This window comes from Cibotium barometz, chromosome 23 (genome assembly GCF_041138505.1).
Source record: "Cibotium barometz isolate CiBa-2024 chromosome 23, ASM4113850v1, whole genome shotgun sequence".
NCBI classification, from domain to species: Eukaryota; Viridiplantae; Streptophyta; class Polypodiopsida; order Cyatheales; family Cibotiaceae; genus Cibotium; species Cibotium barometz.
In genome coordinates this window covers 14,660,918-14,733,006 of record NC_141068.1, presented here as the reverse complement: position 1 = coordinate 14,733,006, position 72,089 = coordinate 14,660,918, and the positions used below count along the sequence as shown (strand labels likewise).

The 72,089-nt window shown below is 40.5% G+C and overlaps 2 protein-coding genes across 2 annotated transcripts; both read left to right on the top strand.

The window, feature by feature from the left end:
• The first annotated feature begins 50,632 nt into the window (after nucleotides 1-50,632).
• Nucleotides 50,633-51,213, top strand: LOC147625665 (uncharacterized). The gene is made up of 2 exons (XM_086817711.1): nucleotides 50,633-51,149; nucleotides 51,182-51,213. The coding sequence occupies exons 1-2, from the start codon at nucleotides 50,633-50,635 to the stop codon at nucleotides 51,211-51,213; spliced, it is 549 nt and encodes a 182-aa protein (XP_086673837.1).
• Nucleotides 51,214-51,256: 43 nt separating this feature from the next.
• Nucleotides 51,257-51,877, top strand: LOC147625664 (uncharacterized). Its single transcript, XM_086817710.1, has one exon. It carries the CDS (start codon nucleotides 51,257-51,259, stop codon nucleotides 51,875-51,877), a length of 621 nt encoding a protein of 206 aa, XP_086673836.1.
• The last annotated feature ends 20,212 nt before the right edge of the window (nucleotides 51,878-72,089 follow it).

The window sequence follows — 72,089 nt, the reverse complement described above, 5'->3', positions numbered from 1 at the left end:
CTTACCATATTCTAGGATTAATCATCCTAGATTAATTGAATGATTCTCATTATAATCATGAAAAAATTGATTTTATGTTTATGCATAAATAGTTAATTAAGAAAAAGAGAAAGTTCTAGTAATTTATTTTTATGTTAAAAGAGTAATCCCCATGACAATGAAAATCCATGTATTCCAATGAAGTAAGAGAAAAATTGGGATGTTAAAATAATGAATATTTAATTTAAAAATTAAAGAAAGATTTTAGTTAAAATTATCTTTGTACATAGATAAACTTAAATGATGAAAGAGAAATTCTCACCATATTGGAATTCAAATATTTAAATGAGGAAAGTGTAATTTTTAGCATATTGAAATTAATGAGTATTTTATTTAAATTCAAATATAAAATTTTAAATAAATTTATTTTATTTATGAGAAATATTTAAATGTTAAAAGAGGAATTCTTATGACATTTGAAATTCCATCATTTAGATGAGAAAAGAGAAATTTTTAGCATATTGAAATAATGGATATTTTATTTTAAATGAATTTATTTTATGAGAAATATTTGATGATAAAAGGAATTCCTATGACATTGGAATGTAAATATTTAAATGCAAAAAAATAAGAGTTTCCATGGTATTTAAGATCCAAGAAAATAAATGGAAAGAAGAGAAATTTTTAGTAAATTTTAATTTATGATTATTTATCAAAAGTAAAAATATGGATAGAATTGATTTCTGTAAATCTTATGAATTTTTTTATTCAAAAGAGGAATATTGAATATAATTCAATTGAGGAATTGAGAAGGAATATAGAATTAGTTGTTCGAGAAAAGGAACCTTTAATAAGGTCAAGTAATCTGTAGAAATTTAGAAAAAGTTTCATTATCGGAATCAAACTAGAAAAAGCTACTAAATGGGAATAGCATGTGAAATGGATGTGATAAGATGTGAATGGATGTGATAAGATGTAAATAGGATGCGATAAGATGTGAATGGATGTGATAAGATGTAAATAGGATGCGATAAGATATGAATGGATGTAATAAGATGAAAATAGAATGTGATAAAATGTGATGTAATGGAAATGGATGTGGGTGTGTATGTGAAAGAATGGATGTGGATATGTATGTGAAAGAATGGATGTGGATGTTTATGCGAAAGGATGTGATGTCAATGTGAGTGAATGGATGAGATGTAATGTGATGTGAATAACGATGTGAATGAATGAGATGTGATGTCATGTGAATCGGATGTAAATGAATGACATTAGGAATTTTTTGGACCCAAAGAGAGCCTCTTGGATTAACTTTTGATTAGGAATGGACCAATAAGAAGAGGACTGGGTGCACATTTTTGACTTCTTTGATCCAAGGGGGCCTAGGCTTTGGTTTGCTATTGGGGCCTAATTACTACTCTTGTCCCCCTACCTCTTGGGCCCAAACTTAGAGGTCCCTCCACCTAGAATCCCGCTGATTAAAAACCCTAAAAATTAAAAAATTTAAATTTTTTTCCAAAAGTGTGTTTTCCCTCTCAAACTTCATCCCAACATACTTTAGGTTTGGAAAGCTCATTTTGAACCTCTTTCTTTCTCTTCTAAGCTCTCCATTGTTGCAAAAACTCCATACCTCTCAAGCTCCCTCAGTCTCAAGCTCCCTCTTTCTTTTCTAAGCTCTCCATTGCTGTAGAAACTCCATCCCTCTCAAGCTTTCTCTCTCTCAAGCTCCCTCCCTCTCCATTTTTGTAGAAACTCTATCCCTCTTTAGTTTACTCTAGGTTCAAGAAGCCTATTCTTAAACTCTAACCCTCTTTTAAGCTTTCCATTGCTGCACTGAAAACCCCGAACTTTCTCTCCTCTCCACTCCTCTGTTGTAAAACAAGCTTTTCTTTTCCCTTCTTCTCTTTTCTTACCACCATGGTCTCTTCCAGTAATGTGAGAAGACCTAGGGAGAACGTGGAAGAGCTTGTGCTGCATAACACAAGAGATGAGAATAGAGTTTGGGCTCCAACAAGATTCAGGGTTGGAGCTTGGGTCTACATGCAGCCAAGCTCTCAGAGACCACATCGAGTGCGTCAACTAGGGAATATGCTACATCATTGGAAGGGGCGGCTACAAGACTTCAAGCATACTAAGAAGGAAGGACTGGTTGCCATAGTGCAACATGTGTATACCGTTGGAGACCTGTACATTCAAGGCCAATGACAAGGTTTCCTTCAAATTGTCAGTGTAACATAAACACAGCTTTAACAACATGCTAATATTGGATTTTTTGTTTCGAATTTTCTTATGGTTCTCCATTTTCTTATGTCTCTGCAGATATTTTTCCCTCTAATTATGTTGAGGAACAACCACTCCAAAGCCTCACTAGAGTTTTCTATGCTATGCATGCATCCATTGGAGAGGCAATGTTTGTATCTCAAAGCCCAAGTGATCTTGTATAGAACAATATCTTTTTCTTTTCTCACTCATATTTTCTAGATAAAAAACCAGGTTTATTTGGCAAGCTAGAAGAGATCCCCAACCTCCCTCTTAATAATCCCGAATGGCCCAAACCTGATGCTTCGACCATCTTATGCTTAAAGTTTAAGATGGTAAGTGATATCAAGACATCACTCAAGTTTTCAAAAGCATCTAGTATAGTAGGGCTAAATTGGTTTTGTCGAGGGGCAAAAAATGATGACATTATAACAATTTTAGATTAGATGACATGCTTGTAATTTTGTAGCAGGCTCCTTTTTAACCAATCTTTATTTAATTGAAATATTAATATTTTTGCAAACTCTAATTTTTTTTGTCTACTAGCGATCTAGTGTGAGAAGGCCAAACTTTAAATTTTAACTATAAATAGCGAAAGGTGCACTACAAGACACTGCTGCCATACACACGTTCCATACACGCGATAAGTTACGGGCACGTGTATGGTCTCGCATCTATTTGAATAGTATCGGGCGCGTGTATATTGGCATCTAAATTTCCGTGTATTGAACTTTAAGTAACGTGTCTACCAGTGCATGTATATTAGCATCTAAATTCGCGTGTATACTGGTTTCAAAAACGTGTGTATATACACGCACTTATACACGCATCAATACACACATCAATACACGCTTTATTAAGAAAAACTAAATTCCTTTACAAAATTAAAAACTATTTTCTTTAGACCATCTCATAGTACATTACAAAATATAGCATTACACAATCCCACTACATGCATTTACAACAATGAAATATATTCAAAAATAAATCATGCGATAATTAAAAGACAACATATACAATAGAAATGTCATCAATTTAGAACGATACAGTGATGGATTGGTTAGGGTTCGATCTCATCTCTTCAATAAGATCCATCCTTGCCAAACGATCAACATTAATATCCATTTGATCAATTTGTAAGGCTACGATTAAATTTATTCCACTATCGATATTCTGTCCATTGATAATGGTATCGATGTCCTGATCATCCTCATCAACATCACCATCATCTCCTCAATGGTAGGGTCATTCTCATGATCATGAGAAATGGCACGCTCATCCTTATTATCATGATCATCTCTTATTTCTTGATCATCGATCACAACATCTTCATTAGCATGTTCGACATCATCTTCATTGCGGCTTGTTACATCCTCCATATGCTCCATATCAGTGAATGTATTATACATCACTTTGGAACGTGGTGCAATAGGGATGACGTACCACCATTTAATGTCATGCACCATTGGCAGATAGATAACCTACTCAAATACACATACTGCAGTAATTAATTAGCATATCAAAAGTCAAGGGGTACGCGAGCTTAGATATATATGTACATGAAACACATTAGGAAAAAAATGCATACCTGCTCACATTGTTGTGGCAATACGAGCCTATCTTTCTTTGTTTGCCAAAACTTTGTAGAGTCAATAGTTGCATGGTGTTTTATCATTGTTAGGCCCTTTTTCCACCACGTTCATTTGCCATTTGACATCCAAAACATACACAAAGAAGAACAAAAGTCAAGCCTAAATATGTCTTGGATTGTGCCACAATAATCATCCATTTTTCCATTAGCTCCCTCAAAGCTACTAATGACACCGCAATCTTGTGTATTTCTCTTTTCATCAATTCTTTGTGTTCGAAAATGCTTTCCTTCACACCATATAGCATTGAACATAGTGCACTAGACCAAAATAGAAGCAATATTTGTGTAAGCAATGTGAACAGATATTAAAAGCAATGTGAATAAATATTAGTTCTATGTACCTTCAACATGCATCCTTGTGCATACTCCCATTCTTCCGCCGTGATATGCAGCCCCTCGTCGCTCTTTGCTCTCTCCATTTCCTCATGGAACCAATCAACATGGATATCATTCGGAAGTGTTGCTAGATGCTTAGGGTACGCCTTACGAGAGCCATGTTGCCTCCGAAAGAGAGCTCTTTCTGCTTGCCTTTTTGTCTTTGCATCCTCATATCTTGTAACCCATCTGCTCATCACATCACTATTAAGGATGCAAGTGAAATTGAGATCATCAATCAATGTTCTGTCAATTACTTTTCTGTGTCCTTTTCCTTGAGGCACAATAGAGGTCCTCCTCAAGTCCTCTACATTGCTCCATAGTCATGGCAAAGAGCTGTCCACCTGACCAAGAAATTCTGAAATATATACAAAAGACTCTTGTATCAACCAACCCTCGGCCATGCTTCCTTTGGGCCTTGCACTTTGCCTCACAAAGTCTTTTAAGGTCTTCATGAAGCGCTCTAGGAAGAACATCCAACGTGCATGCACAGTGCCACATAAAGCAATTTCGTCCACTAAATGCACAATGAGATGTAGTTGACTTGTGAGAATGGTTTGCGGAAAAGTCTCCTCTACCACCTCCACTGCCATAACACGCGCATCATCCAACATGGCTGGATCAATTGCTTTGGAACTAACATATCTTAAAAATAAATGAATAGTACGTTATACCTCATGCACGTTCATTTTGCAAGGTATAATGAAGGGTGATCTGACATGGGTTTTACATACCTCACAAGCTTGCCCATCTTATAAATACATTTTTTCAAACTTTTATTTGCACAATGGTCGATGCTAGTAGGTAGTATGAACTGTGCATATAAGAGCACATGTATGTATGGTTTATGGCATTACAAAAATTAAATTCAACATACAAGACTTGGAAAACACTTACTTGGAGCATCTTGTGACAATCCTAGGACTTCAACCCATATAGTTGCTCAACGCCTCTTTTCTTAGTGGTGTAAAGGCTCCCTTCAATGATCTCATGCATCTAGTGGGAGTACGCAAAGTGGTGATGGCCTACTTTACCTGCTTCTCCTCTTTCTTTGATATAATCCATGGTGCAGGCGGAAGACGAACGTGCCCACCCTCCTCTCGTGGCCATGCTTGACGCATACGTCCTGCGACCCGCAAGTCCTCCCATATGCTAACATTGTCTCGTTTACCATTAACATGTTCCCAAATACCAGATCCCACATTCTTGAAGATGTGCATGGGATCAAGAATATGGTTGATCTTAAGATGGGTCCAATATGGTAGCCAAAAAAAAATGGAGTACCTACACAAGGGATTGCTCTATGTGATCTTTAATCCAATTAGAGACTACACAAAACAAGATTGAAAAACATTACTATACCTATTCATGCCATCTGGAGGAAGAATGTTTGTAGACTCCCAAATACGCTTCCAATCTTTTGCACGAAGTGTTTGTGGAGGAATGTTACTCTTACTAGCAACATATTTAGGATGATCTGATGGGAGAAATCGATGATGATTATCGAATATGGTCTTACACAAACCGTCAGCATACTCATGTACTAACGAAGGGCCACAAATAGGACATGCATGTTTACCCGATGTTTTCAAACCTGTTAAAATATAAATATAAGTTAGAATAATAAAGTCAATAGTTATAATTAATATAGCCAATAGTATTAGAGTAGGGAGGTAATTAGAATTCTTACAAGAACAATCGCTGTATCCTGGAAAGTCATGCAATGTCCACATCAACATTGCTTTTAAGTGGAAGTGTCGAGAGGAGGGAGGCCTACTAATGTCCACCACCGCAACACCTCTCCATAGTTCCTCCAACTCATCAATCAACGGTTCGAGATAAACATCCATATGCTTGACTTTATGTTTCCCTGGAATTAGAAGGGATAACATAAGATGTCCCTTCTTGATCGCCATTGATGGTGGAAGGTTGTAATTCACCAACACAACTGGCCACACGCTGTATGCGGTGCTTTTGAAACCAAATGGATTCACTCCATCCATACCTAGGCCAAGTCTCAAGCTTTTGGGCTCTGTTTTAAAGCTGGGCCACTCATCTTCAATATGCTTCCAAGCAGGAGTGTCTGCAGGAATTCTCCACATGCCATCATCCGATCGATGTGAGGAATGCCTTGACATGAGCTCTACTATGGATTTGCACTTGAACATGTGTTTGATGCAAGGAATTATAGGAAAGTGTCGCAAGACTTTACGAGGTACATCAAAACTCTTCACATCTGTTCTATACCTTGCTTGACAATGTCGAGCCTCCTTATGCGTCCCACGAAAGAGAATGCAATCATTGACGCATGCATGTATGCGATCATATAATCCAATCCTCCAAGAGATGTCACATAGCGCCTCGCTATGTCTCTTGAGGTGGGTAGTCTATTTCCCTTTGGAAGCATGTTTGATAATAGCCTGCATCCAATATCATCAATTAGTCCTAAACCCTAAACCCTAAACCACTAATTCAAATTTGCAAGTTACAATGCTTACCTTAATAATGCGTCAAGACTTGCATTGCTCCATCCATAAATTGTTCGTATATTGAGTAGTTCAAGTGAAGCACGTAAAAAAGAGAATGTGCACCCTTCAAAAACCGGTGTCGATAAAGCCTTGTAAAGATGCTCTTATTCCATGTCATCGTCGTCCATACCTTTGGGATCATCCCTAAAAAGATACCGCACCATATCATCAAACACTTCCTCTTCCACAACTTCGTGGGGTGCAGGGCTATTGTCATCCCTTTCCCACTCATCTCTGATAATAGATCCCGAAGCTCCAGCATCATCTCCTCGACGCTTTGTGTGCTCTCGCCACGCATAGGGCACCATGTTAGGGTGTGGCACTGCATCCTGCTTCAATTAGAGTATATATATTACAACTCCATTAATTTAATTTGGATACCATGAGTCATTTGAATACTATCAATTTACATCTACTCACCTCTAAACCTGTTTGATTCCATTCTCCATACATGGAGATGTGATTCAAGGTAATTCGACGCGCTCGTACAATCAAACAGGTTTAGAGATGAGTAGATGTAAATTGATAGTATTCAAATGACTCATGGGATCCAAATTAAATTAATGGAGTTGTAATATATATACTCTAATTGAAGCAGGATGCAGTACCACACCCTAACATGGTGCCCTATGCGTGTTGAGAGCACGCAAAGCATCGACAAGATGATGTTGGAGCTTTGGGATCTATTGTCAGAGATGAGTGGAAAAGGGATGACAATAGCCCTGCACCCCACAAAGTTGTGGGAAGAGGAAGTGTTCGATGATATGGTGCGGTATCTTTTTAGGGATGATCCCAAAGGTATGGACGACGATCATATGAAACAAGAGCATCTTTACAAGGCTTCATCGACACCGGTTTTTGAAGGGTGCACATTCTCTATTTTACGTGCTTCACTTGAACTACTCAATATACAAACAGTTTATGGATGGAGCAATGCAAGTCTTGACGCATTATTGAAGTAAGCATTCTAACTTGCAAATTTGAATTAGTGGTTTAGGGTTTAGGGTTTAGGACTAATTGATGATATTGGATGCAGGCTATTATCAAACATGCTTCCAAAGGGAAATAGACTACCCACCTCAAGAGATATAGTGAGGTGCTATGTGACATCTCTTGGAGGATTGGATTATGATCGCATACATGCATGCGTCAATGATTGCATTCTCTTTCGTGGATGCATAAGGAGGCTCGACATTGTCCCACTTGTGGTGAAGCAAGATATAGAACAGATGTGAAGAGTTTTGATGTACCTCGTAAAGTCTTGCGACACTTTCCTATAATTCCTTGCATCAAACACATGTTCAAGTGCAAATCCATAGTAGAGCTCATGTCATGGCATTCCTCACATCGATCGGATGATGGCATGTGGAGAATTCTCGTAGACACTCCTGCTTGGAAGCATATTGAAAATGAGTGGCCCAGCTTTAAAACAGAGCCCAGAAACTTGAGACTTGGCCTAGGTATGGATGGAGTGCATCCATTTGGTTTCAAAAGCACCGCATACAGCGTGTGGCCAGTTGTGTTGGTGAATTACAACCTTCCACCATCAATGGCGATCAAGAAGGGACATCTTATGTTATCCCTTCTAATTCTAGGGAAACATAAAGTTAAGCATATGGATGTTTATCGCGAATCGTTGATTGATGAGTTGGAGGAACTATGGAGAGGTGTTGCGATGGTGGACATTAGTAGGCCTCCCTCCTCTCGACACTTCCACTTAAAAGCAGTGTTGATGTGGATAATGCATGACTTTCCAGGATACAGCGATTGTTCTGGTAAGAATTCTAATTACCTCCCTACTCTAATACTATTGGCTATATTAATTATAACTATTGACTTTATTATTCTAATATATTTATATTTTAACAGGTTTGAAAACATCGGGTAAACATGCATGTCCTGTTTGTGGCCCTTCGTTAGCACATGAGTATGCTGACGGTTTGTGTAAGACCATATTCGATAATCATCATCGATTTCTCCCGTCAAATCATCCTAAATATGTTGCTAGTAACAGTAACATTCCTCCACAAACACTTCGTGCAAAAGATTGGAAGCGTATTTGGGAGTCTACAAATATTCTTCCTCGAGATGGCATGAACAGGTATAGTAATGTTTTTCAATCTTGTTTTGTGTAGTCTCTAATTGGATTAAAGATCACATAGAGAAATCCCACTTCTTGATCCCATGCACATCTTCAAGAATGTGGAATCTGGTATTTGGGAACATGTTATTGGTAAACGAGACAATGTTAGCGTACGAGAGGACTTGCGGGTCGCAGGACGTGCAGGTAAAGCAGGCCATCACCACTTTGTGTACTCCCACTGGATGCATGAGATCATTGAAGGGAGCCTTTACACCACTAAGAAAAGAGGCATTGAGCAACTATATGGGTTGAAGTCCCACGACTGGCACAAGATGCTCCAAGTAAGTGTTTTCCAAGTCTTGTATGTTGAAATTAAATTTTGTAATGCCATAAACCATACATACATGTGCTCTTATGTGCGCAGTTCATACTACCTACTAGCATCGACCATTGTGCAAATAAGAGTTTGAAAAAATGTATTTATAAGATGGGCGAGCTTGTGAGGTATGTAAAACCCATGTCAGATCACCCTTCATTATACCTTGCAAAATGAACGTGCATGAGGTATAACATACTATTCATTTATTTTTTAGATATGTTAGTTCTAAAGCAATTTATCTAGCCACGTTGGATGATGCGCGTGTTATGGCAGTGGAGGTGGTATGTTTGGTAGAGGAGACTTTTTCGCGAACCATTCTCTCAAGTCAACTACATCTCATTGTGCATTTAGTGGACGAAATTACTTTATGTGGCACTGTGCATGCACGTTGGATGTTCTTCCTAGAGCGCTTCATGAAGACCTTAAAAGACTTTGTGAGGCAAAGTGCAAGGCCCGAAGGAAGCATGGCCGAGGGTTGGTTGATACAAGAGTCTCTTGTATATATTTCAGAATTTCTTGGTCAGGTGGACAACTCTTTGCCACGACTATGGAGCAATGAAGAGGACTTGAGGATGACCTCTATTGTGCCTCAAGGAAAAGGACAGAGTAAAGTAATTGATAGAACATTGATTGATAATCTCAATTTCACTTGCATCCTTAATAGTGATGTGATGAGAAGATGGGTTACAAGATATGAGGATGCAAAGACAAAAAGGCAAGCAGAAAGAGCTCTCTTTAGGAGGCAACATGGCTCTCGTAAGGCGTACCCTAAGCATATAGAAACACTTCTGAATGATATCCATGTTGATTGGTTGCATGAGGAAATGGAGAGAGCAGAGAGCGACGAGGGGCTGCATATCACGACGGAAGAATGGGAGTATGTACGAGGATGCATGTTAAAGGTACATAGAACTAATGTTTTGCATTAGTTGTAAGTGATTTGCTTTTAATATTTATTCACATTGCTTACACAAATATTGCTTCTATTTTGGTCCAGTGCACTATGTTCAATGCTATATGGTATGAAGGCAAGCATTTTCGAACACAAAGAATCGATGAAAAGAGGAAAACACAAGATTGCGGTGTCATTAGTAGCTTTGAGGGAGCTAATGGAAAAATGGATGATTATTATGGTACAATCCAAGACATATTTAGGCTTGACTTTCGTTGTTTCTTTGTGTATGTTTTGGATGTCAAATGGCAAATGAACATGGTGGAAAAAGGGCCTAATGCAACAATAAAACGCCATGCAAGTGACTATGTAACTATTGACTCTACAAAGTTTTGGCAAACAAAGAAAGATAGGCTCGTATTGCCACAACAATGTGAGCAGGTATGCCTTTTTTTACTAATGTGTTTCATGTACATATATATCTAAGCTCGCGTACCCCTTGACTTTTGATATGCTAATTAATTACTGCAGTATGTGTATTTGAGTAGGTTATCTATCTGCCAATGGTGCATGACATTAAATGGTGGTACGTCATCCCTATTGCACCACGTTCCAAAGTGATGTTGTATAATACATTCACTGATATGGAGCATATGGAGGATGTAACAAGCCGCAATGAAGATGATGTCAAACATGCCAATGAAGTTGTTGTGATCGATGTGATCAAGAAATAAGAGATGATCATGATAATGAGGATGAGCATGCCATTTCTCATGATCATGAGAATGACCCTACCATTGAGGATGATGGTGATGTTGATGAGGATGATCAAGACATTGATACGATTATCAATGGATAGAATATCGATAGTGGAATAAATTTAATTGTAGCCTTACAAATTGATCAAATGGATATTGATGTTGATCATTTGGCAAGGATGGATCTTATTGAAGATGAGATCGAACCCTAACCAATCCATCACTGTATTGTTCTAAATTGATGACATTTCTATTGTATATGTTGTCTTTTAATTATCATCTCATGATTTATTTTTGAATATATTTCATTATTGTAAATGCATGTAGTGGGATTGTGTAATGATATATACTGTAATGTACTATGAGATGGTTTAAAGAAAATGGTTTTTAATTTTGTAAAGGAATTTAGTTTTTCTTAATAAAGTACTCGCGTGTATTGATGCGTGTATAATTGGGTGTATATACACGCTCCTATACACGCATTTTTGAAACTAGCATACACACGAATTTAGATGCCGATATACACGTGCTAGTAGACGTGCTTCTTAAAGTTCAATACACGTGAATTTAGATTCCCATATACACGCGCCCGATACTATTCATATACATGCACGGCCATACACGCGCCCATAACTTATCGGGTGTATGGAACGCGTGTATGGCAGCAGTGTCTTGTAGTGTTACCTAGTTGACAATGTGGGTCCAATGAATTTGATTCCCTTCTCAAGAAATGTAATTGTTCCATGCCTTCATGCATGTTTATACTCATCTTGCATACAGGCATGTGCCTTTGCTTTCTTTTACACAAATGCATGAAAGCTAATTGAGAGCTATGCATACACACATGGAGTAAATGCAAGGGATTCACTTACAAAGTATGCACGGAAGCATTTGGCACTACTGCTATAGTAAATAGAAGATCCCAAACCTTTGAGAAGTGTTGTATCTATTGGAAATTGTTGCTTATACTTGTTGGGGGTGTCAAGTATCTTATCCCTCGCCTTCCTCTAATCATCTACATCAAGATAGAGGGGCTTATTTTTGTTATCTTAAATTTATTTATTACTTTTTTTTTAATGGATCATTGTGGCCATTATCCTCTTGAGCATCCAAATGTTTGGCCGTTATCCTCTTGAATATCCACACTTTTGGCTAAACTCTAGGTCTTTGTTGAGCTACAAGAACTCTCAATAGAGTTGGTCAAGGATGTAGCTCTATTACTGCTGGGTTGGTTCCACCACTTTGTAAGAATATCCTAACTAAATTAGGATGATAAGATTGGATGCATGATCATTAGGACAACAACACCTACATCATCCTCTCTATGATGCATCCATCATCATACAAACAATAAGAGTAACTAGCAGGAGTGCAAGGAGTATGAGAATATGGAGGAGAGAAAGGAGTACCAATGCTCAGAGTGGGCTTGAAGTGGGGCTCAAGGTGGCCTCAACTAAAGTTGTGCCAGCTCTCTCATGACATGGTGAAGAATGAGCAACAACATCTCTCCCAACATGACCACAACAACCTACATCACCAGGGGAAACACTTAAGATAGTCCACTAAATCTTAACTTGGAGAAAATCTCCTATTTATCGACACCTTGACCATGTAGAGATTCAAGGATATGATTCATAGGTAAGACCTAGTCCTATCCCGCAAGGGGAGCGTGATCTTCTAAAAATAAAATCACCCATAGGGTAATTGATCATAAATCAGGCAACTACTAGACTTGTTTTCTAGAGGCAACACTTTTTTCCTCATCCATGCAAGGCACAGCCGCTGGCCAAGTCGTCTAGAATAGAGTTGCCCAAGAACCTATTTATCTAGCGTAGGGCTTTCACTTAATCTAAGCATTACATTGAAATTACCTTTCTGTTGCTTACTAATGAATTACATTGAAATTTCCTTTAATAATGTATGTAAAGCTTGTTAGCAAATTGGCTTCATTTTCGGTAAGAAGATCATGGTATAGTTGAGTGGGTGTACATCATTGCTTAAGAGATATAATAGCCAATAATATTTCCCCTTCATATACATCTATGTCAATAAATTGATTTTTTCACCAGATGTATCCAAATCTTGATCCATTCGCACAATTTTCTCACCAATGAACCGACTCCATTTATATTATAAAATTTTGAGACCCGATCATGTACTTCACTAGAACTATTTTTGGCACAACTTCACATTTTCTTATCCCAACCATATCAAGAAAATCAAGACCTTTTTCTGCATCATTAACTCTATATGTGATCATTGTCTTGCTAACCTTTATTGGGTACTTGCTGAAAAAGCCTACAAACATTGATATAGGCATACATATATTCACTTTAGCAATTCCTGTTGCAATACTTGGCCATAATGAACATTGAACTTCCGCAAAGAGTTTGGCTCTATAGGATTCACTAATAGAAGCATTTGAAATTGGCCAGTCTACAATATTCCATGATGGTAAATTGAGTAAGGAGGTTGTAAGAGCTTGACTGGGAGATCGATAAGCTTTGACACGCTTCACCAACTTCTAATTGTGGAAATTGATGTATTTTCATTTAGTAAACTTTTGGCACATTGAAAAGTGGATGCCTTGGAAGGGGTGAAGTGATAATGCTTTTGGATGCATTTTGTGGACACTAATTAGATGGATGTAGATGCCAATTGATGCATTATGAATGCTTTGTGATGGCAATGACAAGAGGTGTTTGATGGGAATCTATGATTTTGCTTGGATATATTGAGATTTGATTCTAAAAGCAAATAAATTGTTCTCACAATTTTTAAGATTTCATTGCATACCTTTCACTTAAACCCTAAATTTAGTCATTGGGATTTTAAAGGTATTTCCTAGAGCTTTATATCCTCTTGTAGTGCTCCATAAGCACTCAATAATATCAAGCTTATAAGTGGGTTTTGTTAAAAATTACAAAATCCTAATTCAATCATAGACTCTGATTTGTGTCACAAGTATTTTCACACATCTTATTAGTAATCCATTAGGCATTCCAAACAATCCTTTAACCTTATGATTTTGATATCATTTGTATGGCCCAATTAGCATAGTTGACTTTTAGCAAAAGTCAAAATAGAGTTGACTTTTAACCTTTTGGTAAGGTGATAGTACTTGTCAAGGCAGTCCCAACAAGCAAAAGGTCATCACATAATTAGGTTAGTTTTGGTGATTTTTAAGTCAAATTTTCATTTTCAAAGTGGGATCCAAGGTGGTATTCAAGTTTTTCGCTCCATTGTAGATGTGGCAAACTAAAGCTTATCAAATTTGAAATCCGTTTGAGAAAAATATGGTCTATTTGATATTTTGTAAGTTTGTGACCGCATAGAGCAGACTGCTAAACCCTTAAGTCAAGAGGGTTCCGGATATTTGGAAAGAAATCATTGGGATTCAATCCTCACCCCATAAGCTTCTCGACAAGCTTTTAACCTTATCAATCGGATTCTGGAGTCACTGTTGGATCAAATTTTATACTGGGGGAATAGTTGAGTAATTTAGGTCTAGTGCACTATCTGGGAATTATGGGTGACTATGATAGTGAGGATGATGAAAGATATTATGGGGATGAAGATGGTTATATAACCAATGATAGAACTTGCAATGAAAGTTGTAGTACCAATGATAGTACTTGCAATGGAAGTTGTAGTACCAATGATAGTACTTGTAATGGAAGTTGTACCATGGATGAGTACGATTACATTTAAGAGGATACTTTCGATTGGGATAGTGACAATCATGAAGGCTCAACATGTATGGATAATGATCAATGTGATAAAGACTATGAGTATGATCTTCAAGGACATTCGTAAGATATGGAAGTTTCTTATGTCTATGAGAATCAAATTAGCTATGATTCTTCCTATGAGGTCACTCATAGGAAGAGCAACGATGATTGGATCCATGAAAGCACAGTTGAATCTCAAGGTGGCTACGATTCTTCATATGAAATCACTCATAGCAGTAGCAATTGGAACCAACAAAGTGGAGTTGAATCTCCACTCAACACACTTGAGAGTGTTCTTATGGAATCAATTTATGACGATAGTGATGAAGAAGATTTCGATGCTATGAAACTAAGAAGAAATGTTTATACTCTTCAACCACGTATGGCATACAAGGACGTGGCTTCTCTGAGGAAAGGTAAACAACAGACTTTTCATCTGCAAGGGATGGGTGGAAATGGTTGTCGAAGGCCTTTATCAATTGAGAGTCAAGGCAAAGGATAATATTCTTTTGAAGACATAAGGAGTATAGAACATTATGGTGGTAATGTTCAAAGTCAAAAGATGTACGAACTATCCCATAAGTGACTTATATAGTCCCTTACTCCTAGGACCTTTTATAGATAGGCTGTGCATAAACCAAAGTCTTATGCCCCATATCATGTTCTTAGGATCTCATCCCCCATGTGCATGTGTAGTACAACCAAGCACATAATTTGCTAAATTAAAAACCATGAAATATTTAGATCTCAAAAGGGATAAAAGAGGTTACCCGCTCACTCAACCTTTCGGTCAATGCATAGAGTATGACTATGTTGGTCTTTATGTACACATTGTGGGTGTTGAAGTGGACACGACACTTGTAATTTCTAGACAAAAAAATGAGAAGCCACATATACACCGATGCAAAATTTTGGATTTCATCTTGAGTCTCGATGACACCTCTACATCGGTGAATTACTTGTGTAATGATTCCATGGAGGATGTTTTTGACTTTGACAATTGTATTTGCAATGAGAATGCTGGCATGGATGTGGTTGGTGGTAGAGCTTTGGATGATTTTTTTGGGTACTTGTATGCTATGGAGCATGCCTTTGTGGCTCTAGGTGATAGACACTATGATTTGGGTAATTGCAGGATGCCTATGATGTTGATGGTTTGTCCTTACTTATACCTTGGCATGATTCAGATTTTGAGGCATTGAGTTTCCATGTCCATAGATGCTCTTACAAATCCAGATATCATATCTATGAGGAATTTGTGTTTGTTCATAGAAGATGTTTTCTTCATACTATAGACCTATTCTATGACACATTCACACCTGGATATATTTGGGAAGCTACGGATGTCATGGTTGTTCATACTCATGAGTGATGATGGTCAAACATATGTTGATATGATCCAATTTCTTCTTTGGTTTGAGTGGGGAGAGGGTTAAAAATCATGGTTATGGAAAGTAAGGATGCTTTTCAACTCAAGGCATCTATAGCCCCATTTTCTTTACCAAACCTATATTTAAATGTAAAGTCAAACTCTTGTAATATCTACATACATCTTCTTTGACCCATGTTGAGATTGCTGTGAGTAAAATTTCATTTTAAAATTTTGTGGTCTGTAATCATTGTAAAACTTTTCCTAAAAAGGTAATGTCACCATAACCTTAATGCATGAACAACTACTAATAATTCTAGATTGTGAACTATAAAACTCTTTTCATGAGGTTTGAGTTTCTGAGATTCATAGGCCACTAATTGTTCTTAGTGCATGAGGATTCCTCCTATTGCAAAGCCACTCGCATCAATAATGACTCCAAAAGGCTTATCAAACTCTAGTAGCTTCAATATGGGATTTAAAACCAGCGCAACATCCAACTTATCAAAAGAACTTTGACACATCGGAGTCTAGTTGAAACAGACATCCTTCTTGATAAGGGCTATCAACACCTAATCTATCTTAGCATATCTCTAAGTGAATATGCAGTACCAACTTTTGAGCCCAAGAAATCCTCTGACTTCCTTGGTTCTCCCCACTCACAATGGTAGCTTGAATCATAGGAAGGTCTCTTGAGAACCCATCCTTGCATATAGTAAATCCCAAGTACTCAAATTTAGATAATAGAACTATTAAGCATTTACTTTATGGGTCACCAAGATTTTTATAATTTCCATAAATATCCTTATAAAGTAGCTCTACACTTTTTTGAGTACCTCTTAAAGAAGTCATTGGTTTAAATATATCCCCTAATGTTTTCCTTGGATGTTATCCTCGAGGAAAGGAAGATAAATCTTCACATCTCTTACTTATAAGAGTCACTCATCATATAAAGACATCGAAAACATGTTAGGAAAAGAATGACCCATTCCTAAAAAAAGAAGTGAATTTTTGTAAAGGAGGATGAGGTTGAAAGAGTTCCAAATTATTTTTTCCAACAAAGGGATGATGCTCACAATAGCCCATGAAAATATTACACTTTTTAAAACTTGGTTCTAGCTAGTGAAAAGAAATGTATTTGTTTTTTAAAATTAAGTACTGATTGTCTATGTTTAGATTGTATTGGAAGAACCTACTCTAAGAATAATAAAGGAGGTAATTAAGGAAATATATTTCTTGTCCTAAAAATTTATAGTACACTTAGAAAGGACTGATTGCCAACATCTTTGGAAGATTGTAACTTCCTGCTAATGATATAAAGACCTTTATCCACTCTGATTACCTCATAAATATAAATTCATATAATTGTTTTAGTTTATGTTAATAAGATGCTTTATGATTTTCTCAATAGATATTTAGCTTATTTTTTTAAAACTAAGAAGTTGTTTGCATTTGTAGAGCTTACCATAATAATATGAAATGGACTTGGTTGTAGAATGGATTATGTAGAGCATTATTTTGCATATTAACATCATTAGTGAGTATAATGATGATTAAGTAATACTAATTACATGTAAAATTAGCCAATGACAAGTGATAAAGGTTTTTCCAATCACAAATACTAAATCTTTTTCAAAATCCTTAAGATATGAACCAAATCATGAATGAATGTGTAGGTGATCAAAGGGGAGGCTAATGAACATGATTAAGACCCTGAATCTCTGAAAAGTAGAGAGAAAACCCTAATTTCTCAAGAAATTGAAGAAATGCAAGAAAGAGAAAAAGTCTATGAAATCAATTACTTTAACATCAATCAATCATATGTATGAGTATAGCCAAGCACGAATAAGAAGATAATTGAAGAAATTTCTCCCTAAATGTGATAGAAACCCTCATTTGATGAGAAACCCTAATGCCAAGAAATGTGAGAAATTGAAACATTGAAGGCCAATAAGAGTTGCTTACATTTTAAATAAACATTATCAAGCATCTTTGCAACCAATGTGTGAATCTTTAGCTCCCAAAATCCATGAAATCGCATGCAACTCAGCGGACAACCTCATGACCGAGTTTACGAATCATGGCACCTTCCATAGTGCTCAAAATGAAGCCCAAAATGACAAAATCACGAATGACTCAAGGAAACAAAGTTGTAGTAAGACTCATTGTGTTATTGACATTCCTAGAGGGCGGTTTCTTCTTGGTAGAGGATCTTCTCAACAAGCAGTCCTTCCTACTTACCCTTCTTCTATTGTGAGCCTTGGGGTTCCTACTGCTGTTGAGAGTGATGGGGATGATGATCAGAGTTCTACTTCTTCATGTACACCAAGTTCCTATTGCATTTACCCTGATTCTGTTGAGATTACTCTTGATGATGAGGAGGAGACTCCACCTTTGGCCAAAGAGGAGGATACTGTGAGAGTTCCTATAAAGGGGGGTGAGAAAGTAGGAGTTGGGTAGTCTTCTAAGGGTTTTCAAGTCATCCCATCCTTCCACTTTTGCTTCTCTCATTCTATCCATGACCTGTCGATTAGTTCACTTGTCAGATGTTACCTTTCTCACTATAGATCCTAGCCATTTTCTCATGATCCTGTAGCCCAATGGATAAGGCAGTAGTCAAATCAGAAATTCTGGGTTCACACTAGCCAGCTAGCTTTCCCAGCAGGACGCCACTATTGCATTTTTTTAAGCACATCGTGTTTCCGTCATTCATGCATCCCACTCGACACTCTCTGGCATGGGGAGGTGAATTTTGCAGGCAATGCAAGCTTTCACGAGCGGCCATGGCGTGGGACACTGGGCTTGGCCCATTTAAAATTAAAAAGGCCTTACATCTTAGCTTGAAGGGCTTGGCCCATTTACAATTTAAAGGTTTGAAACCTTAATGGCTGGGGAAACCACCATTGGAATTGAAATGCCGCAGTGCATGAAGGAAGCAAAGCTTCCCTGGCTCGAACCTGCACACTTGAAGAAGAGAAAGCGCCACCATTTTCGATTGCCGGCCTATGCGCTGCGAGCAAGGAAAAGGAAGCGAAGTCTGCCTTACTAACCGCCGCCGCTGTCGTCAGCCGTTGTGCTATGAGCAAAAGGAAGTGAACTGAAGCCTACGTTGAATCGCCTCTGCAACCGGCCGCGTAGAGAACGTGAAGGAAAAGACGCTCCCTTACACGCGCATAAAGGGAGACAGCAGTCGCGTTATAGAGACTGTGCAAAAGAACTGAACCCTTTGCGCTGCGAACAAAACAAGTGTCACCGACGCCGTTTGTGCTGCTACAAGCAGAAGTAGCAAACCTCCGTTTGCAGCCTATTCGCACTGAGATCGCGAGAGGGAGAAGGAAGCGAATTTGTACGCTCCCTCACTCGCGCAAAAGAAAAAAAACGATGTGCGCATTCTGGCGATGACCGGAAGAATCGGAAGAGTGAACGAGAGAGGAAAAGTGATCCATCCCGACCTTCATCGTAGAGAAATGCCTGCATCGCAAGAAAACAACCTTCATATTACTCGTTTTTTTCCTAAGCTTTCCTTTATAAAAAAAGAAAATATCATTAAGAAAAGAGACTTTTCCCATTTTCACTTGACCAAGAGAATAAAGAAAAAAAAAAGAAAAAAGCATAATCACATTCATTTCTTTTCCTTGCATGTGAAGAAGGAAGCGGAAGAGGAGAAGATCTTCATAAAGAAGCAGGTGCAATTCCCAACGGCAAATAATAGCATAGTTTCGCACTCACCCACTCACATAGTCACACATTAGCAAGCCTCGTAAGTTGTTTGTATTCAAAAATTCAAAGCATTGTGAAATTCAATCCTTGAGGGCCGTGAGGGCATTGTTTCTCGTGGAAGGTATCATCGAAAGTGCGCAAAAGCTTCGTCAACATCAAGCAAGAAGTGGCCAGATAAGATCTTTCTCTTTTTCTCATCATAAAGAGCTACATAATTCGTCTTGTAAATCAAGCACCGTGCACATCAAATTCAATATACAAAGCACGTTGCACATTACATTTTGCCTCGTTCACTTGGTTATCGTGGTGCCATCTCACTCTTTTGTCATTTAGCATAAAGCTTGTTTAACACTTGTGTGTGCATACATCATCACCAATCGATCGTTGTAGCGTCACATTTGTCGGAAAGATCCTTAGCACATATTCCTTTTTACTAGTGCCTTCTCCTTTGAGGTGTTGGGGGAGTGTAGCATTATTCTTGTTGAATATCTGGGGGGTTGTCAGGTTTTGTCCTCTTTGCCTTGCTCATCTAGATATTTCCCAGACACTAAATCCAAAGAATAGAGTACCGGAACTAATCTAGTTTTTCCTTGACCAATCTCACCAAGAATCTAGTTGGATAAATGGATAAAATGACGGGAAGATTATCCTCATGAGAGATCAAGGATCCTCATTATTGAAGCTGAGAATTATTGGTGGAAAAAGGGTCTTTGGAACCAATCTCAAACTGGAATCTCACTTGCATTGGAAACTCTATTTTTCATTCAAAGGATTGTTTTATGCCAAAATGCTGGAGGAAGCATTTGGCTTATGTTTTTCTAAAGGAGGTTTGTTGGAACAGCTGGCGGGGAGTCGTCAAGGGATGTCGCCCACGACAAAGTCTGCCGAGGCCTTGACCAGCCTCGGTACGATTAAAATGGTACGCTTCCGGTACAATGGGCGAGGGCCGACGAAGCGGTCCCTAAGTGAAGTGCTAGGACACTTAAGGAGGATTCTAGAGGGTTCTGACTAGGCAATGCACGGGCTCGCAGTTTCTAGGACACCCAGGCGTACGTGTCGAGGAAGATATCTGATGGACAAAAAGGAAAGGTTTTTGGGAACAAAAATTTGATACTGGATCTCATTGGTTGGCCAGCTGGTCTTCAACAGAGAGTTTAGATGATGCATTTTTGTAATACAATAGACTTGGAATTTTGAAAAATGATGATCGAAAATATTATAATTTTATTCAAGGATTATCTTAAAGCCAGTCGAGTCTGTTATAAATAGCAATTTCATATTGGGTGTGTATGTGATGTGCCTATTTGATTTTTGTATGAATCGCCGGCTAGGGGGCTTGGGAACTCTTTTCCTCGGTACTCGGGCAAAAACCCAATCAAATCTTTATAAAGGAATCCCACCTATTCAGTGGTCGGGTGGTTGGCCAACCCATGGGCCGGATGGCTGGATATCGGAGGATTCGTGAGAAACAACTAGATATGATTAGTTATGTTAATTAGTTTAAATCCTGAGAAGACCTTGTTCTATGCGAAGGGATTGTAACATACCCATTGTAAATAACAATGTACTTGTAAATAACAATGTACTTGCTTCTGAGTTGAAAAATAACAATGTACTTGTAAATAACAATGTACTTGCTTCTGAGTTGAAAAATATAACATACCCATTGTAAATAACAATGTACTTGCTTCAGAGTTGAAAAATATAACTTAGTTTGTCCTTTTTACGATCAAAAAACTTCTTTTTTTGGAAAATGAGCCATTTTTGCTTAGAAATTTGTAATTTTGAATCCAAATTTGGAATCTACGCGTAATTTTATGCTTAAAATAGTTTTTTGTGAACTAAAAACGGGTACCAGGAATGGGTTTAATTAAGCTTTTAAGCCTTTAATTTGCGAACTTCCGACCTAAAATAGTAACTATCCAGGCGTCTAATCAACGAACGGAACACGCCCCCATGGTCACGGGGCAAGGCCGGACATTTTCGTCAAAAAAAATTTTGACCCCCTCGGGACGACGGCGAGCGGCCGACGTGGGCCCCACCACGGGCGCCGCCCGTGAAACGACCGACAATCCACCCGGGACACCCAAGTGTGTACACGACCTAGACGCACCCTCCAGCACACCCCTACACGTACCCCCTCCTCCCAGAACCCTCTATCCACAGGTGTCGCGCTCTCTCTCTCTTGGGGACACCTCCACCCCCATGTGTCACTTTCTCTCTCTTCGAGACACCTCCACCCCCAGGTGTCTCGCGCCCACACTCTCTCCCGGACACCTACACCACCTAGGTGTCGCCTTCCCGCACCCGGACGTCTACCCTCCAGCACCTATAAAAGGACCCTCCCAGCCCCCTTCTCAAGCCCCCAGCAAGGCCCTAGGCGCAAGCCCTCCCTCAAGCTCTAGGACATGTTCTACACTCTTCTCCCTCCCCGTGTGAAAAGACTTAAAGTCTCTTCCCTAGGCCTCCCTCGGCGTACACTCCTCTCAAGAGCTCTCCAAGTTAAGGACACCTCTCAAATTCCCCCCCCATATGCGGCGACTTAAACTTAGGCTAAGAGGTCTTTCCTACCCATAAGCCCAACAAGCTTTTCCTACCCCAAACGGACTCCGTTTTCAAATCCGTTTGAACCAGTAGAATTCTCTCTTTTCTCTCCAAGTTCCCAACCTCTTATATTCACCCCGTTCTCTCTCCATCCTCTTAAAACTCTAGTGCTCCTATGGCGCTGAAACGCCGCCGAAATGAAGAACCACGCGTTGCCCAAGGAGGGAATGAACCGAATCGCGTCCCTGCAATCGACTTCGCCCCTCTTGAAGCGAATAGGCACGAAAACGAAAACCAGGTTGTTCATTTAACAAGTTTAAGTAAAATTCTCTCTTATGAAGCTTAATGCAAAGATTTCGAAATAATAGGAAAGGAACCAAGGTTAAACCCCTAGTATAGATGGCCTAAAGTACCTTATGGTTACTCTTAAGTAAAGTTATAAGAAAATAATCTTGCTTTTGAATCCTTGTCTTTCCGAAACGATGGTTTTTGTTAATGTGTGAATTCATTGAATAAAGCCTATGTCTCTTTTTATTGGATATACTACTGGTTTATTGCTAACATGCAGGTACAGCTTCTCCCCCCCTTAGCTAACTCCGTGCTTGCCTGTGTAGCCGGGCGGAGGATATAGCGAGGCCGGGAGTCGGCCCAGGGCAATCCGATAAGAAACGTGGTGCTCATGTGTGTGGAGAGGAGAGACTCACAAAATACAAGAAAGAACTCTTGCTTATTAAGTTGCTTATGCATACAACTAGGCTTTGCTCTCATGCAAAATGCCTCATGGCCTCACCTTTAAATAGGTGAACAAGTGGACCTCAAGTCCATTCACACTCACACCCTTCTCTCACCCTTCTACTCAACCTTAGTCTCTTAATACCCTCCCTCAATACCAACTATGGAAGGATGGAATAGGAGGTATTGGACCATAGGATGCCTTTATAACATTAGGCGTACAAGGCTTGGAATATAGGTGTGATTACATTGAGAATTAGAACAATTTCTCAAAAGAGGTAGAGGCTGATACAAAGTTGGCCTCTGACTCTTTATTAGGACATTTAGATGTGATATGCCCCGTTTGTTTACATTTGTTACATTTCATTTTGTTGGGGTATTTGACCCAACAATTATTTGCCAAGTGTCCCACCTTTTTACAATGGGCACATCTTACTTTGACTACCTGATGTGATAAAGCTTGTTCCATAGTCGATGAAGTGGTTGCATGTGAAGATTCAGTTGGTCCCTTTGGCCTCTTTTCTTCGTCAAGACATGATTGGATGACTCCTTCGAGGGTGGGATTCGGTATGTTCTTCAGGGTGGTGACTAAAGTGGGGTACACCTTCTTGACCGCTTTGAGTAAAACAGCCACTGCATCATCTTCATCCATTCTTGCATTTACTGATGCAAGTTGAGCCATAAGGCCCTTCAAGTGAGAGATGAAGGCTCCAATGCCCTCTCCCTCTTTGAGTTCCAAGCTAAAGAATTCGATCTTGAGAGAGATCTTGGAATTCTTGCCACGAGCTCCATAGAGCTTATCAAGCTCATCCCACTTCTCCTTTGCAGTCGGAAGCTGGTCCACATGGTGGATGAGTGCCTCATCAAGATGAAGCATGATGATGGCTTGTGCCCTCTCATCATCTTCAACATCTTCAGCCTTTGCTCGATCAATCACTTTGGTGCCGGAGATGAATGGCCAAAAGCCCTTGGACATCATCTTATACTTGACAAGGACTTGCCAAGTATGGAAGCCCTCTCCCGAGAACTTCTTGATTTGAGTATCCTTTGACATTGAGTGATTATGAGAAGGGAAAGGGGCTGATTATGAAGAGAAAAAACCAGAATTTTTGATAATTTAGGTTTAATTGGAAAGAGAGAGGCTTATTATAGTGCAACAACCCTAATTGAGTTGAGAATGTTGCATAAGTAGGAGATTAAAATAGTAATTTTATGATATAGCACTTAGGGTTTGTGCTTAATTACTGATTTTTGATGAGGGATAGCTTCATTAGTGTTAATGAACACTTTGGTTGGTGATTAGGATCACCATTAGTGTGTATAAAACACAATTAGTGCTAAAAAACACATTTTTAGTGTCAAATGACACTTATTTTGGTGATTAACTCACCGTTAGTGTTTAATAACACTATGAGTATTTAAAAACACTTTAAGATAACCTCTCTTTGCTGGATTAACAGAGTGATTAGTGTTAAATAACACAATTAGTGCTTAGAAGCACACTTTAATCACTTTGAAAGCATAAAAATTGGTATTGATGTTGAAGCTTGATGGGCATGAGGTTTATGGCTACCTCATGTAAATGGAAAACACTTCAAAACCAAGATTAGAACCAGCAATACTAATGCACTCTCACACTTGAGTGATTAGTGGAAGGGAGAGAACAAAACCCAAAAAAGGCAAGCTTTAATGGGAAGCTTGAATGATGAGAAAAAATGGCGCCTGGTCTTTTGCTTCCAGCCGGCACTACAATGGGCGGTTGAATCTCAAACTTCAGCTGTAGGTAGGGGATGAGGTGAGCTTCAAAAGCCCTCAAACCCTTTAGCAAATGGTGGACTACACAGGGAGAATAGACGTACGGACTGCTGCGCTGCAGGAACTCGACGCCGGGCTGCTACAGTCCAAATGCCGCCGCGTGGAGACCTCGTTGCTTCAAATTGGCCGTACGACCAGATGCGCCCAGACCTTTTCTACATCTCCCATGAAGAAATCTTGGAGAGATATGCCCTCTACAAGCTGCTGTAGCTCCTCCACCATGAAAGGGTTGAGCTCCACACAAGAAAAAAGAGGGAAAAATGGATATTTTTGACCTATTCTCTACACCACAAAGTTTGAACTCACCTAGGCTCTGATACCATGATAAGAAACGTGGTGCTCATGTGTGTGGAGAGGAGAGACTCACAAAATACAAGAAAGAACTCTTGCTTATTAAGTTGCTTATGCATACAACTAGGCTTTGCTCTCATGCAAAATGCCTCATGGCCTCACCTTTAAATAGGTGAACAAGTGGACCTCAAGTCCATTCACACTCACACCCTTCTCTCACCCTTCTACTCAACCTTAGTCTCTTAATAATCCCCTCCTATGCCACTGGGAATTGGATTTCACCACCAGGGTGATGTATATATGCTGCCTAGTTCTGTGGGTCCAGGCTAGTGCGGTGACTTAACCCCCACCTCATGAGGAGACGTCCCCTCCGAAGGGCGAGAGGGTTTGGTACAAGCGGCAACACCTGAGGGGGTGACAAGACGGCTTGGCCCTCATCGGCTGGCTGACGACGAGGGGAGACGGTCCGTGAGGTTTACCCAGCTGGTTGAGGCTGGAAGATCGAATTCTAGATCATCGGTGTGATTGTGGTTGTGGTTGTGGTTGTGGTTGTGATTGCATTGTGGTTATGGTTATGGTTATGGTTTGGACATGGAAGTTTGGATTGGAATATCGGCCCGGTTCCAGGGTCTTTGTAAATATTTTTCACTGTAAGTATGTTTGTTGATTTCAATGTTGTGCTAATGAAGATTTCTTTTAAGGAATCAAGTGTAATTAATTAACAAAGAAATTTGTTTTTAACAGTGTGGTAGGACTTAATTAAAAAACAATTGAATGGGTGAGTGTGTGGAAAGTGGGAGAATGGATGCCCTGACGGTACCATTCTAAGGATGGGTGGACCCGATCAGTCGGGTAGCTTTCTACTAGTCGTAACTTACGATACTTAGGGAATAGTAGAGTCCCGAACAAGACTTGTTTTAGGGGACTGAGCCAGCGGGCCGTGCCTCATGAAATACGGGGGGAAAAAGGCGTTGGCTTCCTTGAACCAAGTGTGGGTTCCATCTCCATGCACATTCCATGCTGGGGATTAGAGTTTCCTTTAGGATGACTATGCTTCCCCTGCGAGATAGAGTTAGGTCCCTCCGTTTGCTCGTAACCTCGTATTTCTACGAGATCGAGGTGTCGTCAATCGGAAAATAACACGAGACTTAACCGCCTATCAAAAGGATTCCCCCGGGTAGGGGTCCTTACACGTGGTATCAGAGCAGGTTTAGACTTGGGAGATTTCATATTGTATTCTCTTGTTGCTTAGGAATTCTTGTTAAACTAATCTAGTTACGGCTGGACGCAGGAGGACGAGATGGATCCCTATTCTCACTTCCTGGTATTCCAATGCATGTTCATGACTACTTGTCGCTCTTCCAAATTTGAGTTCCGTGACACTATGATGCACATTGTAGACAAGCTAACCCTTCCTCATTACACTTGCATCGAAAGGAGATGGAACAGAGCTGAGCATTGGCATCGTCGATCTACCTATTTCATCATTCGAGCTGAGCACGTCGACAATCTCACCAACGACTTGAGGCGGATCCCCGATATGCCGAGATGTTGCGGATGGTTCGCCTGTTCTGGTTTATTGGCACTCCTCGTAACACCAATGTCACTATCGATGGGAATCGCATGTTGCAGAATCGATGGGTTTATGATAGTGTGACTCAAGTTGTATCCCCTGATAGAGTAGCCGTTACCCGTCTTTCTAAACGTGGTTTACCTCCCCTACCAGAGACTTATTGAGTTCTTGAAACCATGGGAGAACCCCCCTACTTTTTCAATGCTACCACCGCAGATCTTTATCAGGTTCCCTAGAGGACTACCATGTAAATAAATAAGATTGGATTTAGTCCAATCCTTGTAAATGGCTTGGTTCACTTGTAAATATTAAAGCTTGGAATAAAAGGTTTTGATTTTCACACTCATTGTCTTATGTGTATTAAACCGCCTAAGTGACATGATTCTAAATCTAGCTTCATATTGATAACCAGGATCGTCAACTTCTTGCTCCCAATGCATTATATACAGATATACAAGAGAAGAAGCTTCTCCTCAAACAAATGCAACCTCCCTCATTTAATGGGGCAAGTTCAAAAATTGAAAGGGATGCAGAAGTTTGGATAGAAGCCATGGACGATTACTTTTCGGCTGCTGGTACAGGAATTAGGAATCAATCCATGCTTGCCAGATTCCGTCTTACCGGGGACGCCAAACTTTGGTGGAAGCAATGGTGTCGAGATAAGGGCGTCACTGAAGATACCCAAACCTGGAGTGACATTAAGCAAGCTGTGAAGGACCGTTATCTTCCCCCATCTCGTGAATCTATTAAGATGAATGAGTTCTTCAGCCTCAAGCAGCTTAGCTTAACCTTGGAGGAATACTACTCAAAATTTGTCACACTTGGCAAATATGCTCCACCTATGTTGATCACTCAACAAGTGGCCCGATTTTGCCAAGGGCTGAATGAACCTTTGGATTCTCGCCTTGAAGCAATGAGGCCAACTACCTTGCAAGATGCTCTTACCCGAGCCAAACCTCTGGCTAAAGAACTAAAGAGTGGTCAAGCAAAGAGGAGAGTCTATCCCTAACCCAAGGGGGCGCCTTCAGAGGAATTACCAATCGAATTTCCGCCACAACACTATTGGTCAGTACCCCAATAATTTTATCCCCCGCAGTTATGCTAATTCCACTTTAGAATCCTATGGGGACCAAAGGTGCTTTTATTGCAATGAAGTTGGCCACTTTCGGAATGAATGCCCCAAACTTGCACGACCCTCTCTCAATCCTAGTGTCATTACTGCTCCGCAAGGCGGCCGAGTAGTTCAAGGTCGTGGGATTTCTAATAACCGCCAGGCTGGACGAGGTAGTGGTGGACATGGTAGAGGTCGTGGAGTGACTGCCCGTGTCTGCTCTATGATTGGTGAACCGACTTTAGAAATGGAAGAAGAAGAGCAAGCCACCATTCATGCAGCTGTAGAACATCAAGGACCTAATCAGCAGTTTTCTGTTATCCAAGCTCCGGCTACTTATCAAGGTAGATCTTTCCAGCTCTTGATTGATTGTGGTAGTACGCATTCATTTCTTTCTCCAAAATGCTTGCGTAAGTTACAGTTAGATCAAAAACCAGCCCAAGCAATGATTATTGAGTTAGCTAGTGGAAAAGAAGAAGTATCTCGACATTGTGTGGGAGATCTTGAATTTGGGTGGTGAATCAACCCATGGTACTTCAGAAGCTTACCATTAGGGATTTATGATGGAATCCTTGGTATGGACTGGTTAATTACAAACAATGCTGACATTCACTGTGCTGAAGGAAGCATCACCTTTAAGAATAGTCAAGGACAGGTAGTAACAGCCCAAGGAAAAACAGGTAAACCCAAATTTCATTTGGTCAAAGCTAATCGCCTTCTTAAGGGAGTGCACAAGGGCCAACAGATCTTCCTTGTCAAACTCAACAAGGTAGAAGAAAGCAACCTAGATTTAGAACCCTCTTGGCTCCAGGAGTTTTCAGATATCTTTCCAGAGGAACTTACAAAACTACCCCCATCTCAAGAAGTAGATCATGGGATTGAGTTAATCCCTGGGGCTGAATCAGTTTCAAGGAGACCTTACAAAATTTCTCTTCGTGAAGCCATAGAGCTCAAGGAACAACATAGGCAGCTCATTGAGCAAGGATTCATTCGCCCTAGTAATTCCCCATGGGGAGCGCCTGTTCTTTTCCAGAGAAAGAAGGATGGCACGCTTCGTCTTTGTATTGACTACCGAGGCCTAAACAAGGTCACTGTCAAAAACAAATACCCCATTCCTCACATCGACAAACTTCTTGACAGACTTTATGGATCCAAAGTTTTCTCCAAGATGGATTTAAGGTCTGGCTACTATCAAATTAGGATCAAGGAATCAGATATCTCCAAAACCGCTTTCAATACCCGCGATGGCCACTATGAATTTACAGTCATGCGATTAGGATTAACCAATGCTCCCGCCACCTTCAACCGCCTGATGCAGGATATCTTCTGACCCTACTTGGATGAATTTGTCCTTGTCTTCTTTGATGACATCTTGGTCTATTCTCGGTCAAAAGAGGAACATAAGGAGCATGTACACAAAGTATTGCAAATACTGCACGAACATAAGCTCTATGCCAAGAAAAGCAAATGTACCTTCTTCACTTCCCAAATTGAATATCTAGGGTTCATTGTCTGACTGGCCTTCCTACTCTCTAGTCCAACGCACTAAATACTGTGAATGCGTCCTAAATAACAACCACACACAGCCTAAATCCTAGAAACACACACCGAAAAGACATCTTTTTGTATGAAATAATTTATAATGTTTTATTTACACACACCCACAGAGACACACAAATGGAAAAGAACAAACTACTACGACCCAACAGATCATCAAGACACAACTTCACCATTCTAAACTAAATAAAGAAATTTAATGTCAAAATGGTTTTGTGTAAATTGTTTCCAAGAATTTAATGAAAAAGAACCGATATTTCCAACACTTCCACGTTTCAGTCAATCTGCAACAGCATCACTGCATTCAACATTTGGCTAATCTTCACTTCACTCCACTCTTCACTCTCTCTCTTTCACACTTCAAAACTCTTTCTTTCTTTCTTCTCTCTCTCTACTCATTATTCTCGTGAACTCTCTTCTTCTTCTTTCTTTCTCTTCCTCCTCCTGAAACACAAACACAAGAATAATGCACACAATCTAATACATTCTCTCACACTCTCATGCTTTTACTTTTAAGTATGCACCATGTCAAAGTGATCAAATCTCTTTCTCTCTCTTTCCTATTTTGCATGTACACACATAGCGCAGTCATATTGCCCTCTCTCTTCTTTCCTTCTTCTTCTACCCACACACAATGTCTCCTCTATGGTTCCCCACCTTCTCTCTCCTCATTTTAGCTTGAGAGCATGGAGACCTCCCACATGCACACACACGTTTCTTTCTCTCTCTCACAGTCTACCATGGGTGGCCTTCCTAGGTGTGTGCTTGCTCTCTTCATGAGCATCCTCCTTAGTAGTGTGGCTAGGGCTTGGCATTATGATGTCTTGCCCGATAGGCTTCAAGACACGGTCTAGGCTGCCTTTGCCTTCGTTGTTGCAAGCATGTCCCCTACTCTTCATGACCTCATGGCCTGGCTTTGTCCATTATGCCTTGGCGACCTTGTTTCATGCAAAGAGCACGGTCAACCTAGCTACCTACCGAATGGGCTAGCCAAAGGTACCCATTGGCCTGGTGAGTCTCTCACACCGAGTACCACCTCATGGAGCTCATCTCCATGCGTGCCCGGCCAAGGACTTAGGCTCAAGTCTCATATCCGGCAAGCTCACCACCTTGTGCACGCCGGCCCCTAGCCACAAGCGCAAGGCTCCAAGCCACCGACAAGCCATGTGCACGGTGCTTGGCTCTTGGCCGTTTATGAGGTATGGCGCCTAGCGAGCCAACGCTCTCTAGTGTTCATTGATGCGCACGAGTGCCACCCTCAGGCGGCCAGCCAATTAGTTGGCTTGGCCTTAGCCTCATGACCACGGCGCTCTTCATCTCCAGTGGGCGGCCTGCTCCAGATACCCCATGCGCAGGGACTTGGCTACACCTCTTCTCCAAGTGCACACCTGAGCATTGCAGAGTTGGCCAGCCATCGTCCATATGCGCAAGGCTCAACTAGTCAGCCTCCAACCTTGAAACACGGCCTCCTCGTCACCCGCCAGCCAGCCCCTCAAGCACACCGGCTAGGTCCTCCTTGTGATACGCAAGCGGCCAACACCCCAACTCCCAAACGATGGGCTCGGCCCCTTCCATGTTGCACTAAGCGCAAGGCCACCATGGCGCCTTCTGTGCATCGGCCTGACTCATGCGCACAAGGCACGGCGCCTTCATTGGCCCGGCCTTCGGGATGCGCTCGCAGCCCAGGCATAAGGCCAAGTGCTGGCCTACCTTACGTGCTCAAGGCACGGGTGCTCTCATGCGCCTTCCATCTCTGGCCATGGCGGCTGTCGACCACAGAGGCCTCCGCCACCTTCTGCCTGCGCCTCCCTGCAACGTGGCCTTCTTTGTGGCTACCCTCTCTCTCTTTCTCATACAAGACACGCACACACCCATACTCTCTCTCTCTCTCTTTATGTACAGAGTTCACACACATAAATTAACAACAAACAAACAGCGCAGGCTTAACTCCTCCTCCTCCTCCTCGTGTTCTTCACGTTTGCCAGAGAGAGAAGCGCTCTCTCTCTCTCTCTCTTATATTCTCTCAAGAAGTTGGCGGGTACCAACGGTTGCTAAAACTACCCACCCTTCCATTTTTAATTTAAAACTTTTCATTTGTAACCACATTAAGGTCTCCAAACTTGCGTTCCCACCTAACCATCCTCAAAGCTTGAATTCAAAACTTATCATACTAACCCTCGTTCTCTTCCCCTCCATCTCTCTCTTCTCTCTACCCACTTACATACAACCTCCTCTATGTACAAACAATGTTAATCATCACCATTCCCATGCAATGTGCATACACCAATGGACAACATCGACAATTATGATCAGGGATTTCATTCACGTGATCACGTTAACCGCGAAGTGGTAATAACACTAGTTAATAACACTCTCACACACTTGTTAATATCATAGATATTCACACAACCGGGAGAAACTTGCTATCCCGGTTTTCCCGGCGGGCTACTAGCTTGGCCCGGTGGGCCACTGTTTAGCCCAGCGGGCCCCGGGGCCTTTTTTTTTGCGCCAAAAACTTGGCTGTTTTGGAGGGACCTATATAAAGGGTTTCCCCTCACTTCCAAATGTGCTTTACCAAAGCACTTGGGTGGCTCACCTCAGGCTAAAAGACACAAGAGGTGAGTATAAATATTCTGGATTTTTGTTTGAAGCTTGTTAATAATATTTTCTATTTTATAAGATTTTGATTGTAAATGGTTTATCGTATTTGTTACGTGGACTAGCAATGTCTCCTCTTGGGTGGTCTACTCGAGTGCCAATTGGTCTGGGTAGGAGCTTCCCTAGAGGAGGGTATAGGTGGTGAGATGTTCGGGACATCATCTCTATCTAGGGATGGATTGCCTCAAATGCATCTCACCAAACGTTTGGTTTCTTTAGGTCGACTAGCAATACCTCCTCTTGGGTGGTCTACTCGAGTGCCATTTGGTCTGGGTAGAAGCTTCTCTCGAGGAGGATATAGGTGGTGAGATGTTCGGGACATCATCTCTATTTAGGGATGGATTGTCTCAAATGCATCTCACCAAACGTTTGGTTTCTTTAGGTCGACTAGCAATACCTCCTCTTGGGTGGTCTACTCGAGTGCCATTTGGTCTGGGTAGGAGCTTCTCTAGAGGAGGATATAGGTGGTGAGATGTTCGGGACATCATCTCTATTTAGGGATGGATTGCCTCAAATGCATCTCACCAAACGTTCGGTTGCATTGGCAAGAAGTGGGTTTTAGACTTTATAATTGCATATTTTAGTTTTACTCAGGCTGTTTTGGATCTCAAATCTTGCATGATTGTTGTTTAGGTGTTACAATGGTTGCTTCTAATTGCGGCACATCAACCCAACGAAGCAACAGACCATTAGAAACTAGTGGAGTTTCCTTGCAACGAGATATGACAGCACAAACTTTGAATGTTGCGTCTCAAAGTGGCAAGAGGAGGAGCGGAGGAAAATCACCGGGACCTGAATGGCAATTTGCTTCCAATCTTTCTAGATTTGTCGAATGGAAGTGTAATTTTTGTGGCTTGGTAAAATCTGGGGGTGCTCCCAGAATAAGGGAGCATTTGCTTTGCACTAGCACAAAAAATCCCGGAGGTAAATGCAAGGGTGCAGGAGCTGATGATGCTGCAAAGCGCCTTAGAGCTTTGATAAGTAAACAAGCATCACAAAACAAGAGGCCCAATCTCTGTGCAAGAAATCACCAATCGCCGAATTTGGCAGCATCAAGTGGAGGGATCTCCAACCAAGGAGTGACTCCAACACATACTACTTGCCAAAATGACACCCAAGGTCCAGTTGTCTCAATACTGATGGATGCATCTCCTGAGTTTCAGGTGGGTATGTCTCGTACCAGACAAACTAATCTAGTTGACAGCTTTCGTGCCACTGCTTTAGAGGATGCTCAACTTGCTTTAGCGAAAGCGATCTTCTTTACTGGTTCTTCATTGTCTATGGTCACGAAAGATTCATGGAAGATGGCTTGGAAGAAGATTGGAGAATATGGACCGGGGTTTTGTCCACCAACTTATCACCACATGCGAAATCAATTACTTGACAAGTGCTATGACAACACACGGGAAAGCGTTCAAAGACTCATAATTGACACCACAAATCAGTCTGGATGCACAATTGTCAGTGATGGTTGGTCGAATGCCCAAAGACGTCCATTGATAAATGTAATGTTGGTATGTCCTCGTGGGAATACTTTATCAAAGCTGTTGATAGCTCCGGGGAAATTAAATCTGGTCAATTTATCGCCGATATCATTGGTGATGCTATCGACCAAGTTGGGTCTGAAAATGTGCTTCAAGTGATTATGGATAATGCAGCTAATTGTCGAGCAGCAGGTCGTATGTTGGAATCTCGATTTTCCAATATCTATACATTTGGTTGTAACACTCATAGCCTTAACTTGGTGTTACAAGATTGGTACAAAAATGCTGATACAGAGTGGTTCAAGGAGATTATCGATAGTGCAAGTAAGATTGTCAAATTTGTGCTCAAACGGCAACGTGTTTTAGATATGTATCGTCAACGCATGGAAACTATGCTAAAGTTGCCTTGTGAAACCAGATTTTGCACTAATTTTTATATGCTTCAATCTCTCCTAAGAAATAGGAATGCAGTCATGGAAACCTTTGTGTGTGCTGGCTTCTCTGAGTGGGAGGCTGACCAGTCCGAAAAGGTTAAAGAAAAGGTGAGGTACATGCGATCTTTGATATCGGATCGTAGTTTATGGGAGGAAGCAGCAGATTGTTATCATGTTATGATGCCAGTTATGCTTGCTTTGCGCCAGTTGGATTCTAGATTGCCAAATATCGGGAAGGTTTGGATGGCGTGGTGGTCCATTCAAGAAAGCCTCACAAACCCAAAGGAGCCCACTAAAACTGTTGTCAAGCATTGGAGTCCTCCATTCACCAGAGCAAGGAGAAATATCTTGGCCAAGTATGTAAGCGCTCGGTGGGTAGGAGCACATAGTCCATTGCATAGTGTTGCATATTGTCTTGACCCAGAATACTGGCATATGGACGTGAATGCCCTAGATGAGGAGGTAATCGATGATTTCTATGATGTTGTGGAGCGATTTTATGAAGATCCAGATGAGCAAGCAACAGCGGTAATTGAGCTAACCAAGTATAAATTGAAAGAAGGTAGATTTGCCTTGGAGTTTGTGCAAAAGCTTGCTAAGGAACAGCCTGCTTGGAAATGGTGGATGTTGAATGGGGGAAGTGTTCCAACTTTGCGACGCTTAGCTGTGAGAGTGCTTGCGCAATGTGCTTCAAATTCTAGTTCTGAACGTAATTGGAGCAGTTACAAGTATGTGCATTCTATTAGCAGAAATCGTTTATTGAGTGATAGAGCTGAGAAGTTGGTGTATATGTATTGTAATGATAAATTGGTGAAGTCAATTGAGTCAGATGATTACAACGAAGAGATGCCTAAGTGGACATATGACATTACTTAGGATGAGTATGATGCAGAAGAGAATGGAGATGTAGAGCCTAATGTCCCACATACGAGCGATAACTTGTGCTTTATTGAAGAGATAGAAGAAAACTTGCAACCCGATTTTGGTGTTAGTAAAGCCACCCGCAGACGCTCCTCACGTTTGATGTAATCATGTTAGTTTTGACACACTCCAATGTAATCCGTCTTGCAACAACTGGATATCAAACATGTTGGTGAACATTTTAGAGAGAATGGTTTTTAGTCATGTCATGTTAAACTTAGAATACGAAATCATGTTAGTTTTGACACACTCCAATGTAATCCGTCTTGCAACAACTGGATATCAAACATGTTGGTGAACATTTTAGAGAGAATGGTTTTTAGTCATGTCATGTTAAACTTAGAATACGAAATCATGTTAGTTTTGACACACTCCAATGTAATCCGTCTTGCAACAACTGGATATCAAACATGTTGGTGATCAATTTAGAGAGTATGGTTTTTAGTCATGTCATGTTAAACTTAGAATACGAAATCATGTTAGTTTTGAGACACTCCAAAGTAATCCGTCTTGCAACAACTGGATATCAAACATGTTAGTGTCAATTTAGAGAGAATGGTTTTTAGTCATGTCATGTTAAACTTAGAATACGAAATCATGTTAGTTTTGACACACTCCAATGTAATCCGTCTTGCAACAACTGGATATCAAACATGTTGGTGATCAATTTAGAGAGTATGGTTTTTAGTCATGTCATGTTAAACTTAGAATACGAAATCATGTTAGTTTTGAGACACTCCAAAGTAATCCGTCTTGCAACAACTGGATATCAAACATGTTAGTGTCAATTTAGAGAGTATGGTTTTTAGTCATGTCATGTTAAACTTAGAATACGAAATCATGTTAGTTTTGACACACTCCAAAGTAATCTCTGTGCATGTGTTTGTGTGTGTGCGAGAGAGAGAGAGAGAGAGAGAGAGAGATAGAGAGAGAGCATTGGAAATCTTTTGAACAAAGTTGCCGAATCTTGTTAAATTCCAGGGCTGCATTTAAGAGAGAGATAAGTTTAAATGCGGCTCTAACTCGTCCATGTGTCGTGCATTGGTCAACCGATCATAGTCGGCACCCAATTTAAAACATATATACAAATTTTTGTGAAATTCTTTGCCGCACAAAGCACACGTAGTACTGTTGACCATGTGTTGCAAAAGACAGGTCAAGTGGTACATGTGCCCACATGGGACAGTGTAGTGGCCAGACCATGAGTGAAAGAAACTATAACAAATAGGGCATGGTCCGCCACTTTCGTGCCCATGTAGAGGTGGTTGCTCCAAACTATTCGGGTGTTCAAATGCCGTCATAGGAGAGTTTGCATGGCCTTGCTCCTCCATTTGCGTTATGCGTCTCTTCAAGAGCTTGTTCTCTCTTAGTATATCTCTAGCGCTTGAACTTTCAGGTGCTTGCCCGCGCTCTGGTGTTGCTTCCGTCTGTTGAGGGCCTTGGGTGCCTCTAATTTGGTTGATTTGAGTTTGAAGCTCATCAACCGTGTGATGAACTTCCATTGAGGCTCCAAGAATGGCCAGTTGCAACTCATCTCGAGGCATAGTGATTGACTCACTCCGAATGTCTTCCACATGTAGATGAGGAGGTCGAGAGCTAAAGTCTACAACTGAATTCTGCACAAATTGTGCATATAGCATTTTAGCAAACCAGAGGGGACAGTCACCGTGATGCATGGGTTGGGCCATGACATCCACAAAAATGCGCTCCGCATGCTCGATAATTAAAGGAACACTACATTGTGTTAGCTTCAAGCGCCCTTTTTTTATGGCATCATTGGAGACGTCAGGCCAGATGCTCTTGACCATCTCTTTGGACACATTCTTATTTACTTGGGCATACTGTAATCTATGGGCCGGTGCCCATTTGGAGGTGCGTCTGGCAATACGTGCCGCATCATTCACAGTGCCAGTGCCCGAGATTTGCTTTAAGCGTTCAAATGCCTTCTTTGCGGCTTCATTATTATCAGCCATCTGAGAAAAAGTATGTATACACTTTAAGTTTATAGAATCAATGTTAATTTAGGAATAGCTTTAAAGTTATTTTCAGATGTTAGGTATAAGTTTATAAAATCAATGTTTATTTACTGCAAACTTGTTATTTTCAAATACTCAGACATTAGGAACTCAATGGAGTCTTTTTGGGCCCTTTAATTTGCCATGAGATTATGGAAACGTTTAACTTTTTGACAAATAGGAGCCCGCCATGTAAGCAAAAACCAATGGTTTGTAAGAGAGGTGTAAGAGTGGTCAAAGGGTGCACTTTTTTCCCCAAAAAGGGGAGGGGGCAATTTTACAATTTTCGGACCTCCATAACTTCTACATACAAGCTCCGATTTGAGCGGAGATTATAGATCCGTGATCTACGCATCAAGAGTTTTCCATAGATATGTTACATGATATGGTTTTATTCACTAGATTTTAAATTCCATTTTCCCCCCAAAATTCAAATTCGAATAAAGTAGCCGTTTTGAAGCTTCTAATTAGAAAACGTTTCTTCTTAAGAGAAAAGGTTTGACTCCCTTAAACTGCCAAATAAAAGGGCCCAAGAAGACTCCATTGAGTTCCTAATGGAGAGAGAGAGAGAGAGAGAGAGAGAGAGAGAATTGGGATCAAAATAATATTTAACAATTGGGACCAAAATAGTGTCAGTCGATTAAAGGCAGGTCATGGAATAGATAGCCAACCAAAACATATCATTTACAAGAGGCTTTAAAATAAGTGTGGTGTCATCTCAGATAGTGGACGTAAGCATGCAGCAGGTGACACTTCCAAATTCTTCAATTGCTCCTCAAAATCTACCATGGTCTTCCTATCTTCCTTTGATGGCGTCATATAGGCAGCCGTCCATTCCTTAATCAAATTTGTGTGGATGGCAGTTTTACCCACCCACGGCACTTTGGTCATTTCTGCAAACTCAGCACAAAATAATGTAAACTTTTCAATCACCCAAGCCAAGCAGAAGACATCTGATGCATTGCTCCATGGACAAGGGGACCTTACATCTGCGAGCTCAGGGGCTCTCCAGGGGCGTTGATCGTGCTCTGCTTTGTTGGCGATATTTGTGGGTTTGAACTCAATCCCATCCCTCAATGCAAGACCCCAGTCAATGATGCCTACCCGTGGCACCCCTTCTTTGGTGAAATCTATCATTATATTCCAGGGGTGGCAATCATTGTGGATGATCCCTTCAGCATGTGCGAAGGCCATGGTATTCACAAGGGCACAGATAAGCTCGGGAGCATGAAAAATCAAAGACTTGTATCGCTCCATTTCATGAGGAGCCACTTGTTTTTTCTTGTATCTGTTGCCTTTGCCTGCAGCAAGCATGGAACTGAGGGTCCCCTTAGGAGGCGGAACACACTCCATTATATCTCCAAGACTTCCCCCATTAAAGAGGGGGAAGAGCAGTATCCATGGCTCCTTCCTTGTGTGCCCAATGGCGCGCACTATGCCCCTGTGGGTTAGGTCGATTGAAGCCTCCTGAGCAAAAGACTTCAATTGAGCCCTTCGACTACCAAGGAATTGCTTTGCACAATAAGAAATGCCTTCTGGAAACCAGGAGACACCTTGAATATGGCATTTATGTACAACGCCGTACGATCCAGAGCCCATCTTCTTTTCTGTGATGATGGCCTCTGCAGGCAACCCAATTGTCATGCTGCAGTTAGTATTATGCTTTGTGCGCTGCAAGTGGGTGCCTTTAGAGACCTCACGTGCACCAGATGATAAATCTTCTTGTTCATCAGCAGGCCGGTCCAGCTCTTTGCGAGCTCTCTTGCTCAGGATAGCTTGGGTGTCTATGGCCTTTGCACGCTTGGACCTCTCTTTCTCTACCTTCCATTTTGTGTGGAAGTGCTCCAGCTTGGATTCATTTGTTTCCGCTGGTCTGTCGTCACCTAGGTCAAGAGCGCATCTAGGCATGTTGCCCACAATGCTAGTAACAAAATGCTTGATGGCTGCTCCATCAGCACCCACATGGATATTTTTCACTGCGCGGACAACCTCACCTAATATTTGCTCAAATCGATTCCTATCAGACACAATACCCTCGATGTGATTAGGTGACAAGCAACTAATGAAGGTAACGAGTTTGATACGAATTGATTTCTTGATTTCAGGAGTAAGTGCAAGCGTCGCCATCAATCTGCACAATATAATTGACAAATAGTTGCAACATTTATAACCACAAAAAATGCTATTTGTAAGCTAACTAAGAGATTTCTACATCCAACACACTTATGACTCATGTCATGCAAACTAAATAATCACATTCATCGTCAAAAACAAACACAAAACACAAGTTTATGACTTAACTTGACGTCAGCAGACCTAGTCAGTATACCGACCATCTGCAGATATCGCATTAAGATGAAAACTATGGCACAAGTTAAATGCTTTGACACATCGTCAGCAGACCTAGTCAGTATACCGACCATCTGCAGATGACTATCAAACCAAATAACAAAAACAAACTTCACCACATAGCTTGGTGTCAGCAGACCTAGTCAGTAAACCGACCATCTGCAGATACCGTACTAAGTAGCAAAGCATCACACATGTCAAATGCTACGAGCGCACATCAGCAGACCTAGCCAGTAAACCGGCCATCTGCAGCGGGCTCTCAAAGCATTTAACAAAAACAAAGCCGCATTGTAACTTGGTAACTGCAAACCTAGTCAGTAAACCGACCATTTGCAGATACCGTGCCACAACGAAAACTTCTACATAAGTTAAATATTAAGAGTGCACATCAGCAGACCTAGCCAATCGCTCGGCCATCTGCAGCGGGCCTCTTAACATTTAACGACACATGCACATGCATCACAAACAACGTTAAACTTAAGCGTATGCAAAAAATTAAATGACACCAACACTTTCAACTTAAAAATTACCTCAAATTGATCACACTAGCACCACTGACACCAAGCACAAGGAAGATTCTGTGAACAGTGACCCCCTGGACCACCCTTTTATACTACAATATAGCCCGCCGGGTCGGGAGGCGGGCCCGGCGGGCTTCTGCGCGCCCGGCGGGCCCGGCGGTCCAGACTTGTAGCCCGGCGGGCCAATTGTGGGTTACCAGGTCATCCCACCCTCTAGGATTTGAGAGAACTGTGAATTTTGTGAACATTGAGATTTGTGAACAATAGCTGTGATCACAAGAAAAAAGGCTGTGATCACGTGAATATGAAATCCCTGATTATGATGCATGCAAATACCATGACATTCCACACACATATGCTTTCAAATACCATGGAAATGCACCTAAAATAACCACAATTGACCCTATTTAAACCCTAAAAATTTCTAAAAATGGCTTCGATCCAGGGGTCATCATTCCCCCCACACTGAAATGTGAGCGTCCTCGCAAACACAACAGCAACTTCACTTTACAGCTTCCCCCACACTTAACTTCTTCACCATCACTGCCTAGCATCACATCTCCACTTCATCACTCTGAAACAATCACCAACCATACACTAGAATTATACCGTACCAAACAAACAAACAAAAACAAAAACAAACCTTCAACACCTTCACATCAGCACACATAAATGAGTGAATGAAAATCCAAGTTGCAAACACCACTACAAGAACTTATATAACACTAATCGATAGATAAACCAAAAAGGTTTATTAAGCAAACATCAAATCCCAAGAAATAGTAAAAATTAGCAACTACCACAACATCCTCACTATGTCTATAATATTTCCACTTTAACAAATAGGAAACAACCCATCCATAACTACAAAACTCTAGGAAAACTACCTTCCACTCACTTCCATATTTCATAAAGACAATAGTAGCACAACTAACCATGGAAGTCATTGCCTGATTGTAATTCCCTTATATCAGAACCATGCCTTTCTCGTTTCAATTTTTTTTCTCTTTTGATTTTTTTTTAAAAAAAAACCAAATGCACACCACAATGGCAACCACCCCATATGAAACTAGGCTGCGATTCTCAGACCTTGCCACCCGGCTAGGTTGACTCCAAGAACCTACCAAGCTCACATGGCGATGGCTATCCCAAAACAGCCCAAGGCATCGGTTTAGAGTACTAACAACCCTGCCAGCATGACTCTCCTCACCTACCAAGAACCATTAAGGCGATAGACCACATATACCACATACATACATTTGAATTTTTATTTTTCTTCCTTCTTTTATTTTTCTTCTCTTTTTTTTTCTTTTTTTTTCATCATTTTTCAAAGGCAATGATTAACACAATATTCGAGAATTTGGGAATCTCCCAATAGTTTGGGAATTCCAAATCAAAATGAATCCCGTGAATTTGGGAATTTCATTAATTTGGAACCTTGAATATTGGTGAAGTATATTTATTGTATATGTAGAAGATATTGATAAAATCTTAAATAGGTGGTGTTAATAAACACCTTATCTTTGGCAACCTCTCCAGCATGGAAGTCTTTAGCCCAATGACTCTTGTAGATTGGCTTTAGCCTTCAAGACAACCTTTGGAGGGATTTTAATTTTTTTGGGAACTTTGGTAGCTTTTGTTATCCAAGAGAAAACAATTGTATCCACTCTCTCCCAACGTTGAGGGTCTTTCTTGTTGCACATCCAGTATTTATCCCAGCAATTCTGATATACCTCTTTATCTGTAGCATTTTGTCGACCACAAACTGGTGCCCAATATTGTATACAGATCTTTTGATAGTTGCTTGATTTTTTATTTTTATCAACCTCACTTTGTGCAACACCAAGCCATACTGGATATATTGGATGTGAAGGTCGAACAAGTACAAAGTCGTCTTTCTTGACATCTATCATTGGTTGAAATGCATCTTTTGGTCACTTGCTGAGAGGACCACAGTAGTGGTCATTCAACTCCTCCAAGCCAAGAAAGTCATCCACATCATCTATGTCTTGAAATAATGTATCACCTTGTGTCCTTGGCCAAATGTCCATGAATACTCTTGCTTCTTGGACATTTGGAGCTTGAAGTGCATCAAGCATGGTTTTCCAATAATCAATCACTGGTGTTATGAACTTTGTGTACTCCGCTTCAGGACCTTGTACACTTGACCATCTTTCCCAATACTTGAGATAGTCTTTGATTCCACTTACCACCTCTTGATGATCTTTAATATACTCAGACATGGGTAGCAAGTTTGGAAGACCCTTTGGAAGGGTAGGCTTTCCTGTTGTTGAGTCTCTTTTCCATAGTTCAATACCGCCTTCTCTTGGCAACCATTCTACTGACTTAGGATGGATCTTGTATTACATTAGAGGTGTATCCCCTTGCATGTAGAAACGAAAGTGAAGTGGTTTTGAGTGACCAACAAGTGCATCCTTGCAGTATCATAAGTATCCTTTAATGTAACTCTTGAAGTCTGGTACATGTGTCAACAAAAAAGGAGAAGGCCTTGTTGACTGGCACAATTGAAAATGCCGCATAAGGTGAGGAAAAGTGAATGTCATGCTTGTTCTAAGCTTCTCTGAGAACTTGGTGAACATTGCATCAATGTCTTCATGTGTGTGACCCACCATGAGAAACCCAACTTGGATCATCTTGAAGGTCCCTCGTGCCACAAGCAATGATAAATATGCAAAGAGATAACGGTTTTTGTTTTCTGATCCACAATTATCTAGCTGTAGCAACAAGTTCTCTGGTAGTCGTCTAAAACCTTGTTGTCCATCCTGTAGTATTATGTCCTCCATTTGTGTAGTAGTATGAGAACCTTGTTGCTGGTAGTCTAGTGCTTTCCTTGAGTTTAAAGCATTTAGCAACAAAGAGCTTGATCTTGGCATTCCATCTAGTTGTAGATCACCAGCTTCATGCTTGTCAAGTCTCTCCAAGTTCTTGAAACATAGAGACAATGAGGCAACTGTGAAGTTAGGATCATGGGGCCAAAGATCAATCGCAAAGTGCCCATATCTTCCTTCCCCATGCCCATGTGTGATCATGCCTGTCAAGGAAACTGGTAGTTGAGTGGATCTATCTGTCTCTTTTGATCGAACTCTCTACCTCGGGATAGCTGTCTTTTGTTGGTCCATCTTGTCATGTATGATGCACAAGTTCTTTTCAGGATTTAGCACTGATGCTAGACGCCATCCATAGACTTTGTGTTGCAGCATGTGACTTTGACGCTTCCTCAATAGTATGTTGCGTTCTTCAAGGCATTTGGTTGCTGCAAGTTGTTCTTTGATCTCTGAGCAGACACTACATTTGGAGAATTCGCTTGTCTTTGCTAAGGTGACATGCTTGAACTCTGTATTCCAAATTCGATTGAATGTGGACAAAGACATTTGCTTACATCCAATAGCATCTAATGTGGCATTCACTTCTCCCCATATGTCTATTTGCTTATAAACATCTGGGATGACCAATTGTGTCTCTCTGGAACCATCTTGCATGGTTCTACTTTTATGTGGCATTTGCTCTGCATTCTTCTCAATAAAGTCTCTCAAGATTGCCCTGCCCATTTGTGTGTGATCCCAAGCTGCTCTAATTGCTCCTTTATTGCCATGCATTGCCCTCCTTACACCATTCTCAAAATGCAACCTATACCTATAGAAAGATGTTTTGGGGATGCCATGCATCCCATACCATGCCCTACCGCATACAACTTTCCCATTGAATATAAAACTGTATTTTCGTGTACCCATATTGTCAATGCGGCATGATGACTCCAAAACATCATAAACATAGTTGGTACGTTCTTCCAAACGTAACCCCCAGAAGTGCCTCCGCAATTGGTGTACTGCATCTCTATCAGCATATTGACAACACTTTGCAGGACAACAATCAATTGTAGCAACAAGTAAAACTGATTCCATTGAGGTTCTCAAGTTCGAAGCTTTGAGAGCAAGAATTCTAGGCCTTCTATTGATCATACAATATGATCTCTTCTGTAAGAAAATGGATTTTGAACCTGAAATAAAGTCCTCAATTTCCTCACACACATCTTTTATGCTCTCATTTGGAGATGTGAAAGCTTGTGTTTCCTGTTCATGTAGCAGTGGTGTACCATCATCAAAGGTGACCTGTTTGATAGGCCACCTAACCAAATTGATGCACTGAAGCATGTCACATGTGTCTATCCTTGTAGTTGGATCAAGGATCTGATCTACCACCACACCCACATCTTCTTCTCCTAATAGATCAAAGTTAATCACATCATATGGAAATGTTAAGAGAATAATCCCTGTTCCAACGTACTTCTCATTGCCTTCTGTCCAGAGCATCACTTTACGCTCTTTCCAACTTTCACGAATACTTGGAGTGTCCTCATCTCCAACAGCATTAAAATTATTAGAAGGTGGCATCGCATGATCATCATTAACAATCATGACGGCACCTGTAACAACCACCACATCTTTCTTTTCCCACTTTACAAAACTACCCACTGCCTGAATGACCTTTGTTGCATTGTTGTTTGGAAATGGCAAGCAAGCTACATCATTTAGGCAGTTGTCGATAGAAACTGACAAAAATCCATCTCCAAGGACTTGCCCATGGCATGTGTCAGTTGGACATATTGCACATACTGTTCCAAGTGCAACAACATCTCGATCCATCATCAAATTGACACGATCCCCACAATGAAAGTCTTGGTCCATGTTGCCTGAGTAAGTGAAAAAATTTGAGATTTAATCATAAGCGATTGAGTGATCTTATATTCATCATAAGACATTTAATCATAAGAGATTGAGTGATCTTATATTCATCATAAGACATTTAATCATAAGAGATTGAGTGATCTTATATTCATCAAGTAATCACATAGCATTGATAATGAAAACATGCATTAATAGATGACAAGCTGAAGTATACATTGCAAAATTAGTGCAGTATTCCATTTTCCAACATGATAAGAGAGAGAATAAATTTGACCACATGGCCAAAACTTGTTTTCTCAATGAACATGGTAGTATATCCTTGATCTAGATTACTTGGGTTACTAGATAAAAAAGGTCTATGTAGTCATCATTGCTTAGTTGAAATGGATGCTTTGACCATATGGCGAAAACTTCAATAGCCTATAATATATGCACATCATATCTTACTTTAGGATATATGCACATCATATCTTACTTTAGTATAAAAAGTATTCATGGTGTGTGTGATGGTCTACATAATGTTTTAGCCACATGGACAAATTCTCGCACGGCTTATCATTCTTAAGACATGGGTAGATCATCTGTTACTTTTCCATGGGAAGACAATTTATTGTGTGCTAGTGTAGAGAATGTTTTAGCCACATGATCAAATCCTATCAAAGCTTATTGTTCTTATAATATGTACAAATCATATGTTACTTTTCCATGGAAGATAGTATATTGTGTGCTAGTGTAAAGAATGTTATAGCCACATGGTTGAATCCTCTCAAGGATTATCATTCTTAAAACATATGTAGATCATATGTTACTTTTTTGCGGAGGACACTTTATTATGTGCTAGTGTAGAGAATGTTTTAGCTACATGGTCCGATCCTCTCAAGGCTTATCATTCTTATAATATCTATAGATCATATGTTACTTTTTCATGGAAGACAATTTATTGTGAACTAGTGTAGAGAATGTTTTAGCCACATGGTTGAATCCTCTCAAGGATTATCATTCTTAAAACATATGTAGATCATATGTTACTTTTTTGCGGAGGACACTTTATTATGTGCTAGTGTAGAGAATGTTTTAGCTACATGGTCCGATCCTCTCAAGGCTTATCATTCTTATAATATCTATAGATCATATGTTACTTTTTCATGGAAGACAATTTATTGTGAACTAGTGTAGAGAATGTTTTAGCCACATGGTTGAATCCTCTCAAGGATTATCATTCTTAAAATATACTTAGATCATAAGTGACTTTTCCATGGGAAGACAATTTATGGTGTGCAAGTTTAGAGAATGTTTTAGCCACATGGTCGAATCCTCTCAAGGCTTATCGTTCTTAAAATATTTACAGGCCATATGTAACTTTTCGAAGGAAGACAATTTATTGTGTGCTAGTGTAGAGAATGTTTTAGCCGCATGGTCAAATTCTCTCAAGTTTTAATGTATTGCAGGCATAGTATGAATAAGATTTGGTTGGTGCAAAGTTTATGTCCACGTGGTAAGTAGAATAGTTATTAATATATTGGGAAGCACAAATGTTAGTGCATGCACAAGCAATAATTTTGGATGCAAAATTGAATAATCATATACCAATAGTTGGTATCATGGCCTAAATGTAGTGCACATTGTCAGTAATATACATCAAGAAGTAACTAATATGAGTTGTGTCAAATTAAAAAGTAGATTTATCCATATAATGAAAAGTAAAGGTCGTGAAAATAGAATAGCAAGATGTGAATCTTATTTTATATGGCATTAATATTAGAATAGCCTCAACACCTCTTGAAATATCTATGTAGACATAGGAACTCTTTTAGCAAAGCAATAAATGATGCAAAATGAGTAATCCTATGTAACTAACTTATTACTTTCTATGTTGTCTTATAAAAAAATATATCAATAAATTAATATTATATTTAATAACATAATATTTTAATATTTATTATTTAATATAATATTTATTAATATAACTTATTATCATAATATAAAATAATATTATATTATAATAGTATATTTTGGAATATAATAATATTATAATATTGTTCACTTTAGTGGTGGATTTCTTGGAAACTCTAAACGACATTTGAGGCACTAGTTGCTATGGGCAATGATCCCTAATGGGGGTCTAGGAGGCAGCACCCTTGGTGGGGGTCTGGGGGCAACGTCCCCAGCTGGGGGTCCGGGGGGCAGCGTCCCCTGGGGTGGGGGTCTGGGGGCAACGCCCCCAGTGGGGGGTCCGGGGGGCAACGCCCCCCGATGGGGGTTTGGGGTCTGGGGGGCAGCGCCCCCCGCCGATGGGGGTCTGGGGGGACGGGGGGCAACGCCCCCAGTGGCGGGGTCCCCGGCCCCACGGTAAGACCTATGTGTGATATGAAAAAAAATCGATTGCTTAATTCTTATTACGAACTTTGATAAAAGTGATTTTTTAAAGATAATTCCATTTATTGTCAAACGTCCATTTTTTATAAACGTTCTCATTAAATGTGATATATTCTTGAGAATATATGCTTCATTAAAGAAGATATCCTTTAATGATGTGAAACTAAAAGTGATTTTTTAAATAATTCCATTTATTGTCAAACGTCCATTTTTTATAAACGTTCTTCATTAAATGTGATATATTCTTGAGAATATATGCTTCATTAAAGAAGATATCCTTTACTGATGTGAACTTTCTCTAAGAATTTGAATTTGGCCCTCTCTTTCTATCTTCTCTCTCTACGATTTCCCTCTTCTCCTAAAAATGTAATCTTCTTCTTGCTCGCACTTTCGACCCTGGTTTTTGTTCTTGCTCTCTCTGTGATGTTTTCTCTGCATTACGCCTCACCTACGCTCTCTAATCAAAAGATTCAGTTGTGCTTAAGCAAGATTTTGACCCTTCATGTATGTTTCATCTGCATATCTACTTTTTTACATCTTCTTGTTTCTGTCTTCACACGCTAATCAGACGCTAATCAAAAGCGACTTTTCCAGCAAGCTTCGCAACAACAACAGTCATTCACAATATTGACACTAATCAGAACTTTGCCAGCAAGCATCGTAACCATAGCCATTTAAAGGTAGGCTCTTTGCCTCATGCATGTTCTTTGTTTTCTTGATTTTCTGGTTCATAATACTTAATTACATAATTAATCTTTCTTAATCATAATTAGCCTAGTAAGATAAATGAGATCATATAGTACATTCATGACATAAAAATAAAAATATGGTTAACTTCACACCCAGTTTTCTTAAAATCGAGAATGTTTCTTGACTAAGAGCCTACTTGAAAAAATGAACAATGCAGAAATAAGAAAACAAGTATGAAACTAACCTTGATCAGTTTTTCAACACTCTTGTTATGGCAAAGATGCGACCTTGTCCCTTGAGAATGCTTCTGTCTTGCTGATTCTTCTTGTATGCTGCGTTGACCTTGCTTGTATAAGCGTACTTCTATATACTACTTGCACATATGTGTAATCACTCGCTATGCAGAAAATAGTGATCTATCCATGTAGCACAATAGAGACTAATTGGACATTGTAGAATAATTCTCTGTATATGTATGCATTTCACATGAAATGACTTTTTCAAGACACACATATACTTGTGCTTACAAAAGAGGTAACAAAAATATACTTCTGGTTATATGATGCTTCAAACAAAAGTGACTGTGTGGCCAAAAGCCATGGTCAATATGAAAGCTTCTTTCTGAAATAGCCATAGGATATTTCCTTGTGGTCAAATCTTTGTACCTCAACTATTAGACGTAACATGTTGTGTCTCTATTGCATATCAGACTAAAATCGGATGAAAGTAAGAAAATCATGCATACTTTCAATGTCACATAATAATATGGCTAAAATCCATGGGCACCTATGTTTGATTGTTACATAGAATTATGGTTAAAATCCATGGACACCTAGGTTATTAAGATGGTTCTTTTTGTGTTCTAATTTTTTTTAATCATCTTATATCCAAGATCACTTGTACATTGAAAGGATTTAAGGAAGTTGGCCAAGTAGAGCTGTCTTCTAAGAGTAAAACCAAACATAGCAAAGTTTTTACCATATAGTCAAATTCTATAGAAGACATCTCCTTCAAAAACCCATGCTACACATAGAATATAAATTATCAAATGGCCACTTTCATGACAATATGTCCATGATGAATCTATGACGATGTCTACATGAAATTTGGTATTACAAAAAAACCAAACATTGTGGCATGAGAGTATGGATAAAATCCATGCTCACTTCTATATATCCATTAGTGATCTCTAACATTAGTGCTCTCCATTGTCACAAGATTTGTTCATATGGTCAAATTCTACCTTATAATTATTACATTCAACATTTTGGACGCATAGGCTTTTGCCTTGTGGTCAAATCTTTGTATCTCAATTGTTACATGTAACACATTGTCTCTCTATTTCATGTCAAACAAAATTTGAAATTATGGAAAAAAGTAAGAAAATCATGTATTCTTTCAATGTTGCATAATAGTATGGCTAAAATCCACGAGCACCTATGTTTGATTGTTGCATGTGCAATATCTTGCCATATGGTTAAATTCTAACTTAAATCCTTTCTATGATGATATTTGGACATACATTGGTCAAATCCTATGCATGCATATGGTAATCATAACACTATTGAGTAAAGCTTTGGCCATGTGGTCAAAACTTGAGATTTGTTTCTAATATATCTTATTTTTTGTACTTATGTAGGTTTATTCAATGGCAAAGAAATCTACTTCGGCAAGGAAGGAGAATCAAATCATTGATGGAGTTAGTGGGGATTTTGTGTGGCCTTGGTTTATGGATGTTTATGACAAAGAAGGAAAAAGGGCAAACAATGTCCTTTTATATGCTTCAAAGCTTGAGGATTCAACATATGATCAAGTTGGGATCATTGAGGGGTTGATGGATGGATGTGCTGGGAAGGAAGGGATCCCGTGTATTGTAGTAAAGATCAAGGGAAAGAACATTGAATACAACCTGGATCCCTTATCTTTTCAATCCACACATATAAAAGAGGATGAAGTATACTCTTTGAGAGCAATGGGTTGGAGCCTCCCAGAGGAGATATCAGGCACACAGGACATAATAGCTACATTTGAGTCTATCAAGCATAGTGAACTTCTTTCTCCTACAAAACATGGTGTTCGACCAAAGAAGAGGACAAAGATTCAAGATGCACAAGCACAATCAATAGCTTCAAACTCACAGGCTCTTGGTGTGAGTGTACCTCCTAACACTCCTCTAGACAACACAAACCAATCTTCAAAGGCACAAGTAATCCAAGCAACACCTTTGGTGTCACTTGAAGTCAAGGGTGTTGAAAGAACCTTTGACTTTTCAGACATGGTTAAGAAGAAGGGTAAAAAGGATGGTTCAGGATTTCACATGTTTGAAAAATACTTTCCATTTGGCTCAACCACACAGTTTCCTTTTGATGTTGGTAGATGCTATGAGGCACCACCTTTATATGCCTATAGAACACTTTGTTGGGATTATGTGCAAAAGTTGACATCATCTTTTGTAAAGAATCCCATGAATCCAGCAACAGTAGCATACCTCATGCCTTTTTTGGAGGAGAGTGATGTGAAGCGACCCATGCATCGTCACGAGGTGGAGGTGGATAAGCTACATTCTTACTCCTATTGGATCATATCAGGTCTTCACTCAATCCATGCGGCAAAGATCTATATCCTAAGTAGCACTCATCGATGCCTAGCAACCAAACATCTATATGCCACAAGGAATGCAAGAATCTTGGTGGAATGTCCTGCTGAAATGTGCATTGAGCTTTCTAGGATGACAAATATGGAATCCCACAATGTTATGAAGAATGGTCCTTATCTTGAGCAACTTCAACAAGTAAGGGATCAATGGATAGCATTTGGGTCTCCACCAAAACCTCAACAAGGGCTTCCAAAGGGTAGTCCTCAAAGAGTACCATGGGAGGTAATGATGTACAACCTTAGCTTGTCTTATTCAAGATGCATTTGGTGTTTTCTTTCCCATTTCATATTTTTATTTTTGATAGAGATTTCTAGAATACATTGGAGAAAAGTGTGCATCACGTGATTGTCATATGATAGTGAGCACACAAGAGATATTTGATGGTTGGATTACCATCATGAAGAGATACTCAAAGGGGGAGCTTTCATCAAAGAAGGGAAGGCAGCCTTCTCCCGCAACTTTTTGTTGCCTTATGGGTCTAAAGGATGGGGACATCCTCACATTACAAAAGGAAGTTAATGATGGACACATCGTCTTTCTTAGAAACAAATGGGACAAAGAGGATGTTGTTGACATGGAGACAAGGGCAAAGCAAATCAAGCAAGATAGGGTGCTCCATGAGGAGCTAGTTTCTCTCTTCAATGCCTCAACTCATGCTAGCAATAGTATGATGAAGAGTTGGGAAGATCTTGTTGCTGAATACGACATCACCAATGATGTATACACAAAGATTTTAGGTGTTTGCAGTGATTGGGTGTCAAAAAAGCTCACACGTGGGGCTGATGCAGGACCATTGCCAAATGGTGCAAAAGACATTGTGAACTTTCTTATTGTGAAGAAGCAAGATCCTCTTCATTCTTCTACTAGCTTACCTTGGCAAGTATATATTGTGGGGTGCAACCTTGAGGCATTCGATCTTATATACAATGTGTATAAAGATCCTATTACCATTGGTGTGGTTGTCCTAGAAGTGGCACATGGAGTTGGGGGCATGACATGGGATTCTATCATGTTTGGAAAGGTGGTCTTCACATTGTTAAAAATGACATGTGAGCCTAAACAATTCATTTTGTTGTCATTTCTCAACCGCAAACAAATGGCAGCTATGGAGGAGGCCCTTGAGAATCTTTCATGCAAGTACCATATGCAAGTTGGAAGTGTTGACTTCCTACCAATGGCCAAGAGTCTTGCTTTTGGGGCCATGGATTCATTTGTTGTGTTGACACTTTTGACCATGGAGAAAAGCTTCATCAATCTAGATCGATATGTTGGAAATTCCAACAAGCCATGCATTTTGGATAATGAATCCATTGAAGCCATTGACAAAGAAGGAATGGATAGAGAGCTTGAAGAAGAACAAACTATTGCAAAGGCCATATTTAGAAAGAAAAAGAAGGTCATCAAGGCTACAATCAAGGCATTCAATGATGCACATGAGGTTGTATGTGATATATTCTCATGTGGTGTTGCATCAACGCTCGCATTGGAACATCACATGAAGACTATTGCAGTGGTGTGCAATAGTCAAGAGAAAAGAGAGATTGAAGCGGCATGTTGGAGAGTCCATGAGAGCGCCAACCCACCTACAAGTGCTCAAGAGGTTCCTCCCATTGGTGCTCTAGCTCTTGACCTACCGCCGGAGGGTGTGGATGAATCAAGCCAAGACATAGCAAATATTATTATGAAAGAGAGGTTGAAGGCTACTTCAGGTGTTTGAACCTCTCTATCTCTAACTTTTGTCAATGAGAACACTATGGTGTAAGGTTGAACTTGTGTTTTGGAGGATGATTTCATGACATAACATTTCCTACATATTTTCTCATTTTGTGGTGCTATCTAAAGCAAGCCTTACAAGCCTATTTCTCTCAGTTTTGTGTTTACTGTTTAAGAGTCCTTATTTCTAGAAATATTTTCATCATATTGTACCTAAAATTGGTTGCAAAAAGTTTGTGCTTCTGTATTAAAATACAAGTATGAAGTACATGATAATGTTGGAAGAAATATTTTCTTGTATGGTATAGCTAGAATGCTTCAATCAATTGCTATCACATTACTTTGATCCAAATGTTGGTATTGGTTTTCTCTAAAGTTTTGTGTCCTTCAATATTTTGCCATGTGGTCAAATATATTAGAAGAAAATGTTTTGTGTCATACAACTACATTGAGTTTTTCAATTTCAATTGCAGTGCTTTGATTGAAACATTGGTATGACTTGTATTATCAAAGTGTCAATGTGGTGTCTATTGATATTAGGCCACATGATCTAATATTTTTTCTCTTGAAATATGTTTTTCTAAGTATGCTCAACATGCATGTCCTACATGCACATCAATGTGGAATATTGTAGCATGTGTGTATGGAAAAATATTCTAAAATGTTCATTGCAACTATATACATTGTTGTATCTTAATTCAATAGTCATATAATAGTACTTTTTGAGATTTTTTTGCCAGATGGTCAAAAATATATTTTGATGAAATATCTACCATCCATGCATACTATTTGCATATTAAATTTAATGTCTTATACAATGTATATATGGAATAGTACAATAAACTTAGCCCTATTGAACTATATATAATGTTTTTATCTTAGCTTACTAGCTCTAAAATGAAAAAAAAAACTTGTAAGAGACTAGATGTCTATTTTGTTCTTAACCTTTGTGTTGTATGATAGAATGATTCAAATTTGACTAAGAATAGTCTATTTGCATATTTGGCAGATTTGAGCAGAGCAAACAAAGTAAGTGATGTGGCCTTGGCGAAAAGTGCTACCAAACTATGTGTGATACTTGATCTCAATGGTCTTCTTTTACAACGTTGTTTTTCCACATCAAAGAGGTTCCAAAGTTTTCGAGTGGGCAAGCAATGGGTTGTTCTTTGACCAGGATGCATTGAGTTTCTTGAAGCTACATTTGCAAGATTCCAAGTGGGAGTTTGGTCTACAGCTTCACACAAAAATGTCATCGCAATAATCAATTGCTTGGAGAGCTATGCAAAAAGGAGATATCCTTTTTTCATGATTTGGGGACAGGAGAAATGCCATACGCATCCACTCAAGATCATCTATCGGCCAGACAAGATGGGGGTGGAAGCAATGTTCAAGCCCCTTCAGTATGTGTGGAATGAATATGGCAATGTTTGTGAACATAGAAAGACTATTTTGATAGATGATAGTCCCTACAAGGGGTGTCCTAACCCTCTTGAGAACTGCATCTATCCACAGACATTTGATGTTAACCAAGGAGACTCAATCTTTATTGAGGAACTTCTACCCTACTTGACTCGCTTAAGTGGATCCCATGATGCACGTGAAGTCATAAAATTTGATCGATATGGACTTGAGCCAGTTCAATATGGACATGAGTTGTACACACAATTCAAGGTTGTGATTGACACATGGCTTAAAGGAGATGATAATGCTATGTCATCTTCATCATCAGTACAACCCAAGAACATCAATCGTGGAGATGGAATATATATGAAACAATCTTCAATCACTTCTTGCTTGAAGAGATCATCAATTGTACAAGGATCATCATCAAGAGTCTCAATTCATCCAACCCATCCATTGGGTGTCTCACAAGTATCGAGGTTAAAGCGGATTCCTTTGGTTTCTACTCTAAAGGATATGGAAGCAATGCAACTTGCTCATCAGCTAGGATATAAGGATGACTACATAAATGGTCGTGTAGCTAGACACTTCATAAAAAACCTTCAAAAATTGTACTTTCCATGAAAATGATGTGACACAAAAATAATACACTCTTTTCTACAACTTGTACCTTGGTGTTTATAAATGCATTCAACATCAGAGAGAGACTAGCTCAAGATTTCTAGATTGTGATTTCATGGAAGAATTCATTGTATTATATACAAGCTCCTCAATGAAGAATGATATTCTAAATGTAATTTGATGGAGAAAAGTCAGCTAACCGGATTGTTGCTCTTTGTGCTGGAATAGCCATTTGGAAAAATGGTAATACCCCAAAAGTTGGATCGTCCCAGAAATTTAAAGCTCTAGGTCTTACCCTAGGTAATCGCAGATAGCTTCTAAGTCCTGCAGGCACACTACCGCTAGTGCCTACAATAGTCTCTCTTTCTTCTCTTGTTGGGCTATCAACTTGTACTAGGTCGATTTGCTGACTCCTAAATCCCTTATTGTTTGGTCATCACACGAAAGATCTTCCCCGCTTAGACTAGAAGGAACGCTAACCTGAAATTGACCACTATCCAAGGATCTTCCTTGTGTCACGTTCGGTTCTTGCTCTCTCAACAATAGGTTCACTAACTCTAATTGTGCAGTGAGACGGATTTCAGCTCGTTCAGCCCTCCTTTTCCTCCTTTATTCCCTTGCTTGTCTTGGGTCAATTGTTCGACCCTGAGTAGACTCACTCATGCACTTCTTACTTCCTGAGGTTCTTCGTGATTCTCTGGATTATCTAGCTTGATGGACCTTAAAATTGCCTTGATAAACCACTTCCACCATATTGGTGCATGGAACAAACCAAAGGGCTCTATGGATCTAAGATAATCCTTGCAGTATGTGGCCTTGATCTTACGTATCACATCACTGGGAAACCGTGGGTAATATTCTTGAATGAATATGTCCTCCCACTCTTGTCGTTCTTCTTCGTACGGAACCCAGTTAGCAAAACTCTCCAAAAAATCACATGTGTTTACCAATGCCCCTCTCTCATTTGACTCCTTGCGGCCACTCCTAAGTCCTTCTGATCCTAGGAGTCGTGCCGTTTTTTTTTTTGAACTCCTAAACCCTGGTTCTCACACGCAAAATATATGCGCCGAGATATCGCGTAGCTACTAACTAGCTAGTGATCTCCCGACGAACGCACCAAAAAATGACTGGCCTTCCTACTCTCTAGTCCAACGCACTAAATACTCACTAAAACAGTGAATGCGTCCTAAATAACAACCACACACAGCCTAAATCCTAGAAACACACACCGAAAAGACATCTTTTTGTTTGAAATAATTTATAATGTTTTATTTACACACACCCACAGAGACACACAAATGGAAAAGAACAAACTACTACGACCCAACAGATCATCAAGACACAACTTCACCATTCTAAACTGAATAAAGAAATTTAATGTCAAGATGGTTTTGTGTAAATTGTTTCCAAGAATTTAATGAAAAAGAACCGATATTTCCAACACTTCCACGTTTCAGTCAATCTGCAACAAGAGCATCATTGCATTCAACATTTGGCTAATCTTCATTTCACTCCACTCTTCACTCTCTCTTTTTCACACTTCAAAACTCTTTCTTTCTTTCTTCTCTCTCTCTACTCATTATTCTCGTGAACTCTCTTCTTCTTCTTCTTTCTTTCTCTTCCTCCTCCTGAAACACAAACACAAGAATAATGCACACAATCTAATACATTCTCTCACACTCTCATGCTTTTACTTTTAAGTATGCACCATGTCAAAGTGATCAAATCTCTTTCTCTCTCTTTCCTATTTTGCATGTACACACATAGCGCAGTCATATTGCCCTCTCTCTTCTTTCCTTCTTCTTCTACCCACACACAATGTCTCTTCTATGGTTCCCCACCTTCTCTCTCCTCATTTTAGCTTGAGAGCATGGAGACCTCCCACATGCACACACACGTTTCTTTCTCTCTCTCACAGTCTACCATGGGTGGCCTTCTTAGGTGTGTGCTTGCTCTCTTCATGAGCATCCCCCTTAGTAGTGTGGCTAGGGCTTGCCATTATGATCTCTTGCCCGATAGGCTTCAAGACACGGTCTAGGCTGCCTTTGCCTTCGTTGCAAGCATGTCCCCTACTCTTCATGACCTCACGACCTGGCAATTGTTGAAGTTATATTGGAAGAAGCAATTTCTTGTATGGTAGCTAGAATGCTTGAATCAATTCCAATTGCATTACTTTGATCCAAATATTTGTCTAAAGTGTTGGATCTTTTGATGTTTTACCACATGGTCAAATATATAGGAATAATTTTTTTTGTATCATATAGCTACAATGCTTTTGCCAATTGCAATTGCACTGCTTTGATTGAAATATTGGTATGACTTATATTATCAAAGGTATCAAGTTGGTGTCTATTGATATTTGGCCACATGGTCGAATATTTTTCCTCTTAAAATATGTTTTTCTAAGTATGATCTACACATACGTCTTGTATGCATATTAATGTGGGAAGTGTTGTAGCATGTGTGTATGGAAATATATTCTAAAATGTTCATAGGACTTACTAGAAAGAGCTAACTAGAATTATAACCATACTATAATATTGTCTTTTCGAGACTATTAACCACACATACAGATTCTTTCCAACTTACTAGAAAGAGCTAACCAGAATTATAACCATACTATTATATTGTATGGCGAATATGCATATGTAGTCAAAGGTCAAGCGTTGGAGAGAGAGAGAGAGAGAGAGAGAGAGAGAGAGAATGCATTGATGTCCAAGCATCATGTATTAATATAAAGTGAAGTAAAGAAGAAATTCCTTAGGAAAACACACATACTCTATAGTTTTCTAGTTATTTTTTCAACATTTAATTTGCTTTATTCTCATAGATAAGGTAAACTTTTAGGTTTGGCTATAAAAATACAAATATTTCTATACAAAATGCACAAAAAATAGGTCTATTTCTCAAAGTGGGACTTAGGAAATTCCCAAATTTCCCAATATGGTGTTGATTTGAAAACCCTCCCCAGGCTCATCATGAAAATCGAGACTATTATGGTCATTATAACCGAGGAATAAGGGAGAAAAGTTCATTTCACTAGAGTTCTTAAGCACTTACAAGCTGTTAACTACCATTAAAGAGAAAAAATATAGTCAATGCAGCACATGCCTAGTTAAGATGAATGTGGTAATGACCAATTTCTACTACAGAGCTCAGCAAGAAACTCATAGAATTAGTATCCTTGACTAATAAACCCCAAATCTTTCCAAAAGAAAGAATCATATAAGTCAAGTACCAAGCAATTGCAACTGGATTAACACAACTCACAATCCCCATTATTACACACACCATGCAAGTGATCAAAAAATAACCAAATATATTAGAGAAAATATACCTGTGGAACACTGCATATCCTCTGAGTAGCAAAAATTGCATGTCCAGAAACAATCTTCAATACTATGATATCATTGTTCCCAAGTTACTCCCCCATCTTCTTGCACCTAGCAATGCAAAAATACAAAGAAAATACCATATCTGCACATACTAACCATTCAAACAATTAATTTACAACTTCCAAGAAACATAATGTACCTAAAATTGAAAACAAACAAACACAAAAAAACCAATCCACATGCAAACCAAAACAAACAACAAAAACACATAACAAATCACACAAACAAAACAATTGTTTCTTTTTAAAGTTTTTTTTTGAAATAAATAACAAGAAAAACAAAACTAATTGACATCATGGGACTCAGAAAAAACGGTGCGAGAACTCACAGGCGCATTCACTACACCAAAAGGCAGAAGTTGAGGTGTCACCCCATGGCCCTCTGTCTCGTTCAACAGTACAGCTCTCGAAACAAAACTACTCTCGCTAGGTAGAAGTATCCGATAGAAGCCATGAGGGAGGCCAAAGCCCAAACCCTCATCCTTATCCTCCTCATCAAGATAGTCTACCACAACATCTTCAGGATGAAAAGAATCATCCGAAGAATCATCGGACGCATCGGTTAAGGTGTCCACACCTGAACCAAAAATCTCTGGCGCAATAACGGCCAAAGATTGGGCCATGCGACCAAAGTCGCTCTCGGCAATTGGAAGAGATTCCTCGACAGCCAACCACCGAAACAACCACTCCAACTCATCAACCCAATCAGGGTCTACAACTAATGCTAAAATACCATCCCACCCAAACCAAACCACATAAGGATGAAGAAAATAAAACAAAGCATTGAGAGAAAACTCCATACCACCTGTATACCACCTGTATGAAAGAAGATCAAATCGATCGCACCAAAACCTGATAAACCCACCAATTCCATCAAAACAACACAAAATAATAAAGAGCAAAACTCATGTGAAAAATATACAATGAACCAACTTGACCCACGTAATTACCAACTTAAACAAAATAATGTTTCACCCTAAGACCATTAACACGAAAAGGACTTGGACAATCAAAGAACCATTATTAAAGGCCTCTAACACCTTGAAAGGGCCTAACCACCTCATTTGTAATTTGCCAGGAAACTTATAATATCGATTGTCATAGACTAAAACCTGATCATTCTTTTGAAACTCCCTCACCTTAATGTGACGATCGTGCCAAGCCTTTCATCTATGTTGCATCGCCTCAACATTTTGCAGAGCCATTAAACGTATCTCATCCAACCTCACCAAGGCCAGTAATCGAGCCTCTAAAGATTCCTTCTCACCTAGTCGAGATTCCAAGGCAACGCGTAATGTGGGTATTTCCTTCTCTATTGAGAAAATTGCTTCTGTACCATACACTAGAGTGAAAGGTGTATTTTGAGTCGTGACCTTAAATGTGGTACGGTATGCCCACAAAGCCTCACACAATCGCTCATCCCAATCGTGTCGATTTTTTGATACTGTCTTGGTTAAAATCGTTCCCAGTATTCGATTGGTCACCTCCACTTGACCATTAGCTCGAGGATAATACGGAGTGGATTTTCGATGCTTGATTTTGTAAAGTTCCGTTAATTCCGTAATGGTCTCATTTAAAAAATGAGAACCACGATCACTCACCAACTCCAACGGACAACCAAAACGAGTAATGATATTTTCATATAAAAATTTGGCGACATCCAATGCCCTATCCGTTTTCAAAGGTTTAGCTTCAACCCACTTGGTCACATAATCCGTGCACACAAGAATGTATCGATTGGATCGATAACGAGTGGGTGGATCAATCGGACCCACAAAATCAATTCCCCATTTCTCAAAAGGTTTTAAAGCCAAGATTCGATTTAAAGGGGTCACAAATTGGGGTGTGGGTTGACCAACCCATTGACATTTATCACAACATTTACAATGCTCAAAAGAGTCTTTATAAATAGTTGGCCACCAATACCCTGCTAGCAATACTTTGCGAGCGGTTAATTCCCCCGCAAAATGACCTCCACATGGCTCATCATGAAGTGCACGTAAGATAGAAGGTATCTCATCCTCTCGCACACAACGACGATACACCCCCTCCCTAGGAAAATAACGATACAAATAACCACCAAAGAGGGTGTAGTGGCGAGATTGCAATAAAATTTTCTTTTTTTCATACTTGCTGGCGCCTCCTGGATAATGAGCAGTGCTCAAGAAATTTGCAATATCCGCAAACCAAGGAAGTGTACAATCGGTCAAAAATAATGCCGCATCAGGCAATTCATCATCCACTCCCTCCTCAATATCCTCAGTCAAAAGCCAAGAAAGATGATCCGCCAATACATGAGATTTTCCAGGACGAGTAACCACCTCAAAATCAAACTCTTGAAAAAGTAACATCCATGGAATTACTCGCCCCGCAAGATCTGTCTTTTTCAAAAGGTATCTTAGTGCTTGATGATCCACATAAATTGTAAAAAACTTGCCCAATAAATAATGTCGATATTTATTCACGGCAAATCATGGATAAACATTCCTTCTTCGTTGTAGTGTAATTTCTCTCTGTCTCTGTCAAATTGCGACTCGCATAATAAATCGGATGGTCTACCTTCTTATCGTCTGCTTGACAAAGAACTACTCCTACAGCTGTGTGTGAAGCGTCTGCATGAATATGAAAAGGTTTAGACCAATCTGGGTGTATCAAAACTGGTGCTTTTATCAATCGATCTTTGATCGTATCAAAGCCTCCTAACAATCTTGTGACCATTCAAAGGGTACATCCTTCTGAAGAAGAGTAGTTAAAGGGTTTACCACCGAAGCAAAATTCAATATGAATCGGCGATAATAATTAGCATGTCCCAAAAACCCTCGTAATTGCTTCATGGTTGTAGGAGCAGGCAGATCACGTATCTTATTGATTTTACTATCATCCACAGTAATGCCCTCAGATGAAATCACGTGACCTAACAAGATTCCTTTCTTAATGCCAAAAACACATTTCTTTGGATTCAAGGAAATACCGGTTTGCTAACAACGATCAAAGACCTTAGCCAACTTCTCAGGCATATCCTCCTCATCCCCTTGAACTGAAAAATCGTCCAAAACGATTTCCATCCACTTTTGTAAAAACTCTTGAAATGAAGCCATCATCACCCGTTGGAAAGTAGATGGAGCATTACATAATCCAAATGGCATCACTCGATAAGCATAAGTTCCCCATTTTGTTGTAAAAGTGGTTTTTGGTTGATCATCTGGGTGGATTTGTATTTGATTATAACCGCTAAAACCATCTAAGAAGGAATACAATTTATGCCCTGCTACTCGGTCTAGAACTTGATCAGTGAAAGGCAATGGAAAGTGATCCTTCTTAGTCTTATCATTTAGCTTTTGATAATCCACACAAATTCTAATCTTACGATTTTTCTTTGGAACAATTACAATTGGGGAAACCCACTCACTGTATGCCACAGGATAAATGAAACCCGCATCTAACCCAGTTAGCAAAACTCTCCAAAAAATCACATGTGTTTACCAATGCCCCTCTCTCATTTGACTCCTCGCAGCCACTCCTAAGTCCTTCTGATCCTAGGAGTCGTGCCGTTTTTTTTTTTGAACTCCTAAACCCTGGTTCTCACACGCAAAATATATGCGCCGAGATATCGCGTAGCTACTAACTAGCTAGTGATCTCCCGACGAACGCACCAAAAAATGACTGGCCTTCCTACTCTCTAGTCCAACGCACTAAATACTCACTAAAACAGTGAATGCGTCCTAAATAACAACCACACACAGCCTAAATCCTAGAAACACACACCGAAAAGACATCTTTTTGTTTGAAATAATTTATAATGTTTTATTTACACACACCCACAGAGACACACAAATGGAAAAGAACAAACTACTACGACCCAACAGATCATCAAGACACAACTTCACCATTCTAAACTGAATAAAGAAATTTAATGTCAAGATGGTTTTGTGTAAATTGTTTCCAAGAATTTAATGAAAAAGAACCGATATTTTCAACACTTCCACGTTTCAGTCAATCTGCAACAACAGCATCATTGCATTCAACATTTGGCTAATCTTCATTTCACTCCACTCTTCACTCTCTCTTTTTCACACTTCAAAACTCTTTCTTTCTTTCTTCTCTCTCTCTACTCATTATTCTCGTGAACTCTCTTCTTCTTCTTCTTTCTTTCTCTTCCTCCTCCTGAAACACAAACATAAGAATAATGCACACAATCTAATACATTCTCTCACACTCTCATGCTTTTACTTTTAAGTATGCACCATGTCAAAGTGATCAAATCTCTTTCTCTCTCTTTCCTATTTTGCATGTACACACATAGCGCAGTCATATTGCCCTCTCTCTTCTTTCCTTCTTCTTCTACCCACACACAATGTCTCTTCTATGGTTCCCCACCTTCTCTCTCCTCATTTTAGCTTGAGAGCATGGAGACCTCCCACATGCACACACACGTTTCTTTCTCTCTCTCACAGTCTACCATGGGTGGCCTTCCTAGGTGTGTGCTTGCTCTCTTCATGAGCATCCCCCTTAGTAGTGTGGCTAGGGCTTGCCATTATGATCTCTTGCCCGATAGGCTTCAAGACACGGTCTAGGCTGCCTTTGCCTTCGTTGCAAGCATGTCCCCTACTCTTCATGACCTCACGACCTAGCTTTCTCCATTATGCCTTGGCGACCTTGTTTCATGCAAAGAGCACGGTCAACCTAGCTACCTACCGAATAGGCTAGCCAAAGGTACCCATTGGCCTGGTGAGTCTCTTACACCGAGTACCACCTCATGGAGCTCATCTCCATGCGTGCCCGGCCAAGGACTTAGGCGCAAGTCTCATATCCAGCAAGCTCATCACCTTGTGCACGCCGGCCCCTAGCCACAAGCGCAAGGCTCCAAGCCACCGACAAGCCATGCGCACGGCGCTTGGCTCTTGGCTGTTTATGAGGTATGGCGCCTAGCGAGCCAATGCTCTCTAGCGTTCATTGATGCGCACGAGTGCCACCCTCAGGCGTCCAGCCAATTAGTTGGCTTGGCCTTAGCCTCATGACCACGTTGCTCTTCATCTCCAGTGGGCGGCCTGCTCCAGATACCCCATGCGCACGGACTTGGCTACGCCTCTTCTCCAAGTGCACACCTGAGCATTGCAGAGCTAGCGAGCCGTCGTCCATATGCACAAGGCTCAACTAGTCGGCCTCCAACCTTGAAACATGACCTCCTCGTCACCCGCCAGCCAGCCCCTCAAGCACACCGGCTAGGTCCTCCTTGTGATACGCAAACGGCCAACACCCCAACTCCCAAACGATGGGCTCGGTCCCTTCCATGTTGCACTAAGCGCAAGGCCATGGCGCCTTCTGTGCATCAGCCTGACTCATGCGCACAAGGCACGGTGCCTTCATTGGCCCGGCCTTTGTGATGCGCTGGCAGCCCAGGCGCAAGGCCAAGTGCCAGCCTGCCTTACGTGCTCAAGGCACGGGTGCTCTCATGCGCCTTCCATCTCTGGCCATGGCGGCCATCGACCACAGAGGCCTCCGCCACCTTCTGCCTGCACCTCCCTACAACGTCGCCTTCTTTGTGGCTACCCTCTCTCTCTTTCTCATACAAGACATGCACACACCCATACTCTCTCTCTCTCTCTTTATGTACAGAGTTCACACACATAAATTAACAACAAACAAACAGCGCAGGCTTACTTCCTCCTCCTCCTCCTCGTGTTCTTCACGTTTGCCAGAGAGAGAAGCGCTCTCTCTCTCTCTCTCTTATATTCTCTCAAGAAGTTGGCGGGTACCAACGGTTGCTAAAACTACCCACCCTTCCATTTTCAATTTGAAACTTTTCATTTGTAACCACATTAAGGTCTCCAAACTTGCGTTCCCACCTAACCATCCTCAAAGCTTGAATTCGAAACTCATCATACTAACCCTCGTTCTCTTCCCCTCGATCTCTCTCTTCTCTCTACCCACTTACATACAACCTCCTCTTTATGTACAAAACAATGTTAATCGTCACCATTCCCATACAATGTGCATACACCAATGGACAACATCGATAATCACGATGCATGCAAATACCATGACATTCCACACACATATGCTTTCAAATACCATGGAAATGCACCTAAAATAACCACAATTGACCCTATTTAAACCCTAAAAATTGTTAAAAATGGCTTCGATCCAGGGGTCATCATTGTCTCCTCAGAGGGCATCTCAGTGGACCCTGCCAAAGTCAAGGATATATGGGAATGGCCACCCCCTAGGACAGTCAAAGAAATCCGTGGGTTTCTAGGCATCACAGGATGGTATAGGATCTTCATCAAGGATTATGCCAAGATAGCCGCACTCTTAACTGATCTCCTCAAGAAGGAATGTAAGATAGTATGGTTACCAATCCACCAAATCAGTTTTAGCCAACTTAAGACTATCCTCACCTCAGCACCAGTTCTGAAGCTCCCTGACTTCACCAAAGAGTTTGAGGTTGTCACTGATGCTAGTGGCCTTGCACTTGGTGGTGTCTTAATTCAAGAAGGAAGGCCTGTGGCTTACACTTCTCGTAAGCTTAAACCCTATGAAGTCAATTATGCCACCCATGATTTGGAACTCCTTGCAGTTGTTCATTGTTTCAAGTTATGGAGACACTATCTCCTAGGCCGTAAGTTTCTGCTTGTAACTGACCACCAAAGTTTAAAGTGGATCTTCACCCAGCCCAATCTCAACATGAGGCAAAGGAGGTGGATTGAGATTCTGCAAGAGTTTAATTTTGATATCAAATTTTGTCCTGGAAAGGATAATGTTGTAGCAGATGCCCTTAGTCGCAAATCCTTCCTAAGTGCAATCTCTATGCCAAATAACCCCATCTTAGAGAAGGTAAAGCAGGTTTCACCTCATGACCCTAATTACCAAAAGCTAGTAAGCCTAGTTCACAACAAGGAGGCACCCACAGAAAAGGAAAATGTATTGATCAAGGGATACACCCTCGATGATGAATGCCTCTACTTCATGCATAGGTTATGTATTCCCAAAGATCTTGCACTGAAGAAGTTGATCTTGTATGAAGCTCATGATAGCCCCGTAGAGCAGGACACCCAGGTTATGCAAAAACCTTGAATGCCTTAAGGAGAAGTTACTTTTAGCTTGGAATGAAGAGAGATATCCTTCAATACATCAGACAATGCCTTTCATGTCAAAGGATTAAAGCTGAAAGAATCAAAATGCACGGGAAACTCCAACCTCTGGACATTCCTCAGATGAAGTGGAAATGTATCAGTATGGATTTTGTCACAAGTCTTCCCACAACACAGGGAGGATATGATTCTATTTTAGTAGTTATGGATATGCTTACCAAAGTGACCCATATTATCCCAGTAAAGAAGACATTTAAATCTTCTGATATTGCCCGCCTTTTCATCAAGGAAATCTTTAGGCTTCATGGATTGCCAAAAAGAATAGTCAGTGACCGGGACTCTGACTTCACTTCAAAGTTCTAGACATCATTATTCCAAGCTATTGGAACACAACTTTGTTTCAGTACAGCTTACCACCCAGAAACAGATGGTCAAACTGAGAGAGTTAATCAGGTTATAGAAGACATCCTGAGAGCCTATTGTGGGCGTGAACCAAAGAAGTGGATTCAGTATCTCCCTCTAGTGGAATTCTCTTACAATACATCCTATCACCAAAGCATAGGGATGTCACCATTCAAAGCTCTTTATGGTCAGGAATGTTTGTCTCCCTTAAATTTCTCTGACCCCACACTAAAGGTTGAAGCCTCTAGGATGATGCTTGAAGAAATGGAAGAACAAACCAAAGCTATTCGTAAGGATATTAAAGCCGCCCAGGATCGACAGAAGCATTATGCTGATACCAAAAGATCTGAAAGAATTTTCCAGCAAGGAGACAAAGTTTTTCTTCGAGTGTGGCCAAAGAGAAGTTCTTTATCTCTTGGAAAATTTAGGAAGCTGAGTCCAAGGTATTGTGGGCCTTATGAAGTCATCAAATGTTTGGGAAAACATGCCTACAAACTTCGCCTCCCGACCCACCTCAAAATCCATGATGTATTCCATGTAAGCTTACTAAAGCCATATGTGCCTCATCCTGATCATGTTCTTGATGATGAACAAGTTGTAATGCAAGCTCAGGGAGTCCTTGAAATGAGACCTAATAGAATCATCAACTCTAGAGAAAGAGTGCTTCGCAATAGAATCCTTAGGGAACATTTAGTGGAATGGAAAGATTACCCTGAGGAGGATGCCACTTGGGAGGAAGAGTCAACCCTCCAAAAGAATTTCCCAGAGTTCGTGACTCTTAAAATAGTTTTTTTGAACTAAAAACGGGTACCCGAAATGGGTTTAATTAAGCTGTTAAGCCTTTAATCTGCGAACTTCCGACCTAAAATCGTAACTATCCAGGCGTCTAATCAACGAATGGAACACGCCCCCATGGTCACGGGGCAAGGCCGGACATTTTCGTCAAAAAAATTTTTGACCCCCTCGGGACAACGACGGGCGGCCGGCGTGGGCCCCACCACGGGCGCCGCCCGTGAAACGACCGACAATCCACCCGGGACACCCAAGTGTGTACACGACCTAGACGCACCCTCCAGCACACCCCTACACATACCCCCTCCTCCCAGAACCCTCTATCACAGGTGTCGCGCTCTCTCTCTTGGGGACACCTCCACCCCCATGTGTCACTTTCTCTCTCTTCGACACCTCCACCCCCAGGTGTCTCGCGCCCACACTCTCTCCCGGACACCTACACCACCCAGGTGTCGCCTTCCCGCACCCGGACGTCCACCCTCCAGCACCTCTAAAAGGACCCTCCTAGCCCCCTTCTCTGATAAGCCAGGCGCAAGCCCTCCCTCAAGCTCTAGGACATGTCCTACACTCTTCTCTCCCCCCGTGTGAATAGACTTAAAGTCTCTTCCCTAGGCCTCCCTAGCCGTGCACTCTTCCCTAGGCCTCCCTAGGTGTACACTCTTCTCAAGAGCTCTCCAAGTTAAGGACACCTCTCAAATTTCCCCCCCCCAGATGCGGCGACTTAAACTTAGGCTAAGAGGTCTTTCCTACCCATAAGCCCAACAAGCTTTTCCTACCCCAAACGGACTCCGTTTTCAAATCCGTTTGAACCAGTAGAATTCTCTCTTTTCTCTCCAAGTTCCCAACCTCTTATATTCACCCCGTTCTCTCTCCATCCTCTTAAAACTCTAGTGCTCCTATGGCGTCGAAACGCTGCCGAAATGAAGAACTACGCGCTGCCCAAGGAGGAAATGAACCGAATCGCGTCCCTGCAATCGACTTCGCCCCTCTTGAAGCGAATAGGCACGAAAACGATAACCAGGTTGGTCATTTAACAAGTTTAAGTAAAATTCTCTCTTATGAAGCTTAATGCAAAGATTTCAAAATAATAGGAAAGGAACCAAGGTTAAACCCCTAGTATAGATGGCCTAAAGTACCTTATGGTTACTCTTAAGTAAAGTTATAAGAAAATAATCTTGCTTTTGAATCATTGTCTTTCCGAAACGATGGTTTTTGTTAATGTGTGAATTCATTGAATAAAGGCTATGTCTCTTTTTATTGGATATACTACTGGTTTATTGCTAACATGCAGGTACAGCTTCTCCCCCCCTTAGCTAACTCCGTGCTTGCCTGTGTAGCCGGGCGGAGGATATAGCGAGGCCGGGAGTCGGCCCAGGGAAATCCCCTCCTATGCCACTGGGAATTGCATTTCACCACCAGGGTGATGTATATATGCTGCCTAGTTCTGTGGGTCCAGGCTAGTGCAGTGACTTAACCCCCACCTCATGAGGAGACGTCCCCTCCGAAGGGCGAGAGGGTTTGGTACAAGCGGCAGTACCTGAGGGGGTGACAGGACGGCTTGGCCCTCATCGGCTGGCTGACGACGAGGGGAGGTAGTCCGTGAGGTTTACCCAGCTGGTTGAGGCTGGAAGATCGAATTCTAGATCATCGGTGTGGTTATGGTTGTGGTTGTGATTGGATTGTGGTTATGGTTATGGTTATGGTTTGGACATGGAAGTTTGGATTGGAATATCGGCCCGGTTCCAGGGTCTTTGTAAATATTTTTCACTGTAAGTATGTTTGTTGATTTCAATGTTGTGCTAAGGAAGATTTCTTTTAAGGAATCAAGTATAATTAATTAACAAAGGAATTTGTTTTTAAGTGTTTCACAGTGTGGTAGGACTTAATTAGAAAACAATTGAACGGGTGAGTGTGTGGAAAGTGGGAGAATGGATGCCCTGACAGTACCATTCTAAGGATGGGTGGACCCGATCAGTCGGGTAGCTTTCTACTAGTCGTCGTAACTTACGATACTTAGGGAATAGTAGAGTCCCGAAAAAGACTTGTTTTAGGGGACCGAGCCAGCGGCCGTGCCTCATGAAATACAGGGGGAAAAAGGCGTTGGCTTCCTTGAACCAAGTGTGGGTCTTGTTCCATCTCCACGCACATTCCGTGCTGGGGATTAGAATTTCCTTTAAGATGACTATGCTTCCCCTGCGAGATAGAGTTAGGTCCCTCTGTTTGCTCGTAACCTCGTATTTCTACGAGATCGAGGTGTCATCAATCGAAAAGTAACACGAGACTTAACCGCCTATGAAAAGGATTCCCCTGCCCTACGGTAGGGGTCCTTACAGGGATCATCGGTTATGCCTCAGAAATGAGGAAAAAAATGGTGATTCCATGGACCAAATGCAAGTCTCTTCTTGATCTGACCATGTGACTTCACGCTTGGTCACATCAGTTTAATTTACTCAAGACTTGACTTGTTAGAGTAATCTCCTAGTTAAAAAAAATTTCACCTTCCTGGCGGAATTGCCCGTGCCTTCTAGGCGAGGGGAGTCTTCCGGGGCCGGTCTTGGAGGGACCGTCCCCGGGCTAGCCTCTCATCCGACATCCACCACACGGGCGAGGCCCCAAGTGTGGAGAAGCCCACCCCACGCGGGAGGCCGACCTCACTTCCGCCGTCGGTAGGAGCCCCAGAGCGGCGGGCGGGTGGGGACTTCACATATCAAATACGAGATGTCATTCTTGAGTATAGAGTTATACTCATCCTACATAGCATGCATCCATGATCATCATCCTGTGCTTCCTCAAAGCAAATAGGTTTCTCCTCATTACATAAAGTAGAAATGAGAACATGATCCACATGATAATAATCTACATGATGAGAATCTACACGAGTTCTGCTAGAGGTAAAGGAGCTGCCAACTTGCTATCCCTCAATGTCTGCACAATCCATTTTGGCATAGGTCTAGATTCTTCTATGGCTCCTCTCTCCTCATCCACTACATCCCTCAATGTCTACACAATCCATTTTGGCATAGGTCTAGATTCTTCTATGGCTCCTCTCTCCTCATCCACTACATCCTCAATAATTGTGTCATCAAAAGGCTAATTTGCAGGCTGATTTTGCACCTATAAAGGTTGAATTTCAGCACTTGGTTGAGCTCTACATATGGCTGCCCTCCATTAAACAAAGGTAGGAGCAAATCAAACATGTCCTCTTGTGAGCATACATTATGTTGTTTTTTGTATGAGAGAATGGGATGAAGTGAGTTTTTAACAAAAACAATAACTCTACTTACAAAAATCCGCTTTGAGGCCGGATGGTAGAGTCTATATCCCTTGCTTTCTAAACTATGTCCCACAAATATGCATTTAACTTCCTTATCATCAAGTTTACTACATTGTTTCTCAGGTACAAGAAAGCATAATAAAGATAACCAAAAACACGTAAATGAGCCACATAAGGCTTCCTACTATGCCAATCTAAGGAGTTTTAGATTGCAAGGCCTTGGTAGGGCATTTGTTTAACACATAGTTTGCGCACATAGTTGCCTCTAACCAAAAACCATGAGGTAAATCTTGGGCTTTCACCATACATCATGCCATCTCCATGAGATATGTGTTCTTCCTCTGAGCCACATCATTTTGCTGAGGTGTGTATGGCCATTAGGGGAAGGTTGAGGTCTATAGGGACCCTTTAAGCTGCCATATTATGATTTTAATGACTTTTTGTTAAAATGTTAAGTTTCTTTGACTTTATATACCTTCTTGTTCTTCAAATGGCTAGAAGTTTGAATTTCAAAGTTTCCCGCCAAAATTGAATTTAAAATTTAGTGGGCAAAACCATATCATGTGACATATCTATGGAAAGAGCTCAGCGACGAGTAGATTCTGGATCTCTAATCTCCGACAAATTTTGAGCTCATATGGATGTCCAAAATTTCAAAAACTTTCCCCTCCACTTTTTGGGAATGAAAAGTACAAAAAGGCATCTTCTAGAGAATCTTTTGACCACCTGTAATCACCCAACATTTTTATATACATGGCATCACATGATTGGCCCTTTTCCTTAATAACCTTTTAATCACATGGCATCTTAAAAGGCCCCTATAGACCTCAACCTTCCCCTAATGACTGTACATTGATGCCTTATGCCTTTTTCAGCCATATATGCATGAAATTCTTTGGATATATACTCCCCCACTTGATCTGAATGAAGGGTGCCAACCTTACATTCACATGCATTCTCAGCCATGGATACAGTGCTTAAAGCACTTAAAAACCTCCAACTTATGCTTTAATGGATACACCCAACTATATCTGGGAGTAATCATCAATAAAAGTGACAAAGTAGAGATATCCCCCAATAGATGGTGTCCTCATAGGACCATATACATCACTATGTATAAGCTGTAATTTCTTAACAACTCTCATAAATCCATCCTTTGGAAATGATGCCTGATGCATTTTACCAAGAATACACCCCTCACATGCATGTCTAGTAGGGGTATCAAGAGTTAGCAACTTAGACACCATATCATACCTTTGAAGGCGTAACAAACTGTGATAATTCAGATTGCAAAATCGTGCATACCATAATTCTACATCACTCATAGCATGAGTCATAAAGACTAAGCAAGCATCATGCTTCAACTTCTCAAATACATCCATCTTGTATAGGCCATGAAACAAGGTACCTAAGACAATGATAGAATAACCATCATTTCTATCCTGAACAGTACATCTGTCATCCACAAATTCCACAATTGTAAGATCCCTGTTCCCACCGAGCAACGGATTCGGGGTACTGGCAGCGGAAGTAGCGCTTCTCGCGCGGGACAGGGGTCCCACACTCGGGCCTCGCCCACGAATATCCGGATAAGAGACTAATCCGTCGGTTGTTCCAAAACCGAGCCCGGAAAAACTTCCTTTACCGGAAAGCACGGGCGATTCCACCAGGATAACTTTTTACTCTAACGTAGTCAAGATCATTTTTGATCGAGATGATCCGATTACATCTATAAGATACTTAGTGAGTTCAAGGAAGAACTTGCACTTGGATCATTGGGATCAACGCTTTTTTCCCCATTCAAGAGGCACAGCCGTTGATTCCTATCCATAGAACAGTTACTGTCCGGGATTTTTTTTTTTTTTTCCTATCGTAAAAACAAAAGTTTGAGTCTCGGTTTACGGATCCATCAGTCCAGCCTAACCCCATCCGATCCCATGGGTTAGCCAACCACCCAACCACTGTAGTGATGGGATCCAATTAAAAATTTGGTTAGGTTTTGTCCCGGGTACCAAGGAAAAGAGTTCCAAGGCCCCCTAGCCGGATGTTCATGCAAAATAAAACTAGTCACACCACTCACACACCCAATATGAAATTGCCTTTTTCAACCAGATTCAACCAGTTTAAAACAATCCTTTAATAAAACCATAGTATCATTGATCACCATCTTCCAATTTATCCAATTGATTCTTAATTTCCCATCATTCCTTCCTCAGAGTATCTATGGCATCATTGGCAACTAGAACGCTCAGGAGCCGTTTCGATAGTTCCTAGCCCATAATACTTGGCAATATAATCACTTAACAAGATGGACTCTCGTTGAAGATCAGCAAGATCAACCAACAGATCCATATAAGGAGCCATGGACTCATCCATTGAAGACCAGCAAGGTCAATCAACCAGATCCATGCTCGATTTCAGAAAACAACTCCAACTCTGTTCCAATATCTTCCTCGACGCACGCGTGGGTATCCTAGGCAACCCAGAGCCCGAGCACCGTATGGTCAGCACCCTCTAGGATCCTTCGCAGGTAACCTAGCGCTTCACGCATAGGCCGCTTCCTTGGCCCCTCATCCACCGTACCGGAAGCTCACCATTTTAATCGCACCGAGGCTGGTCAAGACCTCGGCCGACCTTGCTACGCGAGACGTCCTTCATTGACTCCCCGTCAGCAGTTGCAACTTTACCATCACGACTTTAATCACAAGACGGTCAAAATGCTCCCCCCAGCATTCTTGACATAAAACAATCATTTACAAACAGCATTTACAAACAGTATTTACAAACAGTTTACAACACAATTTCTATTTTAACTTTCATTTTTCCACATTATCTCTCATCAATCTACATTACTTATTCCCTATTCCATTTATATGTATACTCATCCCATCACATCATTTCTATCTCATCACTTCAGATTCCCTCACATCGCATATCGTATATTCACATCCATACATCCACATCTATATGCGTACATTCACATCTACATGCATACATCTACATCTCTATGCATACATCCACCTCTCCATTCACATCTACATCTATACATCTACATCTACATGCATCCATCCACCTCCACATCCACATCTACATCTATACATCTACATCTACATGCATACATCCATATCTCCATTCCCATCTACATCTATACATCTACATCTACATGCATTCATCTACCTCCACATCCACATCTACATCTATACATCTACATCTACATGTATACATCCACCTCCACATCCAC

Excerpts from the sequence above, each read along its gene's own strand:
- LOC147625665 (XM_086817711.1), top strand. The coding sequence starts at position 50,633 with ATGGGTCTAAAGGATGGGGACATCCTCACATTACAAAAGGAAGTTAAT. Across the intron at positions 51,150-51,181 it reads AGTGGCACATGGAGTTGGGG|GTGGTCTTCACATTGTTAAA; the intron begins GCATGACATGGG and ends ATGTTTGGAAAG.
- LOC147625664 (XM_086817710.1), top strand. The coding sequence starts at position 51,257 with ATGGCAGCTATGGAGGAGGCCCTTGAGAATCTTTCATGCAAGTACCAT.